This window comes from Theobroma cacao, chromosome 2, assembly GCF_000208745.1.
Source record: "Theobroma cacao cultivar B97-61/B2 chromosome 2, Criollo_cocoa_genome_V2, whole genome shotgun sequence".
Lineage (NCBI taxonomy): Eukaryota > Viridiplantae > Streptophyta > Magnoliopsida > Malvales > Malvaceae > Theobroma > Theobroma cacao.
In genome coordinates this window covers 30,106,814-30,178,902 of record NC_030851.1, presented here as the reverse complement: position 1 = coordinate 30,178,902, position 72,089 = coordinate 30,106,814, and the positions used below count along the sequence as shown (strand labels likewise).

The 72,089-nt window shown below is 33.6% G+C and overlaps 4 protein-coding genes and 1 long non-coding RNA gene across 5 annotated transcripts; 3 read left to right on the top strand and 2 right to left on the bottom strand.

The window, feature by feature from the left end:
* Nucleotides 19,217–21,590, top strand: LOC18609329 (probable inactive receptor kinase At1g27190). Its single transcript, XM_018115029.1, has one exon. It carries the CDS (start codon nt 19,465–19,467, stop codon nt 21,301–21,303), a length of 1,839 nt encoding a protein of 612 aa, XP_017970518.1. The 5' UTR covers nt 19,217–19,464; the 3' UTR covers nt 21,304–21,590.
* On the top strand, nt 24,807–28,102 carry LOC18609328. The gene is made up of 4 exons (XM_007044378.2): nt 24,807–25,031; nt 25,157–25,271; nt 26,552–26,821; nt 27,725–28,102. The coding sequence occupies exons 1-4, from the start codon at nt 24,934–24,936 to the stop codon at nt 27,839–27,841; spliced, it is 600 nt and encodes a 199-aa protein (XP_007044440.2). The 5' UTR covers nt 24,807–24,933; the 3' UTR covers nt 27,842–28,102.
* LOC18609327 (serine/threonine-protein phosphatase PP2A catalytic subunit) lies at nt 28,456–33,764 on the bottom strand. The gene is made up of 6 exons (XM_007044377.2): nt 33,175–33,764; nt 31,562–31,676; nt 29,836–29,944; nt 29,676–29,753; nt 29,122–29,313; nt 28,456–29,029 (listed from the first exon to the last, which is right to left on the bottom strand). The coding sequence occupies exons 1-6, from the start codon at nt 33,425–33,427 to the stop codon at nt 28,856–28,858; spliced, it is 921 nt and encodes a 306-aa protein (XP_007044439.1). The 5' UTR covers nt 33,428–33,764; the 3' UTR covers nt 28,456–28,855.
* On the bottom strand, nt 36,589–39,663 carry LOC18609326 (CLAVATA3/ESR (CLE)-related protein 25). Its single transcript, XM_007044376.2, has 2 exons — nt 39,115–39,663; nt 36,589–38,047 (listed from the first exon to the last, which is right to left on the bottom strand). The coding sequence occupies exons 1-2, from the start codon at nt 39,405–39,407 to the stop codon at nt 38,008–38,010; spliced, it is 333 nt and encodes a 110-aa protein (XP_007044438.2). The 5' UTR covers nt 39,408–39,663; the 3' UTR covers nt 36,589–38,007.
* On the top strand, nt 43,017–43,821 carry LOC108660740. Its single transcript, XR_001926412.1, has 2 exons — nt 43,017–43,055; nt 43,748–43,821. It is a non-coding gene; the product is annotated as an uncharacterized LOC108660740 (long non-coding RNA).

The window sequence follows — 72,089 nt, the reverse complement described above, 5'->3', positions numbered from 1 at the left end:
TCGCATCTGGCGGTCGGGTTCTCGGACCCGCACGTTACGACAGTTGTTATTTTCTACTTTAAAACATCACATAATCTCTACATAATATATTTTTGGTCCTAATTAAATTAACTTTATGCTCTTAATAATATATTTTTAGCATAACCAATTGGGTCATCATAATAAACAAAAAGATCACATCAAAGTAAAAAGCATGCAAGCTGAAACTTACCTTGTGTAAGCTTTGAATAGCCCAAAAAAAGATAAAGTCATGTGGACCTTGGTAGACCATCTAAGGTGCAGCAGCATGCACTGTTTAGTGCCTTGGAATTATTCCAAAAAGGTGCCGTTCAAGAGTAGCTTCTTTTATTTTTTTTTTTGCTCTTTTTTCTTTCTTTTTTTTTCTCCTCTCTTTTTCTGTTTCTCTCTCCCTGCTGGTTTCTTCTCTCCTTTTCTCTTTTTTTCTTTCTTTCTTTCCTTCTCCTTTTCCTTTTCTTTCTTTTTCTCCTTCTTTCCTTTCTCCCGGTCGACGTCGCACCGGTGTTCTTATCTTCCTCTCTTCTTTTTCTCTCTCCTTTTTTTTTTCTCTCCCAGTCGGTGTCGCCCACTTACTCTCTTTCTCTCTCTCTACTGCCACAGATCAGCAGATCTACACCCCAAAATCTCGATCTAACCCTCAAATCACAAATCCCCCATTACCCACTACCTCTATCGTTTTTGGTTTTTTTTTTATCTATTTTTTTTATTTTTTTTATTCTTGTGGATTGTGGTTCCAGTTGCTAGAGGTTAGGACTTTTGGTAGTTTTTGTGTTTTTTGGTTTTTTTTTGGATCGTTTTCTCTGGTTTTCAAAAATCTCCCCTTTAGCTCTCGTTGGTGTCCTCCCTTAAAAGCCGGATTGTCCAAAAATTTGGACAACCCGGTAGTGGAGGTTTTGGGACCAAAGAGTTGGTAACCAGAGCCCTCATCCCTTCCTTTTTCAAGTGCATTAAATGCACTCTGATGGTTATTGGGGAGGGATGGCTGAGCATATGCTCAGTTATTTCCCTTTTTTTATATTTTTTATTATTTTATTATTTTTAATTTATTTCTATTTTTTATGTTTTTATTTTTATTTTCATTCATTATTATTTAAAAAAAAAAGTGTCTACAATAAGAGAAAGTATTTAAAGGGAGTAAGTAGATCTTATTCAAGTATGTATTTACAAATGAAGTGAGAGACCTATTTATAGGCCAACAACCCTCTGAATCATAATCATAATATAATTTTATCTAAGAATTAAAATCATATCATATTTCTTATATCTTGCCTATTGGGCTGTTTGACTTGGTTTGATCTTCTTAGGTCATAACATAATGGACATTCACATATTTGTTCATAACATATCTTTTATATTTAAAGTAAACTTTGAACAAATATTAGTTAGACTAGTGGAATCCTAACACCCATAACTTTTTCTAAAAAGAGATTATGGGTGTTTTTTAAACTAGCAAGCATAAGTTTATTTTTGATAAAACCTCTTGAATGAAAATTATTTCTTCTAATTAATTATATATATATATATATATATATATATATATATATATATATATATATATATAATGTTGGCAAAATAATGAAGTAAATGAAAACAAAAACTAATATGAGACGTGAAACACTATCCTTTAGAGTATGAAACTTTTGGGAGTGTATGCTAGAAATTGCATAACGAAAAGAAAATTAAAACTTTTAAAAATAAAATATACCTCCATCCACGGGTTACCATGGTAATATTTAAACACATAGAATGACATATAAAATCATAAAATTAAAAGTTAACTTTACTAACGTTCTTCTAATTGGAATAGCAATCTTCTCAATGCAACCTGCGAACACCATAAGAAGCAAGAACCCTAGCCAATCAAGCTCTTGACCTTCAATAATAGTACACACGATTTCACTTGAACCTTTCAACAAATAAGGGAGATTTTAACTATGCTTTTGTGCTAACAAAAGAGGATAACGTTTATCCTTTTCCATTTCTCACAAGGATGGTTGAATCACACACTTGAAAAATTGCTTCAAAAACAATTTTTCTTCTTCTTCACAAAGTAGGTTATGGCACACAAGGAGAAAACTCCTTTATTTCTTTTCTAACTACTTTGAAAAAATAGTTAAATGTGATTTATATAGCTAGGTTAAAATTAACTTTAATTTTGCAATAAAGCCCTCCAAATTATAACACATTACAATATAAGCTCGTGACTTAATTAAACTATTTTAATTAAACCCAATGGAAATTAAATTGAAATAATTTCCTTTATATTATTACAATTTCGACATTATAATTATAACTATTTATATATTATGCCTAAAACTTAATTAAACTCTTTTTAATTAAGTTTATAGAAGTTAATTACCTAGCATGTGATTTAAGTCTAACTTAAATCATCACTCTTTCAATCTAATTCAAATGCAATCATTGTGTGACACCCATTAGGTTTTTAACATGTTGGCAATGGAATTGATTAATGACTTAATTGATTAATATAAATTTCAATCAATTAATTTATAATCAATTCCATAGACCAAGATTGACATTTAGCAATACATCATGGCCACCTAGTTGCTAAGAGAGTCAAAAGGTTCTTTGATAAACTTTCAGTGTACAGTCTATCAATGTAATTCATTCTCTTATTATATATCTCGGAGATAATAAAAGCTTAGTAGATTGTTTACTTTTATTTACCTCCATATTCATTCATATTGTTATAGCATTAGCTTTATAGAGATTTATGAAACCATTTCATAGTCTCCAAGTCGCCTTGACCAAGGACTTCAATAAGCTAATGTTAACCAAGAACTGATAGGATATGTCCTCTAAAAACACTTAAGGTGATGTTTCCTATCTTGATCACTTATTTGCCTTCACATGCTTCATATTATACCTAAAATCATTCTGTTAAGGCATCCTTGGTTAGGCACCCGTAGGGATGAAATTAAAGCATAGAACTCCACATATAAGATAACTTGGCGTCTCAAGTCTAGGGAGTACTTATGTGACTAACACATGAGAAGTGTTGCATAGACACTAGAGTGTATTACCAAATGCCTTTCTCATGGTGGGTCATGTTCAGTGAACTTGCTCTCATTGACAAGCACTTACATTTTAGTTTCGAATATCTCTATACTTCAATCTATGAGATCGATTATTTACTTCCAAAGTAAGGAACATAGAATGTACCTATCTTTAAGCATTATTAATGTCTAGCCTCAATGATACATTGACTAGGAATATTTTGAGATTATGCTTTAATGCATATGGAGCTCATAATTGTAACTCATTACATGCTTTAATCTCATAGATTTCATCTAATTAGACTTATAACTCATTATAATTAATGTCTTATTGATGAAAAAAAAACTCTAATCATTCAATATGAATGATATCATTACATGATTGGAACCAAGCCTTAACCAATCTCAATTGGCTGCAGGCCTTATCCCAACAAAAACTCGGTGCAAAATGATTATAATAGTTATTCCCAGATTCAACAGAATTTTCCTGATTAGTTTGTACAAACTATCAGGGATACTAGGAATAGCAAGAAAGAACCCAACAAAATAGGAAAATGAAGGAAACAAATAAGAGAAAGGTAAAAAAGCTGCAAAAAGAAGATTTGAGAGCTAAGGTGTGTTGGTAACTAAGGTGGAGGCTGGTATTTATAAGTTGAGGATAGAAAAGAATCAGAAATAATGTTGCAGAAAATCAAGGGAAAATCAAAAGATTTTGTAACGTTATACAAGTTGAAAAGAGAAGTTGTGAGAATTGAGGTGAGTTGAGAACTGAAGTGGAGGTTGACATTTATAGGTTAAGAATAGAAGAGAATTACGAATAACGTTGCAAAAAATCAAGAGAAAATAAAAAAAATTTAGAGCGTTATACAAGTTGAGAAGAAAACATGTAAAAGTTGAATTGTGTTGAGAACTGAGGTAGGGGCTGGTATTTATAGGCTGAGGATAAAGGAAAATTAGGAATAATGTTGCAAAAGATCAAGAAAGGAGAATCAGGAATAACGTTGTAGAAAATCAAGAGAAAATAAAAAAAATTTATGATAAGACGTGAAAGCTGAGGTGTGTTGGAAATTGAGGTGGATGCTGGTATTTATAAGCTTAGAATAGAGGAGATTCAGGAATAACATTGTATATTTATAGGTTGAGGATAAGGAAGAATCAATAATAAAGTTAATAAGGTTGCATATTTATAGGCTGAAGATAGAGGAGAATCGAAAATAACATTGCAAGAATCAAGAGAATAACATTGCATATCTATAGACTAAGGATAGAGGAGAATCAAGAATAACGTTTCAAAAATTTTTGTAACATTATACAAGTTGAGAAGAGAAGATGTGAGAGTTAAGGTGTGTTGGGAACTGAAGTGGAGGGTGGTATTATAAGTTAAGGATAGAGGAGAATTAGGAATAACGTTGCATATTTATAGACTGAGGATGGAGGAGAATTAGGAATAACGTTGAAAAAAATTAAGCGAATAATGTTGCATATTTATAGGTTGAGAATGAAGGGGAATCAAGAATAACGTTGCAATAATGTTGTACAAAATCAAGAAAAAATAAAAAATTACAATAAAAAAATTTTATAACGTTATACAAACTGAGAAGAAAAGATGTGGGAATTGAGATGTGTTGAGAATTGAGGTGGAGGTTGGAATTTATAGGCTAAGGATAGAGGAGGATCAAGAATAATGTTGCATATTTTTAGGTTGAGTGAAATACCCCATACTTTGATATGGTGATAAATAAAGTTGATCGAATGCAAATTGAGGTCAATTAAAATGTTTAGAAGTGATAAAAGACGAAAGGAGTAGTTTATGATAAAATATTTCGAAAGTGAGAAAATAATAATAAAATAATAATAATTTTATCGAAGGAGAATTTGTGAGATAAAAGGCAATTTGGAAGTCAAGTGAGGCATAATAAGGTATTTTGGGTACCAAGGAGACAAGATAAAATTTTTAGAATAAAATAATATTTTATTAATAAAATAATATTAAAATATTAATATTTAGCCGGATGTCGAAGTCAATCGAGAAGAAAGATCATATGGTTGATCCAAGTGGGGGAGAAGATGACAAGCCCGACTCTATAAAAATATTTATCATGACATACATGTGATGGATAGCATGTTTGCATGCTAGGACAGTCCCGAAAAATTTACAAAAGTCGGTATTGTACCTAGAGGTACAATAAAGTTGATTTAAGCCTCGAACTAGATCAAATAGAGAATTTACGATGAAATTAAGAATTTTAAAGTCTCAGAATGGTTTAATACGGTGATTCAGAGTTCGAGGATCAATTTGGAGTCAAATCGAAATTTTCGCTATCTAGGGGCAAAATGGTCATTTGCCACCTAGGGACAAAATGGAAATTTTAGAAAAGATTTTTTTTGGCCCCATTTGACTTATTGGAGTAAGATTTGAGGTTTAGAAGTGAAAAATTTTAATTTCGATATAATTTGGAGTAAAAGGGTAAAATGGTAATTTTGCCACCCCAAGGGCAAAATTGTAATTTTCCACCACCATGACATTTTTCCAGCACATGGTATTCCTTTATCCTTATTTTGACCATTGACTAATTGTGTGGTGGAGATAAAAAGGATTAAAATTTTTAAAATTTTAAAAACGGGCCAATAACATGATGCCATGTGTCATACCTTTATTATTTTATTATTTCTTTATGAAAACGCATAAAATCAGCCCATCTTCCACCCCATGGCCGGCCAAACCAGCAAGAAGAGAGAGAAAACAAAAACAAAACCCTAGAGAGAGAAAATCAAAGAAAAAGTGTGAATTTTCAAGGAAATTAAGTGAAAAAGGTGAGATTTTTCCTATTAAGCTTGAGTTTTCTTATTCCCAAGCATTTCTCTTTATTTTCCATGATTAAATTACATGTTTTCATGATGAATTCAATTCTGAAAAAATGGGTTAGGAGAGAGAAAGTTGTTGGATTTATTTGATTTTAATTTATGTTAGTGTTTTTAGTTAGTTTAGCATATTTAGAAACAAAACAACAAGAAAAGAATTTATTTTCTCCCCCAACCATTAATGGCTGAATTTACCATGTAGTGAGTGAGGATGAGTTTGATTTTATTCTAGGAGAATTGGTTAAGGAATAATGAATTATGAGCCTAGAAAAATAATGGGAATTTTCGGAGCAAAAATATGAATTTTTACCCACTAGGGGTATTTTCGTAATTTGCTGTTGGGACTGATAATTTGCACCACACTGAGGGACATTAAGTTAATTTGGGTGCAATTGAGGTATAGAAACTGAAAAGAATTAAATTGGAGTTTAAACGGACCCGTTAGGAATTTAATCGGGTGATAAGACGAATTAGGCCAATACCGGGTTTAGATAGTTACCAGTGCATTTTTGCATTCCATATCATGCATTGGTAGTCTAAATTAGTTTAATTTTGATTTAGTACCAACTTGGTGAAACTCTCGATTTTGTACTGTGTCAAGGTGGTGAGTCCTCCGATAAAGGCAAGGAAATTGCATCCGAGGACCAGTAGACAGAGTGCTTCGAAAGTCTGCATTCTAGACATTGTGAGTAAACTTACTGTCATTTTAATTATCTAGGGTGGTTTTTAGATGCTTTCATGAATTCTATGGAAAAAGGAATTTAAAAAGATAAATTTTCATGTTTTATGAATAAATGAGTTTCAATGAAATTAAATTATAAATTGTTTTGAAATTAATAGTGATTTTGAAAAATAGAGTACACGGAGACTGTTAATTGTGGCAATTTGATTGTTTAAATTAACTGGCTTATGATAAATCGAGCATGATTGGCTAGTTGGCAATTGTATTGAAATGCGAATTGTTTGGTTACCTTGAAAAACTACGAATTACAAAATTGCCATATCATGTTATTGAGTTTTATTATATGGTGGATTATATATTAATTAATCACTGCAGTAGGGGGTTTCTGTGGACCAGCCTTTTAGAGGGGCACGGTAAACCCCATTATATTCTTACCTCGAACGGAGAGGCGCGTAGGGTATCTCCTGGGGTAAAGTTTAGGGTTCACTTCACGCTAAACCACCACGTGAGGGGGAACTCAGCCAACGCCAAGGAACGGCTATGTTTTCAAAACAAAAACATGATTTATGTGAAATGTGAATTTTAATAGCCTTGGCGGTCTCGGTAGGATGCCTCGGCCAAGGTGTCCCCGAGAATGGATTTATGGCACAAGCCTAGATTTTTATGAGATTCATAAGCCTCTTTACGTGTTTTGAACAAAATGTGTTCTAATGCTATAACCCAGTTTATGATGATTTACTTTATTGTCTCCATGTACTCAACTCTAGATGTTTATGATGATGTTTGTTTACTCATTGGGATTTTATAATCTCACCACCCTCCTTTCCACCCATTTCAGGTTCAGTATAGACTGTAGATAGCTGATCTCATCGAGGACTACAGTGGGATCTGCATTTTCCAAACCGTAGGTTCACAGTCCTCTTTACTTTTGTTTATTCGGGGGCACTCTTGTTATTGTAAATTAAATTAAATATTTTGGCTTACTGTATTTAAGTATGTATAAATTTATTTAGCTTTTACGTTATAAAAATTATTCACGTATAACTCTATAAATATTGTTTTATAAGAAAATAGAATATTTTACTTAATATTTCTTTTATTTTCTTATTATATTCAAATAACCATAATTTCGTTTTAAATGAAGATTTTAGACTTTTAAACTCATTTTGAATATGAATTGTGTGTTTTGTACTTGTATATTACGTTTTAGCCAGTTTTAAAATTTTTGAGAAAAATGACCAAAATACCCTTGTGAGACGAAAAATTAATATTTTATTTGTTTAAAGTTGGAAACAGCTTAAAATATTTTAGAACACGATATTTGACAATGGTTGCTCACAAGGGAACAGAGAAACTGATAGTAAAGCCTTGCGGGGTTTCGGGTTGACATTCCGGGCAATAAGTGTCTACCGGGACACCGCGGCGGTTGTCACGGGCTCGAGGGGAGTACCGGGTCGTGACAATTCGATTGGTATCAGAGCTTTTGGTTTTCAAGATCAAAGTTTTTAGTTTTAAAGTTGTTTTAAATATTTACAATATCAGTGTGGCCCCGGATTAAGTTAAGTTAGGTTAGGTTGAATAGAATGCATGCATTTGCATATAGAGCCTAAGGTTACCTAAACTTGCTCGTATTTTTTTTATATATATTATAATGCCTCCTCGACGCGGACGCCCACCTCTCACTAGATCGGTTGGGAGGGGAAGAGGTCGTTCCCAACGTCATCAGCCAGATACAGTAGAGGAGGAATCAGCTGCATCTACCATTCGGGCAGCACCTGCTGCTGAGCAGGCCGATAGTCCTCCACATCCTCCATCTCCTCAGCCACCTACTGGTATTCCCGCCATGCCTACTGAGGCAGCACAGGCATTGGCAGCTTTCTTTGCAGCAATGGCTGGTCAAGCTCAGACTGGTCAAGTTCCACCTGTAGTGCCTCCAGCTACTCCTTTAGTTCCACCACCAATACAGGATGTATCCATTTCCAAGAAGCTGAAGGAGGCTAGGCAATTGGGTTGTGTATCTTTCACTGGTGAGTTGGATGCCACTGTGGCAAAGGACTGGATTAATCAGGTGTCCGAGACTCTCTCTGATATGGGATTAGATGATGACATGAAGCTGATGGTGGCTACGAGATTATTAGAGAAGAGGGCTCGTACTTGGTGGAATTCGGTGAAGTCCCGTTCCGCTACTCCTCAGACATGGTCCGATTTTCTCAGGGAATTCGATGGTCAGTATTTCACTTATTTCCATCAAAAAGAAAAGAAGAGAGAATTTCTGAGTTTGAAACAGGGAAATCTAACTGTAGAGGAGTACGAGACTCGTTTTAACGAGTTGATGTTATATGTGCCGGATCTGGTGAAATCTGAGCAGGATCAGGCCAGCTATTTCGAGGAAGGGCTCCGTAATGAGATCAGAGAGCGAATGACAGTGATTGGTAGGGAGCCACATAAGGAGGTGGTACAGATGGCTTTACGGGCTGAGAAGCTCGCGACTGAGAATAGAAGGATTCGGACTGAGTTTGCAAAAAGGAGGAATCCTGGTATGTCTTCTAGTCAGCCAGTAAAAAGAGGCAAGGACTCAGCGACTTCAGGGAGCACTACTTCTGTTTCCGTGACATCTCCTCGACCTCCATTTCCACCATCACAGCAGAGACCTTCGAGGTTTAGCAGATCTGCTATGACTGGTTCTGGGAAGAGTCTCGGAGGTTTTGACAGATGCAGAAATTGTGGGAATTATCATAGTGGGCTATGTAGAGGGCCAACAAGATGTTTCCAATGTGGACAGACGGGTCACATTAGGAGTAATTGCCCACAGTTAGGACGAGCCACTGTAGCTGCATCATCTCCACCAGCTCGCACAGATATACAGAGGAGAGATTCTTCTGGGTTACCACAGAGACAGGGAGTAGCCATACGGTCTGGTGTGGAGAGTAATACCCCGTCACATCCACCTTCGAGACCACAGACTCGTACCGCGACAAGAGTTTTTGCTGTGACAGAAGATGAGGCACGAGTCCGACCTGGAGCAGTGACAGGTACTATGTCTTTATTTGATAAAGATGCTTATGTTTTGATAGATTCTGGCTCAGATAGATCTTATGTGAGTACGACATTTGCATCAATTACTGATAGAAACCTGTCACCATTAGAGGAAGAAATTGTAGTGCATACCCCTCTAGGAGAACAGTTGATTAGAAATACTTGTTATAGAGACTGTGGGGTAAGGGTAGGTGAGGAAGAATTTAGGGGTGACTTAATTCCTCTAGAGATCTTGGATTTTGATTTAATATTAGGTATGGACTGGTTAACTGCACATCGGGCGAACGTGGATTGTTTCCGAAAAGAAGTTGTTCTTCGGAATTCGGAGGGAGCAGAGATTGTGTTTGTAGGGGAACGTCGAGTATTACCATCTTGTGTAATCTCGGCCATCAAAGCTTCAAAATTAGTGCAAAAAGGGTATCCGACTTATTTGGCATACGTGATCGATACTTCAAAGGGGGAACCTAAGTTAGAGGATGTCCCAATAGTAAGTGAGTTTCCTGATGTATTTCCTGATGATTTACCGGGAATACCTCCTAATCGAGAGCTTGAGTTCCCTATTGATTTACTTCCGGGTACCGCACCTATTTCTATTCCTCCATATAGAATGGCTCCAGCAGAGTTGAAGGAACTGAAAGCCCAGTTGCAAGATTTGGTGGATAAAGGTTTCATTCGCCCTAGCATTTCTCCTTGGGGAGCACCAGTCCTATTTGTAAAGAAGAAAGATGGCACTCTTCGATTGTGTATTGATTACCGTCAGTTGAACCGAGTGACCATCAAGAATAAATACCCTTTACCCCGGATAGATGATCTTTTTGATCAATTACGAGGTGCTATGGTATTCTCTAAGATTGATTTGAGATCTGGGTACTATCAGTTGAGGATTAAGGAGCAGGATGTACCTAAGACTGCCTTCAGGACGCGTTATGGGCATTATGAGTTTCTGGTGATGCCGTTTGGTTTGACTAATGCCCCGGCAGTTTTTATGGATCTTATGAACAGGGTGTTCCATCCATACTTGGATAAGTTTGTGATAGTATTCATCGATGACATCCTGGTTTATTCGAAGAATGATGATGAACATGCTGCCCATTTGCGCATTGTGTTGCAAACTTTGCGCGAGAGACAACTCTATGCCAAGTTCTCTAAATGTGAATTCTGGTTGAAGGAAGTGGTTTTCTTGGGACATGTGGTGTCCGGAGCTGGAATTTATGTCGATCCCAAGAAGATTGAGGCAATCTTGCAATGGGAGCAACCGAGAACGGTAACTGAGATTCGTAGTTTCCTTGGCTTAGCCGGTTATTACCGGAGATTTGTTCAGGGATTTTCTTTGATAGCAGCTCCTCTGACTCGTTTGACTCGTAAAGGAGTTAAGTATGAGTGGGATGATGTTTGTGAGAATCGATTTCAGGAGCTAAAGAACCGGTTAACCTCCGCTCCCGTTTTAACACTTCCTGTTAGTGGAAAAGAATTTGTGGTATATAGCGATGCATCTAAGTTGGGATTAGGGTGTGTGTTGATGCAGGACGAGAAAGTAATAGCTTATGCTTCCCGACAGTTGAAGAAGCACGAGACGAATTACCCTACTCATGACTTGGAGTTAGCAGCAGTAGTATTCGCATTGAAGATTTGGAGACATTATTTATATGGTGAGCGTTGTCGGATTTTTTCTGATCATAAAAGTTTGAAGTATTTGCTCACCCAGAAAGAGCTTAACTTGAGACAGAGACGATGGTTGGAGTTGATTAAGGATTATGACTTAGTGATTGATTATCATCCGGGAAAAGCAAATGTTGTAGCGGATGCTTTAAGTCGTAAATCCTCATCGTCGTTAGCAACACTTCGGAGTTCTTATTTTTCGATGTTACTTGAGATGAAATCTCTAGGGATCCAGTTGAATAATGGTGAGGATGGAACCCTACTTGCTAGTTTCGTCGTGAGACCTTCATTGTTGAATCAGATCAGAGAATTGCAGAAATCTGATGATTGGTTGAAACAGGAAGTTCAAAAGCTGCAAGATGGAGAAGCTAGTGAGTTTAGACTCAGCGATGATGGTACTTTCATGCTTAGAGACCGAATTTGTGTTCCTAAGGATGATCAATTGAGACGAGCTATTTTGGAGGAAGCTCATTCTTCCGCCTACGCTTTACATCCCGGAAGCACCAAGATGTATCGGACTATTAAAGAAAGTTATTGGTGGCCGGGTATGAAACGAGACATAGCAGAGTTTGTAGCGAAATGTCTCACATGCCAACAGATCAAGGCGGAGCATCAAAAACCGTCAGGTACTCTTCAACCTTTACCGATTCCTGAATGGAAGTGGGAACATGTGACTATGGACTTTGTATTGGGTTTGCCGCGGACACAAAGTGGGAAGGATGCTATTTGGGTGATTGTGGATAGATTGACTAAGTCCGCCCATTTCTTGGCTATCCATAGCACGTATTCTATTGAGAGGCTGGCAAGACTTTATATAGATGAGATTGTGAGATTACACGGAGTCCCAGTTTCTATTGTGTCAGATCGAGACCCTCGATTTACTTCTCGATTTTGGCCGAAATTTCAGGAAGCTCTTGGAACTAAATTGAGATTTAGTACTGCCTTTCATCCACAGACAGATGGTCAATCTGAGAGAACTATTCAGACCTTGGAGGATATGTTACGGGCTTGTGTCATTGACTTTATCGGGAGTTGGGACAGACACTTGCCATTGGTGGAGTTTGCTTATAATAACAGTTTTCAGTCTAGTATTGGGATGGCACCATACGAGGCTTTGTATGGAAGGAAATGCCGAACTCCGCTCTGTTGGGATGAAGTAGGTGAGAGGAAATTGGTGAATGTGGAATTGATTGATTTGACAAACGATAAGGTCAAAGTTATCCGAGAGCGATTAAAGACAGCTCAAGATAGGCAGAAGAATTATTCGGATAAACGAAGGAAAGATTTGGAGTTTGAAGTCGACGATAAAGTTTTTCTTAAGGTTTCTCCTTGGAAAGGTAATAATTTGAAATTTCCAAGTATTAAATCTTATTTGATTATACTATTGTGATAATTTGTGGTATTTATTGGATGATGAAAGGTGTGATTCGATTCGCGAAGAGGGGAAAGCTCAATCCAAGATACATTGGACCTTTTCGTATCATTGAAAGGATTGGGCCAGTGGCTTACAGACTTGAATTACCCCCAGAGTTAGATCGAATTCATAATGTCTTCCATGTCTCGATGTTGAAAAAGTATGTTCCCGATCCCTCTCACATTTTAGAGACACCTCCCATTGAGTTGCATGAGGATTTGAAGTTCGAGGTGCAGCCTGTACGTATTCTAGATCGAAAGGATCGAGTGCTAAGGAACAAGAGCATTCCAATGGTGAAAGTATTGTGGAAGAATGCTCGAATGGAGGAGATGACGTGGGAAGTCGAGAGCCAGATGAGAAACCAATATCCACATCTTTTATTCGAATCAGGTAAGTGAAATTTTGAGGTCAAAATTTTATTTTAAGGGGGGTAGTGCTGTAAAGCCCGACCTTATAAAATACTATTCATGACATACATGTGATGATAGCATGATTGCATGCTAGGAGAGTCCCGAAAAATTTACAAAAGTCGGTATTGTACCTAGAGGTACAACAAAGTTTATTTAATCCTCGAACTAGATCAAATAGGAATTTTAAGGTGAGATTAAGAGTTTCACAGTTCATGGATGACTTAAAATGGTAATTTGGAGTTTGAGGATCAATTTGGAGTCAAATCGGAATTTTCACTAACTAGGGGCAAAATGGTCATTTGCCACCTGGGGACAAAATGGGAATTTTAGAAAAGATTTTTTTGACCCCATTTGACTTATTAGAGTATAATTTGACTTATTGAAGTATGATTTGAGGTTTAGAAGTGAAAAATTTTAATTTCGGTATAATTTGGAGTATAGGGGTAAAATGGTAATTTTGCCACCTCAGGGGCAAAATTGTAATTTTCCACCACCAGGATATTTTTTCCAGCACATGGTCTTCCTTTTCTTCATCTTTGACCCTTGACTAAACATGTGGTGGAGATAAAATGTTTAAATTTTTAAAATTTTAAAAACGGGCCAATGACATGATGCCATGTGTCATGCCTTTATTAATTTATTATTTTCCTTTTTAAAAGGCACAAAATCAGCCCATCTTCCACCCCATGGCCGGCCAAACCAGCAAGAAGAGAGAGAAAACAAAAACAAAACCCTAGAGAGAGAAAATCAAAGAAAAAGTGTGAATTTTCAAGGAAATTAAGTGAAAAAGGTGAGTTTTTTCTATTAAGCTTGAGTTTTCTTATTCCCAAGCATTTCTCTTTATTTTCCATGATTAAATTACATGTTTTCATGATGAATTCAATTCTGAAAAAATGGGTTAGGAGAGAGAAAGTTGTTGGATTTATTTGATTTTAATTTATGTTAGTGTTTTTAGTTAGTTTAGCATATTTAGAAACAAAACAACAAGAAAAGAATTTATTTTCTCCCCCAACCATTAATGGCTGAATTTACCATGTAGTGAGTGAGGATGAGTTTGATTTTATTCTAGGAGAATTGGTTAAGGAATAATGAATTATGAGCCTAGAAAAATAATGGGAATTTTCGGAGCAAAAATACGAATTTTTACCCACTAGGGGTATTTTCGTAATTTGCTGTTGGGACTGATAATTTGCACCACACTGAGGGACATTAAGTTAATTTGGGTGCAATTGAGGTATAGAAACTGAAAAGAATTAAATTGGAGTTTAAACGGACCCGTTAGGAATTTAATCGGGTGATAAGACGAATTAGGCCAATACCGGGTTTAGATAGTTACCAGTGCATTTTTGCATTCCATATCATGCATTGGTAGTCTAAATTAGTTTAATTTTGATTTAGTACCAACTTGGTGAAACTCTCGATTTTGTACTGTGTCAAGGTGGTGAGTCCTCCGATAAAGGCAAGGAAATTGCATCCGAGGACCAGTAGACAGAGTGCTTCGAAAGTCTGCATTCTAGACATTGTGAGTAAACTTACTGTCATTTTAATTATCTAGGGTGGTTTTTAGATGCTTTCATGAATTCTATGGAAAAAGGAATTTAAAAAGATAAATTTTCATGTTTTATGAATAAATGAGTTTCAATGAAATTAAATTATAAATTGTTTTGAAATTAATAGTGATTTTGAAAAATAGAGTACACGGAGACTGTTAATTGTGGCAATTTGATTGTTTAAATTAACTGGCTTATGATAAATCGAGCATGATTGGCTAGTTGGCAATTGTATTGAAATGCGAATTGTTTGGTTACCTTGAAAAACTACGAATTACAAAATTGCCATATCATGTTATTGAGTTTTATTATATGGTGGATTATATATTAATTAATCACTGCAGTAGGGGGTTTCTGTGGACCAGCCTTTTAGAGGGGCACGGTAAACCCCATTATATTCTTACCTCGAACGAAGAGGCGTGTAGGGTATCTCTTGGGGTCAAGTTTAGGGTTCACTTCACGCTAAACCACCACGTGAGGGGGAACTCAACCAACGTCAAGGAACGGCTATGTTTTCAAAACAAAAACATGATTTATGTGAAATGTGAATTTTAATAGCCTTGGCGGTCTCGGTAGGATGCCTCGGCCAAGGTGTCCCCGAGAATGGATTTATGGTACAAACCTAGATTTTTATGAGATTCATAAGCCTCTTTACGTGTTTTGAACAAAATGTGTTCTAATGCTATAACTCAGTTTATAATGATTTACTTTATTGTCTCCATGTACTCAACTCTAGATGTTTATGATGATGTATGTTTACTCATTGGGATTTTATAATCTCACCACCCTCCTTTCCACCCATTTCAGATTCAATATAGACTGTAGATAGCTGATCTCATCGAGGACTACCGTTGGATCTGTATTTTTTCAAACCGTAGGTTCACAGTCCTCTTTACTTTTGTTTATTCGGGGGCCCTCTTGTTATTGTAAATTAAATTAAATATTTTGACTTACTGTATTTAAGTATGTATAAATTTATTTAGCTTTTACGCTATAAAAATTATTCACGTATAACTCTATAAATATTGTTTTATAAGAAAATAGAATATTTTACTTAATATTTATTTTATTTTCTTATTATATTCATATAACCATAATTTCGTTTTAAATGAAGATTTTAAACTTTTAAACTCATTTTGAATATGAATTATGTGTTTTGTACTTGTATATTACGTTTTAGCTAGTTTCAAAATTTTTGAAAAAAATGACCAAAATACCCTTGTGAGACGAAAAATTAATATTTTATTTGTTTAAAGTTGGAAACAGCTTAAAATCTTTTAGAACACGATATTTGACAATAGTTGCTCACAAGGGAACAGAGAAACTAATAGTAAAGCCTTGCGGGGTTTCGGGTTGACATTCCGGGCAATGAGTGTCTACCGGGACACCGCGACGGTTGTCACGGGCTCGAGGAGAGTACCGGGTCGTGACATCGGGAATAACATATTTATAGGTTGAGGATAGAGTAAAATCAAGAATGACATATTTATAGGTTGAGGATAAGGGAGAATCAACAATAACATAAAATAAATTTATAAGCTGTATTTATAGGTTGAGGATAGAGTAAAATCAGGAATAACGTATTTATAGACTGAGAATAAAGGAGAATCAACAATAACATAAAATAAAAAAAATACAAGGGGAAAATTCGTATTTTCTCAAGGCTTGGTCCAATCTCATGTGCACATGAACTCACTTTATTTTCTTCCTTACAACAAACCTATAATGGGTTTGTTTGTATAAAGCACTAACATCTTTTGTGCTTGTGTAATGTAGGATATTGAAATCTTATGAGATACTATATATCCAACATAAAATACATAATTGAATTATAATTTAACTTAAAGATTATTGATTTTAAAACTAATTTTTCAACAGTATTTATAACTAATTAAATCTTATAGTTTTGTAATTGGAAACAAAAAGAAAAGAGATGCAGAAAAGCAATAAATAAGTAATGGAGATATTAAAAATAAATAATATGGAAATAAATAATATAAAATGAAATGTATGACATTTATTAGCTTAATAGAGTCTAGTTATAAAATAAATTTCTTTTCCAAATCAAGTTCAAGTATAAATTAAATAAATTCAATCAAGTTTAAGTTAGTTAATTAGAACATTTTAATGAGTTGAACTTGAGGACGTTTCCTATTATGACTCGATTACGTTTTTAATCGTAAAGTTTTTATATATATGCATGTATGTATTTAAAAAACATAATTAAGAAGAAAGGGGAAAATTGAGAAAGGAAGTGAGGAAGAACAATCCTTATTCCTGAGTCCCAACCTTGCGTTTCTTTTCAAAATGCTACTTTTTGGATAAATGAAGCAAATTTTGTTCAAAGCCAAATAATTTGTAAGCCAAATATATAGCCTTCAACATCTTTGTCTCGGCGAATGGGACGGCTCGTGAAATTGTCAAATCAGTTTAGGTTTTGGACATGGAACAGCAGTTGTGGTGGGATTTGAATGATCTTCCTGTTGGGGTCCAAACTGCTTTTAGGAATGATGTTATCAAGTAGCTGATAGTTAGATTGGCATGTTAAAAGGGTTTTTTTTTTTTTTCTTCTCATGGGTTTTATCTCAATGAGTTTTTCTATGTGAAGGTTTTTAACGAAACTCTTTTTTCAAGCTATAGAATTATAATGAGGAAGTTTACTATTGTATCCATCTGATGAATTTTTATATTGTAATTGTCTTGATAGTTATTAATAAATGAAATTCACCTTTTATAAAAAAAAAAAAGAAGAAGAAGAAAGAAACGTCTCTATTGGTAAGCATTACATATTCTAATCCTTTGGACAACACAGTTGATTAATTTGTTTTACCTTTCATAGCAATTACACACAGAGGGATCTTAAACTGTTAAGGTTACTACAAAGCACTCCGCAAATTTCACGCGTGCACTAACTTATTGCATGACTAGGATCGAAATTTCACGAGTTGCAAGGGTTGTATCTCCTTTTTCATTTTTGTTTCATTTAGAGTGTCACGAGTAGATAGACAGAAAGAAAGAACCATTCTTCCAATAGGATGACAAAGAATTGGTGGATTTCAACGTCAACTTTACACCATTTGCTATCTGTTTGAATATCCACCCAAAAGTGGAGAGCACTGATTCTAACTCGTTTGATCTCCTTCGAGCTGTCTCTCTTGCCAATCAATTGCTTAACATGCATGGAGTTTTAGACTTATCAGTTTCCTTTTGACAAGATGGCCCATTTATTAAAAAAAGAGGCTTTGGGCAGGGATTCTCCCATCATGCTTGCCTTTCTTAATGCTAAGAACAACATACGGTCCCATTCCAAAAAAGAAAAAAAGGGGTTACTCTTTTTGAGCCAAAGTTGAAGTGAGAATCTCTCCTTTGGTTGCATGATCAGCTTAAGTGCTCCATCTGATAATCTACTTATCCGATGTGACATTCCCCATTCCCCCCAATTCAATCTACAATCGTTTTTTTCTCCATGTGTGGCGTTTCTGTTTTCCCTTCATGTATTTTCTTCCCATTATTGTTCAATCATGAGCAACTCATGACCAAAAACTCGTGCCTGCTGAGCTCACCTTCGTTTTGCTTGTTTTTCACTATTGTTTGTACTACAAGAATTGCTTTACAAGTGTCCCTCCCTCAACCATTCAAAAGAAGAAAGTGACCAAAATGAGTGATTATTTTGACCGTTGGACTATTTATAACAAATAATAGTATATAGAGTTGGTAATTGCACGTACCGAATCGAGTTTGGCCGGATCATTTCGAATTTAAATTATTTTGGATCATTTATTCATACTATTGTTTATTAAGTAATGGGAATGTCGAATGTATTCTGAATAAAAAAAGATAAAAAGAGGGCGGGGTAAATCAAAAGAACTTGCATTACAAAATTCTGAAAAGATGCCACTCACCTCTTCTCACGGTCTTCACAGTTGATGTGAGTGAACAAGAGCCTGTAATTTTGGTCACATCGAAACGTATTCGCAACTACTATTCCTCTAATAACGTATAGGGCCCTATATAGGATAGCCTAAGCCTGGGCCTTAAAATGAAAGCGAAGCACTCAGCCCAACCTGAAATGATATGATTGAAAATGATTGCAAATCGATCTGCACTCCTTTGACCAGATAAGGAAAATTCCAAAAACAAAGAGAAAGAAATTAATGAAAGGCACCCTGACCCTTCCCCTGTGATTGAAGCTGAAAGAAGAATATTACGTGTTCATCAGTGTTGAAATGAGCAAAGATTCCTATCTAATGATGCAAGAATTTAGGTAAATCTGCCCTCCACTCCACCGCAACCCACTTAACCCAAAACTAGGCTAGGCTGCTTTGTCTCATCTCATCCCCTGATTAAGACCCACCTCTTTCAATCAAATTGCAATTGCTGCTAAACTAACTACTAGTAGTAAATTACCTTCCTTTGTTTGACCTTGATCTGGCTTAACTACCTTCCCAAACCGAGTAAAACGGCGCCGCTTTGAGAAAGCAAATCTAATCCAGGTGGTAATAATAATTATAAAACTAAATAACCCAACAAAAAGGGTAGTGAAACAAGACAAGACAAAGCCAGACATGAGAAAATTCAACAGGCAGTCAAAAAAGCTAAAAGAGCAGCAGCTGAGCTGAGCAACTCCTTTTCTCTCTCTTTCTCTTCTTTGGCCCCAAACAGTCAAATGGCAGCTGCCCATTTTCCTCATCTTCCTCCTCCATTTCCTTTCCCCTTCTAACCGCCACCCCACCCTCCCTCTCCAGAACAAAAACAAAACCCAAACCCTATCTCTCTCTCTCTACCGCCAAGTATCCAAACGCGCGGCAGCTCAGCCATGAAGCAGAATCTCATTTTTGTATCTTCCTCACTTTTACTCTTTAATTTCTTCCTCTCGTTCGCCATCGAAGATGACATCACTTGTCTCGAAGGCCTGAAAAGCTCTCTCACCGACCCGGACTCCCCTCTCGCCACGTGGACCTTCAACAACCGTTCGTCAACATTCGTTTGCAATCTCACCGGCGTTTCATGCTGGAACGAGAAGGAAAACCGAATCATAAGCCTCCTGCTCTCTTCTATGAAGCTGTCGGGTCAGTTACCGGACTCTTTAAAGTACTGTCGGAGCCTCCAGATTCTGGATCTTTCCAACAACTCTCTGTCCGGTCCCATTCCTAATGATATCTGCTCTTGGCTTCCTTACCTTGTACGCCTCGATCTCTCCGGTAACCGTCTCTCCGGTTCCATCCCCACTCAGATCGTTAACTGTAAGTTCCTAAACGACCTCGTTTTAGACAATAACAAATTGTCTGGTTCGATCCCTTACGAGCTCGCTCGGTTGGACCGGCTTAAACGGTTTTCCGTTGCGGACAACGATTTGTCTGGCTCTATCCCGTCTGATCTGGCGCGATTTGGGGAAGACGGTTTTGACGGTAACAGTGGACTTTGTGGGAAACCGTTATCGAAATGCGGTGGATTGAGCGGTAAAAGTCTTGGAATCATCATAATAGCTGGTGTCATCGGCGCCGCCGTTTCGTTAATCGTCGGTTTCGCGATTTGGTGGTGGTTCTTTCTCCGAGCTGGCGCCGCAGGTGAAAAAAGAAAGAAAAGTTACGGCATTGATGGTAAAGATGATAGTAGTTGGATTGAATTGTTGAAATCTCACAAGCTTGTTCAAGTTTCTTTATTTCAAAAGCCTATAAATAAGATTAAATTGGCCGATTTAATGGTGGCGACGAACAATTTCGACGCGGAAAACGCGGTGATTTCGACGAGGACAGGAGTTTCGTTCAAGGCGATGTTGCCGGACGGATCTGCCTTGGCGATTAAGAGGCTAAGCGCTTGTAAGCTTAGTGAGAAACAGTTTAGATCGGAAATGAACAGGTTAGGACAACTTAGGCATCCGAATTTGGTTCCGCTTTTAGGGTTTTGTGTGGTGGAAGAAGAGAGGCTTTTGGTTTATAAGCATATGCCAAACGGGACATTGTACTCTCAGTTGCATGGGGGAAGCCTGGGTGGTTTTGGGAATGGGAAGTTTGAGGTTTTGGATTGGCCAACTAGGCTTAAGATTGGTGTTGGTGTGACTAGAGGCTTAGCTTGGCTTCACCATGGATGCCTACCGCCGCACATGCATCAGTATTTTAGTTCCAATGTTGTGCTTCTTGATGATGATTTGGATGCTCGAATAACGGATTTTGGGTTGGCAAGATTGATGGGGTCGCGTGATTCCAATGATAGTTCGTTTGTGAACGGGGATTTAGGGGAGTTTGGCTATGTGGCTCCCGAGTATTCTAGTACTATGGTTGCTTCTTTGAAAGGGGATGTTTACAGTTTTGGGGTTGTGTTGTTGGAGTTGGTTACAGGTCAAAAACCCATTGGGGTTAGCACTGCGGAGGAAGGATTTAAAGGGAATTTGGTGGATTGGGTTAATCAGTTGTTTAGCACAGGTCGAAGCAAGGATGCTATTGATAAAGCATTGTGTGGGAAGGGTCATGATGATGAAATTATGCAGTTTCTGAGAGTTGCTTGCACTTGTGTGGTTCCCAGGCCAAAGGACAGACCTTCTATGTACCAGGTTTATGAATCGTTGAAGAGCATGGCTGAGAAACATGGTTTCTTTGAACATTATGATGATTTTCCGTTGATCTTTGGGAGACAAGATCATGATCACAAGGAGTAACCCTGGTGGGGGGGGGGGGATGGGATAAGAAGTGCGAAAAACACTGGTTTATCCTCTTCGAGAGTTGCAGCGATTGGACATATCTGCCTTGTGTATGCGATGTTCTTTTTAAGGCATTTTCAGCAATTGGTATCATTTCCACTTGGAACAGGATTCCCTGTTCTAGTGCTAATTTGTTGGATAATTCTGTAAATTACACGAAGCATTATGCACTCTAGTCACTAGCTTCAATGCAGTTGAAAGTTTTTCTTTATTATCCTCATAATGCTTAATTCTGCTTTTGAATTCGCCCCAGTTTGAAAGCTTAGGTATCCATAGCAGGATTACTGCAACTCAAAATGATAATGCCAGGTTAATGTTGCTGAAAAGAAATCTGATCATCAATTTTTGTTGCGATGCTAATTTATTGCATTGATGTGGCCCCCGTTTTCTGTTTTTGCTCATTTTTGCAAGCTCCCAAGTCGCTGAAATTTCCTTCTGTTTTTTTTTATCAGTTACAACTCATCACTCAAGATTCTAACTTGGACAAGTGATTTTATGATGCACTGCACCAGATATCCATAATGCCTCAAAAGTCTTCATCTTTGAAATCAAACCACGAATAATTATCCTATGTACCAGAAGCGTAGTTTTTTAATCCACAAGGGGGTTCCATTTACAAGCTCATATCTCATAAAATCTTATTGGCCGTCCCAACTTTGTGTCTCACGAATGCCTTGTCAGCTGTGCAGCCTTGAGAAGGCGCCCTATCAAGGTCAGTGTTCAATGGATATCCAGGTCCTACGTATTCACTGCAGAATAGATTGACGAATCCCCTGTAAACTTGACCTCCATTTTTCTGTTTTCCTCTTTCCAATGTGCGTTTGCATTAAAATCCGGATCAGTTCATTCACTCAAGATTCGATTGGAAAGTTACATGAAGAACGCAGCCAACTCACAGCGTTCCCGTGATATATTAACTACAATCCTGGAAACAGAGGAAGCGATGGGATGGTCAACATTATCTCCTTTATCATAGTGTGTTCATCTTTTTGGTTGGGACCATGAAATGGTGCTTTCTTGAACCCAACCGGGCACGTGGGGTTAAGCTAAGACAAGTGCTAATCTTTCATATATGGTCTTTCTGTGTCTGATTTTTGGAGCAGAGCTTGTGTCCTTGGAACACAAAAGCACGTGCCCCAGACCCCACTGCCTGCCCTGGACCTCCTTGGAGATTATGTCTTCCAGTTTTGAAATTTTCAATATTGAGATGGCAACTCTTTTAAGGTCTCACCATCTGCGTGAACGCAATCAATCTAATTGAGTGCTAGCTTTTACTAGTATGTTATCTCCGACAAAAAGTACTCCATGCTCCTGCCGCATCAAATAATTGCGTGATTGCGGGGCCCGGCCCTCGAACTCTCACACTTTCTGGATCTTCTTCTCCATCTCTGGAAACCTGAAACTAAAGTTTGGAAAAGGGTGAGAAGTGAGAAGAGTACAGTTCAGGCTACGTTGCGTAGGGATAAAAAAAAACCAATCAGCGGCTTCACTACGATCCAGGATAGGAGGTCTCTTAGCTCCTGTACTCGTGGATATTAACTTCACTACAACACAAGCCCTTAATACTTGAGCCTGCTGCTTGTTTAAATGAATCAAACATCCATTATCAAACTTTGTAGGCGATGAACAGACAAGAAATTAAGAAGAAACTTGTTTTTAATGGGATCGTTAACATTGTTTAAGGATAGAATCTGCCCTTTCTTTTTTGGTACCCAGTGTTGAAATGCGATGAATGGACAGAAGAAATATAGCTGACTGAGTATTTCTTTTCCGGGTTCCGGGCCGGAGAACTGAAAGGGCCCTTCACAACGTTATGCACCAAACTGCCCATGTTTATAATGTGAGCCTTAATATCACATTAAAATGTTGACATTTTTTTTTGTTAATTTATAGGTTCATGCAATTGTCTATCTAATTTGGTATTCAGACTAAAACATGTTGAATGTGTTACTCAAACTTTTATATATGTCCCAACATTTAATTAACACCATTAAAATATATGTAGTTTATGTTAATGAATCAATCAAACCGCATCATGTGAATAAATGCCACGTCACTTTGTGAGTTGATTAGAATTGCCATATGGTGGACACATGTTATAATTGTTAAAAAGTTTAAGTTTTAACTCCTTTTTTAATAATTAAAAAATAAATTTTTGACGTAAACATTTTTCTATATAATATATTTTATATATATTTACTTATAAATGGGTTTGGAAAAGCATATAATATATTTTATATATATTTATTTATAAATGGGTTCAGATATCGAGTATCTAAACGGTGAGTAAAATAAGTTTTTTTAAAAAGATTTCTATTTTTATTTATTAAAATAAAAAAATGTTTATGAAAGTTTTTATTTTTTTAATTTTTCAAATGATAAAAATATTATTTTACAATTTTTTATTCTAAAATAAAATTTAAATTTTGGAGAAAAAGGAAAAAACGCTAAAAGTCTTTTTTTTTAAGTTTTTTTAAAAAAAGAAAAATTAAATTTTTAAAATTTTTAAATATAAATTTATTTTATAAAATCTTTACTTTTTATTTTGAAAATATTAATTTTTTTTAATTTTTAATTTTATTTTTTAAAAAAGTAAATTTTAAAATATATTAATGAAGGAGTGTGTTGTATATTTGTTCTAGTCTTTCACCAAAAAATAGCGTGATATTTTTAGCTTGATGGTGTGTTTTGATTAATTCATGAACACATCATTAAGTTTTTTTTAACTGCGTTAAAAGTTGAGACACATTGATAAACAGAATTAAAGTTTGAATATCAAATTAATTTTTTTTAATGTAAATATCACATTAGACATTTTCAAATACTATAAAAAGGTGAATGGAACATTATTCATAATTTTATGCCATGCATAACCTATTGATAATGGATAAATAATGGATCGCCAACAATCATATAGTAAAGAAATAGAATCAATTTGTAATTTTCAAATAGAAAAGAGAAAAGAAAAAGAATTAGTTGTCTTGTCAAATGTATTTTTGGTTGTAAATGGTTAAATTAGTAAAGAAAACATACCTTATATAATTATGCCAGAATTATTGGTGATCCAATATAATTGTTCTATTTGTTTTGATTGTTCTTATTACACTCCTCATAGTATTATACTTGCTGTAAAATAATTCTCATAAAACTAATAAATTAGTGACCAAACTCAAGCACCTACATTAATTCTTCACAATTGCTTGTTTTCTAAGTAAGTACCTTGCAGTTTGTTCTTGTTATAAGGTTTTTTTTTTTTCTCTCTTTTTTGAATTAAATAATAATTTTGCTTATGAATTACTTGAAAAAAAATTAATTATAAAAAATAAAATGATGATTTACTTATTTGATGGAAAAAGAAAAAGGAAAAGCCTTCATAGCTAAAAGGGGAGAACCTGGCTGCGAGTGCCTGTGCAAACATGATCCGTTGTAATAAAATGGTAAAATGAGAATTCATAAAGCTATCGGGGTAGTTTTGTAATAACGTAAAGTGAAAGGTGTCCTGGGCGAAAAAGAAGAGAACTGAAAGAAGAAAAAAGAGAAGGAAAAAATCGAACAGAAATTGAAGAAAGAAAAGAAAACGAGAAAGCAATGGGATCTTCAAATTCATCAGCTGTTGTTCCGCTCCTCTTTTCCTTCCTTTTCTTCCTTCCCGTCTTAGCTTCAGCTTCTTCGATTGATTACCAGCAGTAATTTCTCAAATTCTCTCTCTTTATTATTATTATTATTATTACTATTTTCCAATGAATATCGAATGTCAATTTTGCATCTGATCTAATTTAAATTTCAAACCCGATTTTGAGAATTAATTCAGTGGACGAGTTGGGCAGAGGGTTTTGATGAGCTTCAGAGAAATTCCAAAAGGAAGTAACCGTACTTTCGATTGCTCTCCTTCTGGTCCTTGCGTTCCTTGCCTTTACTCTGAGAAGGTCTCTCCTTTTGTCTTCATTCGGAATCCTATTTTATGATCTTATTTTGATTGATTTTAATTTTTTTTAATGTGTTAATTAAATTGTTAAAGGTTTTAGCTTCAGTTTATAAATTTATAAGTTTTGGCTTTAGTAGAAACATATAACAACATAAATGAAGTTCAGTTCAGTTTTCTGGTGAAGAGGCTTTTTTTAATCTTTATAATTACAACATTATTAATTTTATTTTCGAGGTTAGAACAATTTAATTCCTGAGAAAGTTGGTAAACATCTCCAATTTAAGACAGCGTTGGCCGAATTAGTAACAGTAGTGAATCAAGTAGCTTATTCATATCCATCTCTAATGTTCTTCCTTTAGGTTCATGTGAAAAGATGGATTAAATCAAGTTCGTGATCCTGCTACTATTTAGTGATCTTCTTCAACTTTTCTGGGTATTACCTTGTCACATCTGAAAATAACTGTTTTTTTTCCTTGGATAATTGAAGTTTTATTTCAACATCCAAATAAGAAGAGAACCCTGCTACTCAAGTACAATATAGGCTGAGCCTAAATACCAGTATCAAGGATTACACAGAAACAATCCCTCATCTCCTACAAAATTTCACATGGAAACAATTGGTAACACTAATGGTTAAAGAATTAAAATCCAGCTTGAATATCAGCGGCTATTTGATTAAAAGTGGCATCTGGAGATAATGTTCTGGAAGTATACGTTCTTGAATTCCTCTCCCTCCAAATATAACAGATAATAGGCATTAGGCAGTGCAAGCCAGATGCAGCAGCAAAGAAGACATAGTCTTCCCTTTAAGCACAGAAATAGCCCAGGCAAGCTCAGTATCCCAATCTCCAGAAGGTCTTTGGATCCCTGACATTTGCTGCACCCTGCTCCACACAGCTTTAGAGTAGCTTCAAGTGAAAAACAAGTGGTTTCAGCTTTCCACTTCTGAGTTACTCAAGTAGTAGAAAGTAAGGAAAATCCCATGACTGAGTTCTGGATAAGGTACTTAAATCTGTTCAAGATAGCCAGCCAAGCAATAAAAGAAGAAAATAACTGTTATATTTCAATTACATTGCCACCTCCACATATTACAGCCACTGAAGGCTCTATTAATATTGCTTATAATCTTTAGAAAATAATCAGTAAATTTAATATGTTGCCATGCATTTGCTATTTTGTTTGTTTGGTTTTTAGCCCTCTGTAATCTTTATGGCTCTTATTTCTTCCTCCTCTTTTTTTTAATTGTTTGAGGGATTTAATTAGAGTACTACTTGTTTCCAGGGTGATGAAAAATATCGATGCAGTGAGACAGGATATCGTATCCCTTTCAAATGTGTAGAAACTGGTGATGGTTCAAAGGCTGAAAATGAGCAAAAATCTGAAAAAAGTAGATCTGATCTTGAAATCTCAGTCAATAATGAAAATTCAGGAAAGCGTAGAAGCTTACTTGGTGATTCATCCACATCTGGGGGCAGCTCAAACGCCTATATTACCTACAGAAGCTGCATGCAAACAGTTAATGAAGAGAAGTTATCAGTACTAGGTTTTGAGGTATGTACCTTATGGTTCTTATCTTTCACTGATTTTTACATTTGATTGATTTGAAAAGAATCATGTTTTGTTTTTCCTCGAAATGAGAATCAGGTTACATATTTAGTATAGTGTTTATTCTGGAATTTTGAAATATATGTAGCCATTCTGAAAATGTAGTTTGAATTGGATGGTTGACTGTCTATTCCATTTTGCTTTAGATTGCCTTGGTCGTGGCATTTTGGATCTCAATCTTCAATCTGCAAGCAATATATTAATTAATTAGCTGCATAAGGCATTTGAAACTCATACTAACAGCTTTTTCTCATGAAATTGGTTTCTAGTTTTGGACCGGAATCCTGCAGTCTTGTACCTTTGATGTTTCACTGTCTATTATACTTCATATGCTATTCAGATTCCTTTTGCTTCTGCCCTACCATAAAAGCCTAACACGTAATGAGAACAAGCGCTAAGCTCTGTTAATATTTGTCTTCCTTATTTTAAAAATTCATGAGAGGAGATTGAGTATGTCCTGCATTCTCTTCCTTTCCAGCCAGCCTGTATTAATCTACAACTTATGGAGCCCGTCTAACACTAGCTTTGGTTAACTTTCCTAGTTATATTTTCTGTGACTGATGTCTACTTTGGAAGTTATAAAACAGAGCAGAGCTGGACATTTCTTTCGGTGACTATACGTGCATATCAATGGAGTGCATCACATCACCTTGTCAACCAAGAGTCCTTATGAGAATACAAAATTGCTGATTGATTGTTATCACTTGTTAGTATATTACTCTCAGTCGCACACTTAAACCAAATGTTGGCTAGTTCTGAAACTGGAGGCAGTAATTAGAGATAAATAGCTTTTACCTAGATGATTTTGTGTCATCGCTGATGCAGATACTCCAAAACTACTACGTGCAGGGAATTATATTTGGATTGCTGCTTATTAGTGGTTCAGTTGTATTCTTAAGAAGAAAGCGGAGCATTACCATGCCAGGAGCAGCAGCTGGGAGGATACAGCCCAACTCTAGGTTTTGATTTAGAAGCCCTTTCATATGAAACCAACTTTGTTGATAACTGCGGGCTTTGAAGCAATTTAGAACAGATTTAAGGGCAAGGCATTTGCTGTTTGTTTCTTTTTCTTTTTTTTTTTTCCCTCCATCTTGCGGTGAAATTGTTAAAATGATCATTCTTGGTAGTTCTGCAATCATCGATGAAAGGATTAAAAACGTTTTGGGTGGTCTCTTGGTATTTGGTAAGCAATGATAGAAAGGTGCCATTCATACTGAGCTGTTATAATGTCATTATGATGTGACTTCGGATTTATTCTTTGATTTTAGTAGCAATTCTAGTTGCGCATCCTGTGGTGCACTTGTCAGAAGACATTGCGTCCAAGCATTGGTTTCTTGTGCCCACACTGTTCATTGACATGTTTGTGTTTAAGATAACAGAGTAAACAGGTAAATACTCGAGTACATCTCTCACAAAAATAGTTAAAATTCCTCGTTACAACATATTGGCATATTAATACAGAGACCATTAAAGATGGAAAGATCAATGAAATCATATTTTCAGGATGACTTTCAAATTACGTCCAGAATTGTATAGTAATCTAAGGCTTGTTTGCCACATACTTCGGAAGTGCGGTAAAATTAATTTTGGTGTCTTTTTCGAAGTTTCCTTGTGTAATTCATGGGAGTCAAAACAAAACGACGATGACACATAAGCTGCTGGAAAAAATCTGCTTTCTATCTTGGAAGTGCAAAATTACAGAACAAGATATAACATGTTATTGCTGCTTCCTTCTTGTGAGAAATATACAAGACATGCGGCCACTGGGGCCTTCATCAGTGTACTGCTATGAGATTCTTGAGCACATTAACAAAGCAGCAGCAGCAGCAGCAGGACACACTCCAAATCAAAGAATGTTGTTGTCGATGAACCTCAACTTAAACAACAAAAAGCTCCTTGCTTCCAAGACACATCTACAGGAGATACAGCAGCAAACAGGGGCAAGAAACAGCTAGCAGAACATAAAAAACAAAAAAAAAATTACAAAAAATAATCAGGAGTTTTGCGTGTGGTGTCGGGCTCAACTTGCCGAGGTGCTGGATCAAACTGAAGAAAATTCTGGTCCATATTCTCCCCAATCTCTAAAATTGCAGCCATGTTCCCACAACGGTAACAATAATTTGGAGCACTGAAGACAGTAACCACATTTTTTTCCTAAAGGAGAGCACATAATATATAATTAATAGTAATACAAAAGTAAAACATGTTACCAAAAGATCAGTCATTATTTCCTTTAGGTTTCACACCTGACACCAATTGTATCCTTCCATGACGAGTTGATGGGCTCTTGAAATCAGAGTGAGACCATTGGTATGGTTGAACTGAGCAGCAATATCCTGTCCAAATGTATAACCAGCACCACGAGGAGATATTCCCCACCCACAGCGGTCATCGGGATCAGACCACAAGAGATCACACATTGGTCCTTCATGAGGAACCTACCATGAATAATTCCACACAATACCATCATTACAGACAAAAGAACCAACCAATTACTGAATGAAGCTCATAAATTTTCCATATAATGCAGCAAAGACCAGAGGCAACTTAACTAGTACCAAATTTCAGTTACACTCTTGATGCAAAAGGAAATGACAAATTTTAATACTAAGATCCAAATTTTTGGTCATTTTCTCAACTTTCCTATCAATCATAATTTAACAAGCCTTCATACTTTTAGTTGATTGTGCATGTTCTTGCTTTATATTGTATGATTTAAAGTACATGGCAAATTACCAGTACTCTCCTTGGACATGGATCAAGTCGATTAAGAAATGTTGAGAATCACTTGTACACATACCTCCTGTATACGGTCCAATGCTCGAATATTGTCTAATGTGTCTAAAGATGGTGAAAGTCCCCCATGCAAACAGAAGATCTGAGACGTAAAATTCTAAAGCTGTCAGAAACTGTCAAGATATTAATCAACTTAAGCAGTCTGCCATAAATTATAGTCAAACCTGACTCTCAATAAGAGCTGTGAGGGGTAAATAATCAAACAAGTCGGTAAAATACTTCCACACATTGGCATTTCCATATTTTCTCAAGCATTCATCATAAAAGCCATACCTGAAAAGGGGAAAAAAAAAAAAACCTTTTAGTTAGAGTTAATATAGCAACCCCATATACCACCTCATCGTACAATGTCAGCAAGTTCTAAACACTAATAAACTAACTCCCATGATTTTTCAAAATTCTGTTCTATATATTAGATAGCAATGTGGTTTCCCTTTCCATGAGTTACCATGACATTTCTAACTGCTGGTTCATAATCTCTATTATCTACACATCGCTTCAGCCTGAGGAATGTCTGGCCTTTTCAAGGCTTTAGTGCATTTTTAACATTAAGAGAATTGAATTATTACAATTCAAATCTATTTCATCTTGGTTCCAGTACATGTAAATCAATTTTATATTGCAGTACCAGACACTTACAAATCTTGTCTTCTTATACAAGTGCAATACTCAACAAGAGTTTATAAATGTGACTGAGCAGAATCAGCAAACTGATTAAATCAAACATTTAGGCAGTATGCATAATGCTGTATAGTTTCTGAAAAGCGTACTGAGAAAAGCAAACAGGGGAAGAAAAAGGTCTGGTGGGAAGGGAGCATTTAAGCATAATCCAAATAGCTATGCTCTGTAGTTTTCTTCCATTGGAAATAAGGAAACTTAAGAAGTGAAAAAAGCACACCAAAAAGGGAAAACGGAAAGAAAAGGATGGATGAGGAGGGAGTGGGTTTAACATCACACTTCCATGGTAGTCGGCCCCACGCTAACAGTTTTTGGAAACAGGCTACATGCATAGTGTGGTCACACAAGGCTAATTGTAAGAGTATCATCAAAACATTGTGTAATGCAATAATAATTTGCTAACTAGTAATCATGCTGATTTGATGCTTTGACAGACCTTATTAACCAACACAAGAACCCCTCTCTATCATGCATGCACACATGCATGCAAATGTAAGGTTTAGACAAGTTAATTCCTCCCACTGAAATATTAAAATAGCATTAGCCACTCTAATGTTAGAAATAACACCAAGGAGAATCCTTAGCTAAACTTGCTCAATTACCAATGTATTCAAATCAGTTAAGCAACCCCTAATTTAAATGAATTATTTCACAGATCACAAAAACCAAGCAGTTCAGAGATTTACTTAAGAATAATTATTCACCCAACAGCAAAAGTACTGTTGGATAAGTTTCAAAGCCAAATTAGTTTCCTTTTGCCCAATGCAAAATGCTTAAAACATATGGAAGGACAACTCATAATTTGTGGAGAACAGTTGTCACCTTTTGCCATGGGCAGGTAGAATCACATTATGAGCAACAGAACTCACAAAAACTTCCAAAAAGAGAATATACATGCAAAAGCCAGAAAGCCAAGGTTTTTTCTTTTTCTTTTCCTTTCAAAAAGGCAGAATAATTTGAAAAAGTAGAAACAATGGGTAGCTTCGAGACTAAACCAATCTAAATCAAAATACAAAACACATTCCGAAAATCTTATTATAAAGAATGCATCACCTTTATGTGTGTTTAACATTATATTGCTCCTCATCATGTATAAGAACTTAAGGTCACTCAACTCAATGTTCGAAAGTAAGAAATAAAGGTTGATTTTTTGTCAGCATAGTCTATAATATCAGTAAAGAAAAGGATGAAAGGTATGTGAAAAGATCTTACACTTGTGTTATCTGCCGGCTCTCATGATTTCCTCTAAGAATCGTGATTCTATCTCTATAACGGACTTTCAAGGCCACTAAGAGTGTGACAGTCTCGACCGAGTAATACCCACGATCTGCACATATGTAGCGAAGGTTATAAGAAATGCTAGCTCCCATAAATAAAAATTGGCAAATAGCTGCAACATTATTTGAGTAACAGGAAGCACTATAAAATGAACTAATTTCTCCCCTCAACCATCTAAAACCTTAGATGAGGTAGCTACAGCTTAACACATAAAATTGACACACATAATAGCTAGTATTTCTTAATCATAGCAAACATCCCATGATAAGCTAAACAATTCCAACCTTAGCCCAATAAAAGTTTAGTCTCACAGAGCTGAGATAATACAACTCCCCAGGGGGTAAGGAAGTAAGAGAGCACAGTGGCCAACATCTCGGTCCAAGCTGATAAGCTCAAACACCAATAGCTTATCATGAAATGCTAGCTCCCATAAATAAAAATTTGCAAAATAGCTGCAACATTATCTGAGTAACACGAAGCTCAATCCCGCCCCAAATTCTCAGCAGTTTTAATCATCAAAGGAACAAAACAAACAGTAAATTTATCACAAACTTAATGCTTGTTTGGTCTGGTTTTTTTTCAACTTATCCACCTCTTAAAAACAAAAGCCAAGCCAAACAAGAATTTGGAGAAGCTCTTAAAAAGATAAACAGCTTTTTTCTAAAGAATAAAATTTTGAAAAAAAGAGCTTTAGAAAAAGCTGAGGAGCTTTCTCTCCTCTTTTTTAAGAAAATTTTTCTTTTTGTTTCAAATATGTCCTCATCTATTAAAAATAATTCCAACATGATCTGTTTTCATTTTTATATGATTTATTATTAATTATAAATTTTATGTTATATAAAAATACTTTAATAATAAAAAAATAAAGCTAAATTTTTCCATTATGAACAAAAGAATTTGTGATTAATAGCAAATTATTTATTAAATACCTATTATGGTAATTTTAATCAAAATTAAAACTTATATAAATTATTTTATCAAATAACTTATTTATAAAAAAATATTTATAAAAGTAAATTTATCAAACAGATTTAACTTAATTTTAAAAATTATTATTTTTCATAAAAGCTTCATAATAAGCTAAACAAAAAACCAGGCCAAACAGGCTCTTAATAAAACGATAATAGATCATGAAACCATTGGAATTATTACAATTTAAATATAATAATCCAGCAATTTATCAACATATGAAGATTAAAAATAACCTAACTAATCCCTCTTAATTTTTCATGCCCAGCTAGGAGGGATCCGTACCTACAGATCTGATCACATAACATTTCATTGACTAATTCACACAAAAATTTCACATGATATAACATGAAATATTTCCAAAACAAAGGAAAAATAACAAGCAAAAAGCAAACCGCCCATTCAGCTACAGAGACTAGAAAATTCACCAAATATTTTTCATTAAAAAAAAAGAAAACGAAGAATAAAGAGAAACCTCCACTTCCGTGCTCTAAACTCAATCACATCAATTTTCAAAAACTCATGCAAAAAAAAAAAAAAAAAGAGAATCAAATCAAGAAGCAAAGTAAGTAACTGACCTACATAATCCCCCATGAAGAGATAATTAGTATCCGGCGCATTGCCTCCTATCCGAAACAGCTCTATTAGATCATAAAACTGTCCGTGAATATCACCACATACCGTTACCGGACACTTCACCGGCTGCACGTTCCATTCCTCCACAAGTATGGCTCGTGCCTGTTCGCACAACGCCTTCACCTCCGCCTCCGAAAGCGGCTTACACTCCATCAGGTGCTCGATCTGACGGTCTAGGTCTCCCTGTGACGGCATCCTCTCTCCTCCTCCACCGTCCGATCACCTGATCCCCCCGTCCCCCTTCCCCTTTCACCACTGACAGTACGGTCGAGAAAATGAATAACTAACAACCGGTCGGATCGGTTAATTTCGATCCGTGAAGCGTAGGGGATTAGGATCGTAACGCGGCGTTTTGGAGATTAGGTTTTTGCTATGGATTCGTTTTCGATCTATCTATCTATCATCACTCTCCCAGAGACAAAGAATTTTAAACTTTTTATTTTATCGGAGAGATGAGGCCCTGCTAGCAAATTTAGGTTTTCCTTTTAATAAATGATTTTTTTTTTCTTTCTTTTGTCGTAGAAAGGGAAATGCTTAAGACAGACGGAGAAGAGAGAGATCAGTGTGAAATGAAACTCAAATGCAAAGCAAATGAAATGGCGAAATTTAGCCCTTTTACTAATTTTTGGTTGAAATTTGAAATTCCTTTCAGCAATAATTTTAAATTTGAATTAAATAAATAATGGATAAATATTTGTTGTGGTGTTCGTCAACATTAAAATACAAGGGAGCCAAAGTTTTTCTTTTTTCTCTCTCCGGTGGCTCCGCCGAGTCAAAATCATAAAGTGATCGACACGTGTCCGTTAGCTGCTATTCTTTGAACTCCTTTTATTTAATTGTTGGTTGTCGCGCTTAAGTTAGCAACCTTTGCAATTGGCTCCTCTCTCTTTCTTTTTAATTTCAAAATAAGAAGGCGATTAAATGTCAACTAATGATTAGTCAAGCAAAGCTTATCAACAATAAAATAACAATGGTCAAGGAATCTATTGTGATTTCATTCTTTTCATTTCAACACCAAACTAGTCAAATTTGTGAATATTGCTGGGTCAAATAAAACACAAGAAGATTGATTCGGCTTTTGAATTGGGATTCCACCTTTAGAAACGTCTGCTATAATTTGTCCGTAGTTTTTATTTTTATCATTATTATTATTATTATTATTATTATTATTATTATAGGTAGATATTAATGAGAATGTCTTAAATGGTGTCCAATATTCAACTAATAATCTCTCGGGGCTGGGGCTAGGGATAGGGCTATCACCTCAGGCCCGTAAGTCCAGCTCCATTCCGGTCGGAGTTGCACATGGTGAAACTGCAGGCTTGAGGTGGGTGGTCTGATCTAGTTTGAAAAGATAATAAATTTTATTTTTAAAATGTATTTTAAATAGTTATATAAAAGTTAATCTATTGGATCGAGCTCGAGTTTTGCTTTTAAAAAGGAAAGCTCGAAAATCCCCATCAAATTTGAATTTAACTTAAAAAAAAAACCCCTCAAAATAAGCGTTTTTGTGACAATATGCATCTTTCTATCTTTTTACTAGGGATTAAATATGTACCAAAATATTATATATAACATTTCAAAAATTTATAATTCGTGACATTTGAACTTTTATACATTTTACCTTCAACTCAATTTTTTAATAAATACAAAATTAATTTTTTATATGATTTTTAATTATTTAAGTTGTTGTTTAAGTTATTTAATCAATATTTAAAGGATAGGAGCAATTAATTAATGGATAATGTTATATTATGGATAATTTTTTGTGATTTTATTTAAATTTTAATAAAGTTGAGGTATTTTTTTAATTAAACGGATATGGATTGAGTATCTAAAAAAGAATGAATACCCTACCTGTTTGCATCTCAACTTTGCACTTGATTAACTTTCAATATGTTTGAGGGAATTATGCTAGCTAATACATTTTTACCGATAATTTTGTAGGCAGCTAAACTATTCATTATCTAAATAGAAAGTTATAATTATTAGTACTGCCGATTGGTGGCAATGAAGTGCTGTGCCATTATTCTGTTAATTGAATTGATTGTGTGGAGACTCATGAATCTAGTTTGCTAATGGACTCTTTTCATGTTTGGTATCTTTGTCCATACTCCCATCTGCTTGTTAATAGGCTTGAGCACATCTAAAAGATGATCATGTCTTTATACTGCCATGAGATGCCATCCAAAAAATGAACATTTAGTGGATCATTTTCAGATAAATTTAGGGTTCAAATTCTTTACAAATCCATACCTAGCATTATCCCTTGAACTGTCTTCGGATAATTGGAGACAAGGAAAGAGTGGGGGAATTTAGTGCATACATTATTTTCTTTTTTAGGTATTTTCAAAAAATGGAAAGCCAAATGAAACTAAGTCGAGGAATCACATTTCCTTTTTCTTCAGCATGACGCTAGAATAAATTGAGATAGACTGTAGCAACCTTAGGTTTGGCTTGACTTAAAATTCTATCTTTTCTTCTGAATTGAAAAATGTTCATGAAAACTTAAATCCTTTCTTAAGCTCGAAACCTACCTATTTTATTTATTAAAATAAAATATAAATATAAAATAGGAATTATGTAAATTAAGTAATATACTTCCATTATTATATGATATGATGAATTGATAAAAATATTAAAGCACAATATGTAAAAAGGTTTTGAATTATTTAAAAAAATTTAAATAAATTTTTAATCTTTTATTATAATTAATCAAATCATTATATTTTTATCTTATATAAAATATATCATTCTGACTAATAATTGATTAATTGTTGCTAGTCAAAACACCACTTATCATTTTATACTCTAAATTGATATATTGATATATCACAGTGAATGATTATAATTACGTGGTATTTTCGCCCCACATGTTAGCTTCATATGGTATAAAAAATGATAAGTGATATTTTGACTAATAACTGTTAGTTCATCATTAAGTTTAAAATGATTATTAGATCCAAAATAAAAATATAAAAACTAGATTGAACGTAACAAAAGAATAAAAATTTATTTGATTTTTTTTAAATTCATGCTTTATATGTTGAGACTATTACTTTATCCGTGCTCGAGCCAATACAATATATCACCCCAAATTAAAACGGAATTACAACAAGAGAATTTTCTCTGCAACTTAACACTTTCCTAAATACGTTGCTATTCATTTTCTTTCGCTATCCATACATGGCATTAAAGTTACTATGGAATCTTTTTTTTTTTTTTGCTATTGTAGTATGGTTTTGAAATTAAATTAGTAAGATAATTTACTAGCCAGACTAGGTCCATGAAATTGACATATGAAAAAAAAAAGAAACAAAAGTGAATAAAACAAAGCCTAAAACATATAATTTTCTACTATGATTGGAGCGTTGAATATGTCCAACCTCATATAGAATATGGTTATGTTCTTGAATTTCATAAAATTCTTATAAGGTAAGACCATACAAAACTAGAAGAAAGAATAAAGGACATGAGTAAGTAATAGGAAAAGCCCATTGTAATATTGGGCTCAGTTCAGTCCATAGATTGGGTAATACCATTATGCAGTCTTTCAATTCGTCCTGGACTTAACAATGAATGTGGGAGTTGGTTTGTGTTTTTGATTGGCGACTCTCTCACATGCAAAATGCAGGCAAAAGCTTCACCGGCTTGCATCTCCTTTTGCTTTTTCCCTTTTTAGTAAATGCCCCAATTTGAATCTATCTTACTTTAGACCACTTCTTTGCTTTGCTTCTTAGAGCAAACAACAAAAGATGGAGACTGAATAATAAAAAGGTTAAATTTTGCGTGGCGAGAGCAGAGCAGCCCTCTTTTGATTTTTGGTTGGCTATGATGAGAATATATAGCGACTATACGTATGCATGTATGTATGTATTTGTTTATTTCATTCTTTTTCTCTCTCTTTTGTGTTCTCCTTGGATTGCCACGATCGAGATATAAGAATCTCATGCATGTTTACTAAGTTTGAATGGACCCAAAGACCAAAACAGTCCCAGCTCCCACACCAAAGAATCCAGAGAAAAAGACTAACACACAAAGATGTAAAACAACTTTTTCTTTTAGGAGCTTACACCTTTAATTGGTGGATTCACTTTAGTTTTGGAACTCATGCCCAGTGCGCACCTTTTCTAGAATAAAACTCAAAGCTTTGACAAGTACAGTAATTAAACCCAGGCACCCAAAGCCAAAGAACCATTGATTGACAGGTAGGCGGATTTTGGATTTTGGTACATGTCCTCTCATACATGCATGGCTGCAAAGAACATATTTCCCCACTTCCAAATTCTCACCTACTGTTCTTTATCTCTCTCCTTCTCCCTCACTCCCTCTCACTTCTTTGGTTTTTTATCATGCAAAGATTGAACTCCATATCTGTTGCTCACGTTTTTCTTCTCCCACAATTAACGAACTAATTATAATATATTTTCTTTAAGAAAAGAGATAGAGACACTTAAAGTTGATATAGAAAAGGCTACCTATCTGCTTAATATCTTTCTCTCCCTAGATGCTTTTGATGGTGAAGCATATTTTGTAGTATGAAACAAGCTTCCATTTGTTTACTCCTCTCCCAGCACGTCTCTCCATAACAATTCTTGTTTGTTAAAAAAAAAAAATACATGCAGGTTTAATTGGATATTCAAATATTTTCAGTATTTAAAGTCCCACTTCCAAAAACAAAAAAAAAAAAAATACATACATACAAGATACGGCAGATACGCTGGCCTTTGTGGTCATCTTTGGCACTTTGGCTGAAGCTTCCCATACTTTGATGCCTAAGCTTGTCCAGGCGGTCGTCTCGAGTTGCCAGCTCTCCTGTGAAAAAGGAAAAGACTAATTAATCGATAATTATACATAGGATCACAAATCAATCATCTAATTAAGTGGTAAATATATTTAATTACTTAACCAGCTTTGTTACTTAAAAAAAATTATGTACGTCAAAATGGCAATTCATTGTGTGCTTAGGAGTTGCTTGGTCAGCTTTTACTGATTTGGTAATCAGCTACACCACACCCAAGTTCGAAAAAGAGAAAAAAAAAAAGGTTTATTGCAGATTTTGATTACAACTAATGAAAAGGAGAGAAAGAAAAGACCAAAGAAAAAGTTACCATACAAAAAAGTAATTAAAGGCTTTGTAAATGCAGTATGCTAACGATAATTAGGTTTGGATAAGCAAGATTAAGAGATGGAGTAAAGTGAAGAGACCGGCTTTATTTCCTTTTCTTTTGTTGTAAGTGGCTAATGGGGATTAAAACATAACGGACCACAAGTACAAAAGGACTCAATGTAACAGTTAAAAGCAAACACACACACACACACACATATATATATAAGCTTCCAGGATTTCATAACAATTCTTTTTTTTGTAAAATATTAAGGAAGAAGCCATCTTTTTTATGCGTATTAAACACTCAAATTTAAAGGCAAATGTGTACACATAATGCCTAGTATATAACAATACATGTAACACGTTCTCCAAATTGAAGAAAAGATTACAAATTACTTAAATGATTTTGGTCTTAAAGTTGTTTGTAACTGGAATAAAAACTTTAGCATGCAAAAATATTTACAACTAATTATAACACTTCTTGAAGACTTGACGAAAAGAAAAAAAAACAGAGAGAAAAAGGAAGGAAGAAAACCAAATTAGCTATATATATATATATTCTAATTATTCTTTCCCATGGCTATTCAAAAGCAAAAATTATTCTTTCCCATGATATTAGAAAACAAAAAGATATATATATATATATTTATTTATGCAAACCATGCATATTATTCGGATAAACTGATAATAAATTTCAACCACGTTGTCACATACAATAGCATATAATTTATGTTGGCCAGATAATGAAAATGTACAGTATATAAAGCCACACCTGTTATGAATAGGATCTGGTCCATTAGGAACTCTTCTTTTGCTCATGTAGTTGAGATCCAGCTGCGGATGCCCATCAATCAACGACTTTCCTCTACCTAATACCTTCGCATGCTCCTGCAGCTTTCCCGTCGATGATGATGTCTCAGTTCTTAATGTCGTCTTTGTTTCGTTCCCTTCACTTTGCAGTGTCCCAACTAACAAAACTAAGATAAACCCCAATACTACGAGTGTTCCAAACAGGGCTTTAGAGAACAAAGAACTAGTACTACTACTACTACCACAACCGCCCATGATTAATTATTTTCCTTTATATATATTTCCTATATTTAATTTCTAGGACATAGAGGACGGAGGGAAGGAAAAAAAAGAGTTTTAAAGGGAGATTATTATCGTTAAATGATGATTGGAATACGGTTTATAAGAGGAAGAGAGGAAAGAAGAAAAGAAGATAAAGAGAGAGGGTGGGTTAAGGCAAGAATTTTTTGTTTTTTAGGTGATGAGGCAGTTGTTTTTTTCACTTCATGGTTGGTATTCTTTATAGAGAGGTGGTGGAGTACGTCGATTCTGTTTGCACTTTCTCGAAGAGAGAGAGAGAGAGAGAGAGAGAGAGAGAGAGAGAGGACACAGCTGGTTTCGAACGTGACATGGAGGGAACCCCTTTGCTTTATACGCTGATCTTCTTTTGCTTTGAGTTTGGGTATTTTCATGCACTTAAATTACCAAAAGACGACCTGCCTTACCTACGAGAAGAAGAAAGCATTATACTTTAGATACTCCATGCAGTTGGAAGTGATATATACGGCTCTAAAGATTTGAGGCATAACTTCTTTATAACTTTGGCTGCAATTGGTACTTTTTAGAAGATTAATCATATTCTAGTGTTTTGTATGACAGAAAAGTAAGAGATTCAATACACCGTAATAAAAATTAAATATATATATATATATATATATATATATATAAAAATGTAAATATATATGTACGATGAATGAAAAATAAGAAGAGAAATCGTTATTATCTCCCTTCTTTGATAAATAACTAGAGGAAACAACTTACATTTTTCTATACCCTATAAACCTATCCTTTTCTATAAGAAGAAAACATACTCGATTCATTATTCATTATTATTTTACCCACATTTTTTAGTAATATGACTTTACATATATATCTATTATATATATATATATATATATCTCAATGAATTTTCATTTTCCTCCTATCAACATGGTGCCGAGGAATCTAATTGTGCTGCACATCATAAATATATCTATTGTCTCATGTAAAGTTATAATTAAGCTGCCAAATCAAAGGTTTTAACGCTAAATGCAAGTGTTTTTTTTTTCTTCTTTTTTTGGAAATCTCGTTCTAGCTAGTTTAGGAATTATATATCTCTACAAATATGAGAAATTATTCCTTGGAATCAAACTATTTCATAAACTTCAATTATGTAAGTTGTCCAAAAAGCCAGAAAAAGAGCCTACCTTATATAGGTACGTGACAAACTGTATTGTACAGTATCACTCAAGACACAATGAATTCAGCCTCTCATTGGTGGGGTTGCTATTGAAAATGCTAGAATATTAATCCAGCGCTTTAGAATTTAGATGTTTTAATTAGGGATGTAAATGGGTTGTTATATGGGTACCTGAGGTATCGATAACGTAGGGTTCGGGTACTCTATATTTGGTTATGAGACGGACTAAAGTACATAAGGTTTAGGTACTCTATATTCGGTTATGGGACGAATTAAGGTAAGGCTTTTAAAAGCCAACACAAATTTGACTAGGTTTTGGGTATCACTTTTAGGATACCATACACCCGAACCCGATTATATATAATGTTATAAAAGTTTTAAATTTAGTGAGATTTGAACCTTTGTGCTTCTTAGCTTTAAGATAATCTTTTCCATTTCAATCAACCTACTTTTTTATAAATTAATAAATATAATATTAATTTATATTAGTCTAACTATGGTGCAAAATTTAAATATGTAAAATTTTATTGTTAGAAGGGAAAATTTTCATAAAATTTCCAAGCACATAATGTAAACTTTTCATAAATTTTCAATAAACAAATTTTTGTAAATAGGACAAGGTTAGGGGTTCGAAAGGATGAAAATTTTTTTATGATTTAAATTTTAATTATTAGCAAATTACATATGAATTAATGTAAAATATTTTTTATTCAAGTTTAGGGTTTGGGTTATTAAACAGATATCTAAATACAAAAAATTTGCCTTGTATAATCAAGTATTTAACGAATTCATATAATTAATGGATAATGTTTTACTATTAAGATTCAGTTTTGGATAATGTTTTGCAATTTTATGAGAGTTTTAATAAGATTCAAATACCTTAATAGTTAAATGGTTTCGGAGTTGGATACTTAAAAATTAGTAAATACTCTACCCGTTTACATCTCTAGTTTTAATTTAGCTAGAAATCATTCATAATTAAACACCACATGATATCTATATCTATATATAAAAAAACTAATGAATAACTAAATAAATAACAAATAAACATAAAATGAGATAAAATTCATGCTCGGTAGGTCTTGAATCTAGATGATAATCATTGAGTTTTGTCTTAATTAATATATTTTATGATTAGCACAAGAAAGATAAGTCGCCACTAAATTAGAGGCCTTTTATCTTTACCATGTCTCGTAGAGGCAAATACTATGCTGTAAAGAGTTCAATATATAGGATTGTTCATCATTAGATTTTTACTATAATCTTTCAATATGCATATACTTGAGCACTTAATTTAATGGTTGGTTTTTTTACTCAAAAAGTCGAGTTTGATCCCTCTTTTCAAAATCAAAAGAAAAAAAAACCAAGATTTACACTACTTCTCTTTCTTGGTCTTCTTTAAGTTTACGGTGTAGAGTGACTCTTGTGATAAGAAGAGATAGTTTTTCAAATAAGTGAACAAGATGTATAGAAAGCGGCGGAGAAAAAAAGTTAAACAGTCCCTAAAGTATTAAGTGTCATGACAAGTGGTGATAGATAAAGTGTAGAGAATAGGTAAGCAACAGAGTAAGGTTGAGAATTGAGTGGAGAAAGGCGAAGTAGAAGAGAATTTGAAAAAGACTATTTAGAGAAAAAACGCTTATAGTGAATGTTTATCTACCTCTTCCTAAGAAATCTTGTTTTGCCAACATGAATTGTCAAAGCTATATATATAGTGTCAAGCTCTACTCTATAATATACTTGCCATGTCATTTGTGTATTTCACAACATGCTTGCATACTTGAATACCTCAAAAAAATCGTCAAAAGTCGGTAGTGTACCTAGTGGTACAACTAAGTTGATTTAAGCCTCGAACTAGTTCAAATAAAGATTTTAAGATGCAATTAAGAGTTATTGAATCTTAGAATGACTTAATATGGTGATTCAAAGTTCGGGGATTGATTTGGAGTTAAATTAGAATTTTCATAACGTAGGGGTAAAATGGTCATTTTTCCATCTGAGGGTAAATTTTTGATGGTGGATGAAATTTTGATCAAGTTTGACTATTTGGAACATAATTTGAGCTTGAGAAGTGAAAAATTTTAATTTCAACAAATTTTCAAACATAAGGGCAAAAAGGTCATTTCACGTGTCCACAAGGACGTAATTAGAATTTTTGAAATTTTACACCACCTTGACACTTGTCAAACCCATGAAATTCATTTTATACTTTGGATAATTGAGGGATTTTATGTGGTGGAGAAGAAATGCTTAATTATTAAGTTTTATGCATGGACCAATCACATGGTGACAAGTGTCAAGCTTTAATATTATTATATTTTCCTTTATAAACACAACTAAAACTCTCCCATCTCATTTCTCTTGGCCGGCCAAGGCAGGAACAAAAGGGAAAAAGCATAGAACAAACCCTAGAGAAGAAAATCAAGAGAAAATTCATTAGATTTCAAGGAATTAAGCAAGTAAAGGTAAAATTTCTTAATTCTAGCTTGTGATCTACCTTTCCTATGCATTCTTTTTCAATTACCATGGTTAAAATTCAAGATCTCATGAAGGATTCATGGCTGACCGAATTTAGGGAGAGAAGATTTGATGATTTATTTGGTTAGATTTCAAGGTATCTTAGTGTTTTTAGTTGTTTGGTGATGTTTAGCATGAAAAACAAGCAAGAAATTTCATGCCCTTCACCCACACTCCTTGGCTGAAATTTTCAAGAGAGAAATTGGATAATGGACTTTGATGAATTTCATGCTATTTAGGTGTTTTTAGTTGTTTTATGATGTAAGGTGTAAAAATCAAGCATGAAAATTACATGTTCTACACTAAACCTTCAATGGCCGAATTTTACAAGGAAGATATTGATGATGGATTTTTGTGATATTACATATTATTTAACTTGTAATTGATGACTTGGAGTGTTGGAAGTGGAATCAAGTTAATTGGAGTTGAATTGGATGTATTGGCCAATTAACCGGTGTATAGATCGAATTATGCCAATACCATTTTATTTCGATACATAATTGAAGCTACGTAGAACACCATATTTAGATAATAATCCGAACATTTCGCATCCCATTTCATGCATTCATATAGAGCCTAAATTAGTTTTATAACGGTTTAGTACAAATATAGTAAATTGCTTGTTGTGCATTATGTTTAGGTGGTGAAACTTCCGATAAGGGTAAGGAGATTGTACCCGAAGATCGGGACTAGGAGTACTTTGACTCCCGATATTGTGAGTAACCTTATTATCGTCTTAATTATCTAAAGTAGTTTTTATTCGTTTTTGTGATTTTATAGAAAAATGAGTTTAAATGGTAAATCCTTATGTTTTATAAGTAAAATGTGATTAAATGAAATGAGTTTTATAAATCATTTTGAAATTGAATGATGATTTTAGAAATTGAGTAATTGGAGACTGTTTGATTGTGTTGTAAATTTATGGTTTGAATTAAATGGCTTATGGTGATATTGGCATGAATGGCTGAATTGGAAATTGTGTTGAAATTGTATGAATTGTTTATTTTGCCTTAACAGGCTGGGTAGTAATATAATTACCATGTCATGCTGTCGAAACTTTTATTGATTTGGTGGGATATTGATTAGTCACTGCAGTAGGCAGGGTTTCGTGGACCAGCCTATTAGAGAGCGGCACGGTAAACCCGATTATATTTTACCTCGGTATGAGAGGCTTGGAGGGTATCTCCTGAGGTAAAGCTTTAGAGTTCACGACACGCTAAACCACCACGTGAGGGTGAACTCAGTCAACGCCAAGGAACGACTATGCTTTTAAACGTAAAAATGTGTTTTATGCGTATATGAACTTTTCTTTAATAGCCTTGACGGACTCGGTTAGATGCCCTGGCCAAGGTATCCTTGAGAATGAGTTTTGGCACGAGCCAAATTTTTAAGAAATTCATAAGCTATGTTGATTATTTGAGTGAAATGAAATTATTTTATTTAGTTGAAATGAGTTTGAAACGTTATGAATCATAGTACGATGAACTAATTTAAATTGTCTCTATTTACTCGACTTTAGATATTTTAGATGATGTTTGTTTACTCATTGAGTTTATATAAACTCACCAACCTCCTTTCCACTCATTCCAAGATCAGGACAGTCCGTAAATAGTTGATTAAGTTGAGGGTTATTAGTGGACTCACCTCTTCAAAAATTGTAGGTCCACAACCTTTGTTACCTTTGGTCATTCGGGGGCCCACGCGTCATTGTAAATTAAATTACATACTCTGGTTATCTGTGTTATTGTATGTATGGATTTATTTTGCTTTTACGCTATAAAAATTATTTACGCAGAGTTTTATAAATATTGTTTTATAAGAAAATAGAATATTTCATTTAATATTTTTATTTTATTCTATTAGTTACAATTTCACCCTAAATGAATGTTTTAGACATAAAAACTTGCTTTTAGTTATGAAATGTGTATTTTCCCCTATATATATATTATATTTTCAGCAGGTTTCAAAATTTTTGAGAAAAATGATCAAAATGCCATTGTGAGACAGAAAATATTTTTATTATTGTTTTGATTTGAAAATAGCTTATAATCTTTTAAAATATGATATTTAGTAATTATTGCTCACAAGGGAGGTGCGAAAACTGATATTAAGCCTTGCGAGGTTTCGGTTGGCATTCAGGATAATGAATATTTATTGAGACATCGCGGCGGTTGTCACGGGCTCGAGGAGAGTACCGGGTCGTGACATATAGAGTAAGAAGAAACAATTACTCAAGAACAGAGTTTAATGCACATATTGACTAATAGTACTGGAAAGAATTTTAATGTACATAATGGATAACATTTAAAGAAAATACCTTTAATATACATAATGGGTAATAGTTATTGAAACCTTATGATGTGGTCATTGAAGGTAGTGATTTTTTCTAACATATGACTATTAATGGTATAATGAGAGTTGCTCCTATGTAAAAGGGAATGGGGAAAAAGGAAAAAAAACTAAGAAGGAAAAGTATGAAGAGGTTAAGAGGAAGACCTTTTAAACTATCTTTATATCTAAGTTACCAACTCGAGCTCTCCAAAACATTCTTAGGTGAAATTAGTTTGTGAATCTCGTCACTTGTTTTGAGCTACTTTCACTACTATCTGCATCATATAACTGTTCTAGTTATTCAGGTTGTTCTCATTACTCTTTATATAGTATTATGCTTAATGTTAGTAATAAGTTAGTAATTAAAATCAAGTATTTATATGTTGTCCCCTACATGAGAATTTTTGGCTTGAGAAGTTCTTAGACATCATTAGTAATGTAGAAGTGAAAGATAGGGTGACTTGTAAGAATAAATTTAAAGCTTGAAATATGGAAAAGTTATATATATGTATGCATGTATGTATGTATGTATTACGCTATAATGCCTTATGCGTGGTGGTATATTGGCACAACATGTACACCATGCATGGTGGCATGCTAATGCCTTGTGCACAAAGTCATGCTAATGTCTTGTATGTATAAATGTTTTGAGCATACATCTTTAACACTTCTTTCTTGTTTTTATGTGAAAACCTTTTTTTTTTGCTTTGTGTTTCTTGCTTTATTGCCCTTTACATGGAAATTATTTTATTGAAAATAATATTTTTTCCATACATGAGGATATATATATATATATATATATATATATATATAATAAATAAAATTCAACTAAAGAGGTTAATTAATCTTAAAAGGAAAGTAAATGTTTTCAATTAAAATCTTGATCCTTTATGCCATGTAAATATAAGGTTGTTGTGAATTTTTTTCTAATTCAAAATAAAGCAATATTTAGAGCAAAGCAATGGTTTTTTTTTTTTTTTTTTATAAATCTCTTTAAACAAGTAAGTCTTTCTCTCTTTCTCTTTTTCTCTTTTTCTCTTTCTAATAAGAACATAGGAAAAGTTTAAAATTATTTCTTTGATCTAAAATCATTAGGACCAAAACTACTTTTTCTTGCTTTTTTGGAATCAATATATTTTGTTTCCCATGTACATAGGGGTTTCCTATGAGTAAGGCTTTCTTACATGCACATGTAGGGGTATTTTAATAAATAAGGGTAATTTTAGAAATTGACATTACATTCCCAGTAAAGTATTCGTAAACCAAATGTTGCAATGTTATATTTCCTGCATTTTAATTATTACTTTGCTTATATACCAAACACTACGATGTTATCTTCCCTACAATCACATTACTTGTAATTACATTGTATTATAAGGTACCAAACACCACCTTATTGTTGTCCTCCATTGTTTGCATCCTCTATTGAGAAGCTTGGAGCATTTTCATTAGGTTTTGGATGTATGTGGGAATAAGTGCATCTTGATTATTGGTAAAATTGTCCATTTTTTCGAATAACGTATGATTTTTCTAGTAAAATTTACTTATTGCAAGCATTCCTCCCCAATGGAGTTGTCAAAATAAAGAACGGTTCTTGTGATAAGAAGAAGGGTTCTTGTATAAAAAGAGGTAGTACTGTAAATAAGTAAAAATGATGTACTAGAGGTAATAGAGATAAAGATTGAAAGTCTATAACATATTGAATGTTGTGGTAGATGGTTATTACAAAGTGTAGAGAATAAGTAAACGATAGAGTAAACCTAAGAATCGGGTGGAGATGGGCTAAGTATAAGAAAGTAATGGGCATTTCTAATAGATAGTATTACTGGTGTAATGAGATTTCATCTTAAGTTAAAAGGAAGATGGAAAAGGTAGAATGGAAAAGTAATTGTACTTCAAGAAAAGATTAAGAGGAAGACTTCTTAATTGTCTCCATATCTAAGCCATAAAGCCAAAGACTTTCGAATATCCCAAAATGAAACTATCTTGTAAAACCTACCACTTATTTTAGGCAATTTGTGTTGTTATCTGCGTGATATAGCTATTTTACTTATTCAGGTTGTTCTCATTACTTATAGCATTATATTTACTGTTAAATAACTTTTAGAAAAATAATAAGTTAATAGCTAAAATCAAGTATTTACTCTTAAAGATAAAGGTTGAAGATTAAACATGTGCTCTATATATGATAATGATTTGTTAGTTAGTTGCAAATATAATAGGAACACATGCATCATGTGTGATTGGTCTTATTATAACGTCTTCTGTAACAGAATCTTTTCTTTATCTAATACTACTACACATTGTATATGTGATACCCCAACCTCTATAGGCTTGTAGCTAAGCATAGATGTAATAATACGAGCCAGGGATAGTTTCGTCATTTTCTCTAATAAGCTCCTAGAAGAAAGTTTTATGATATTTTAAGGCTTAAATGGGTATAAGACTACATAAACGATGTGTGCTGATGAAAACACAAAGAAAACTAGAAGTTTCAACAATTTTCATAACAGGGGTAAAATGGTCATTTTTCACCTCCGATTAAAATTTTATGTTTTTATGAACCCGAGTATGTTTAGACCATTATGGATTTTGTCCCAGTGTTAAAAGAGTAAAAAGATTGCATAAAAGATTGGAGGAGAATAAGTTAATTGGTGGAAAGGCATTTTCATAATTTTATGGGAATGGATAAGTTGGCCTATAAATATCTGGAAATTTCCAGCACCTTCTTGAATTTCCAGCAGCTGGTCTTCTTCTTCTTCTTCTCCTCTCTCACGTTTCTTCAAACTCCATGGAACCTTGATTTTCAAACTTTCACAACTTTCTCTCTCTAGCTCCAATTTTCATGCTTTTGGTGCACCCTTCCATAAACCCTTGTGCTATTTCATCTTCTCACTTCAAAAACCTTGAAATATCTTGTTTTCATACTTTCTCTCACTAGTTGGGCATTCTAGAGAAAGAAAAAGGGAATCATTCCATTGATTTGGAAGCTATTGGAAGAGAATCCAACTACAAAGGAAACCTAGGGTGAGTGATGCACCAAGTTTGATTTTTAGCTGCAGAAATTGCTAGTAATTGTGATTTATGAGCTGTTTTATTGTTTAGTATGTTCATTACTTTTTAGTGATTAAGATAGTGAACATAGATAGCCATTTAAAGTGGCAATTGAAAACTAGCTAAGAGATAGCTTTTAGAGTTCATAGTGTGTAAATTAATCTATTATTTATGTTAATGTGATCCTAGGTTTTTAAGGAAACACCATCATTCCAATTGGATCATTAGGGGAATTTGAGTCAATTAAAAGTTCTACAATCAATTGGTGAGTGGACTACCTTCAAAACTGATTTTCGGAATATGATGGATTTGACAAAGTGTTTGAATGATTTTATACAATTTTTCATGAAAATGAATGCCTTGGGAACAAGCTTTTGAGAAAAGGTTAATGTTATGAAATGTGATTATTATGGATTTTTATGTGGCTGCATTATGTTGATATACATATATGCTTGAGTATAATGTTGTGTAATTATATTGACTCGGCTATTTGCAAGTAGGGAGTGCGCATAAGTTGAGGATGACCCAGTTATGTGCGAGTAGGGAGTGCGCATAACCTGGTGATGACCCAGCCATATGCGAGTAGGGAGTGCGCATGAGCTGGTGATGATGATGATGGGTATATATGTATATATATACATGTAAATATGTGTGTTATAGGAAATTGATGGATAATGGGTTATGGTTGTAATGCATGTGAAACTTGACATGTTAAACTTTGAGAAATTGTTATGTGTTTTCATGTTGGTTTGGACCTTTTGGCAAGGTGGTTTTTCCTTTGGGAGAAAGGTAAATTTTGCATTGATGCCCTATATTTCGCTGCAGCGAGAAACTCTCGGGTTTTGAAGGGGTACACTGGCCAAAAACTCGCTGCAGCGAGGATGCATTTTCGCTGCAGCGAGAATGACATTGTAGCTTCTCGCTGCAGCAAGAAACATTCTGTTTCTGGGTAGAAATTTCGCTGCAGTGGTCTCCTATCTTGTTCAATTGCCATCCTATCTTTCACTTCTTTGCTACCATATCAGAGCATGGACTTCTAACATTAAGGATTAAATGAGTTAAGTTTAAAATGAGGAGGTTTAGTGAGAAACCCTCGGCCAGTTGAGAAACCCTCATTTGGTTAATAACTAAATCTCAACGTCGCTGCAACGAAAATGCATTCTCGCTGCAGCGAAGATTCGTTGTTGTATTTGACTTGCTTGTGCAATATTGAAGCTTTCATTCTTCAAATGATTGTTATGTATAGGTTCATGATTTTCAAATGATTAATCACTTAAGGGCTCGATAAGGGGTTTTATTAGGAATGAACCAAATTTCATTGTTTTGAAACAAGTGCATCACGATTTTAAATTTTCCTTTGTTGTTGCTTGTTCCCTTCCTTATTCACTCACTGGGTTTATACTCACCATTTCAAATTCATGTTTTCAAATCACGAGGCAGCCGGTAACTAGGACGAGGTATCCTTGTAGACCTGTGTCCATCTTTTAGTAGGTGTCTTGGCATTCAGTAGCTGTACATTCATCTGAGTCCTTCCGCTGGAAGTCGAGTGTTATTTTGTTTTATATAGACAAACTTAATGTAAATTATTAGAATACATGTTGTAGACATTGTATGTAAATTTTTAAGGAGTAATGCCAGTACGAGTTGGCAATGTATATCACTATTTGATTCAAAAGTATGAAATATGATTTAGCGATATTTGATGAATGATAAGTAGGATAAATCGATAGGCTTGCTTGGGCTTAATAGATTACATTTATTGGGCCCTTGCGCCAGTCATGGCTCGAAAATTTGGGTCGTGATAGTATATAAGCCCTTTCTCTTGTACATACTTTATTGATTGAATACAAAAAATCCATTTGATATCTTTTTCATGGTATTTGAGGGGATGTGATTAGGGGTTCTCTGAAAAATTTCTTCAATTCTTTGATTCTTTCATTTTTTGTTCCTTTCATTTTTTACTAAGCTTGACTTTCATAAAAAAAATTCTCACAATCGATCATTAATCTTTGCTTTGGTCATCAAATTTCTCAATCAAAATGTCAGATTCAACCTCAAAATCACAAGTTTTTGTCACTGAAGATCCACATTTCTCTTTTCATCTTTGTCACATAGATAATCATGGATTTGTGGTGATAACACCAAAATTAACCTTTGTAAATTATCACTCATGAAGTAGATATTTCCTTTTAGCTTTTTCAATTTAGAATAAAACATGCTTCAACGATAGATCTATTCTTAAGCCAGATGTCAAAGATGATACTTATGTTCCATGCCCTCAATGGAACAACTTAATTGTTGCATGGTTGCTAGAGTTTATCTCCCCACCGATGGCTATTAATGTCTTTTATGAGGAATCTGCTAAAGAGATCTAGAAAATTCTCAAAGAATGTTTTTTCTACTTGATGAGGCCAAAATATGCAATTTATAGAATTTATATTGCAATATTTCTCAAGTAGTTCAATATGTGGATGATTACTTTATTGAGCTTTTAGTGGAATTTGGGAAAAGTTGAAAAAATATAGATCGTTGCCTCACTGTGAGTGTGGTAAGTGTACTTGAAGCTGTACTCAGAAATATGCTAATATGATGCAACAAGATAATGTTTTTTGCTTCCTTAATGGATTAAATGAGAGCTATTTGGGTTTAAGATTGCATATCATTATGCTCAAACCTTTCCTAAGTTTAATTGAGGTGTACGACTTAGTTTTGAGGGAGGAAACATAGAGGTCATATCAATTGCAAATTCGACCTCTAGCTGATTCAACAGTCATGGTTGCTACAACCAAGGGAAAAGAAAGGTTCAAGAATGATTTGGTGTGTTCAAATTACAGAAAAGTTGGACACACTAAAGATAAATGTTCTTGCATTATTGGCTTTCTTCCGAATTTTACGTTCATTAGAGGAAATGGAAACAATACTAAGAAAGCTATGTCATCAGTCTCGTCATTTAGTAATCCTGCCAATCAGTTAGAGTTTGAATCTCATGAAGATAAAGAAAATAGTCAAGTGTCAAATTAGTCTTTAAAAAAAAAGTCATATTAGAAGCTTATGAATCTTCTCAATGAGCACAATCTATAGGGCTTTGATGGTATACCTACTTAGTAAACACCACTTGTCAATTTAATTTTTTTGTCACCACATCAACAAAATCAAGAAATTAACCATCAATAGCAGAATCAACATGTATCTACATCATCTCAACCATCTATTGTTACTAGTATCATTACTCACTCGAATTTTAATTCTCATATATGTTCTTTTGCATCAAATATTGCACAAAATGTGTTCATGTTTAATTACAAATCATGGATTGTGGACACTAGAGCTACAGACCATATAACATGTTCTTTACATTTTTTCATTAGTCATAGACCTGGCAAAGAAGTTACAGTTCAGTTACCAAATAATGTAGAAGTAGTGGTAACACATATAGGAAAAGTCTAAATGAGTTCTATCCTTATACTTGATAATGTGTTTCTTGTACCATTTTTTAATTTTAATCTATTGTCAGTAAGTCAACTAACTTCTTCAAAGAGACATTGTGTGATATTTACTAATAAGTATTGCATGATTCAAAACATAGCTTCATGGACAAGAATTGGTCTTGTTGAAGTTAAGACTGGCCTGTCTCTCATGCAATGCAAGCTATTTGATAAAATGTCTCAAAGACCTGTTGTTTTTGTTTCTAATATTTTTGCTTTAGTTTGTAATAAAATTCTTGAAGGATTTGACCTCTAGCATCATAGACTAGGTCATATATCATTTAGAAGATAAAACTTGTTCAACAATTATATCCTCATGTTTCTTTCAATGAGAATTCTGTTTGTCACGTCTGTCAATTAACTAAACAAAAGAAAATTCCATTCCCAATTCATGTTCAATCAGTTGTTGCATCATTTGATCTAATCCATACTTATATTTGGGAGCCATGTGCTAAAAAATCTATACATCAATTCTTTCTTACAACAGTGGATGACTTAACTAGATTTACTTGGATTTTTTAGATGAAGTCAAAGTCTGATGTTACAATTATAATACCTACTTTTTATAATTTTGTTCTTACACAATTTAATACTAAAATCGAGCAATTTCAGTGAGACAATCGCTCAAAATTTAGATCGGCTAGTTTTTACTTTTAAACATGTATTGTTCATAGTCTTTCCTGTGTTGAAACACACAAGCATAATGATGTTGTGGAGAGAAAACACCAACATCTTCTTGTGGTAGCTAAATCTCTTTTATTTCAATCTTCATTATTAACCAAATTTTTGGGATAATGCTAGTTTGACAGCTACTTATCTTATAAACAGAACTCCTACAATTGTCCTGAATCAAAAGACAAAAATGTTATATCATAAACTTTTAACTTATCGTTAGAAATGTTAGCTTAGTAAATAAGTGACAAGAATGTCCAAAAAAGAGGTGAATTGGACTTTAAAAATTTAGAGAACTTGAAATAGAGTGCTATAGCTGACTATGCCTGTGATTCTTTTGAAAAAACAAGTTTAGGGTCGACTATGATGATTCAATAGTCGATCCTAGAATAGCAAACAATTTCAGAAATTGCAAAGGAAGTTTCTTGAATGATTTAATGAACATGCCAAATTATAGCAATTTTACACAAATGAAGATACGAAAAAGATTACTTTTAGACTGCTTAAAACATTTTTCAAGTGTAAGTTTATGAAAACCAAATCAAGAACTATTCTAAAAAATCTTTTCAATAAGAAATGCACATGCTAAAGGAGAAAAACAAATTGAACAAAAACACAAAATAAGAAGTGAAAGATGTAAATAAGAACGCAAGTAATTTATGAGATCGATGTTTTTTAAATAAAGTGCAACAAACCAAAGCAATGGTAAAAATGATGACACAAATGTTTTTATAGATGTTTGGCTTTTTGAAGTGCTTATGTCCTCTCATTTGGATCACTAAGGAGTTTCAAATCCATTATGGAAAATGCTTTTTTTTTAAACGAGATCAAGCAAAACCCTCTCAATGGCTTTTTCAAGGTTCAACCATAACGTTTATAATTGTTTTTTAGTGGGCTCAAGCGCAGCCCTTAATTGCCTTTTCATAAGAGTTATCAAAACCGTCATAATGCCTTTTAAGGGAGCAAGCACAACCCATACTAACTTTTCAAGGCTAAGTTAAAACCATTACAAGGATGGAAATAAGGAATAGCAAGAGTGCCTCTAAGAGGTAGATTTTGTTGGGTAAGTACAAAGGAAGGAGAATGCCTAAATAATGGGTACAAAGATTAGAGTGAAAGCACAAAAAAATTTTTGCTCAAATAGGAATGCTTGATTTTCCTTGGTATTTCTCTATTTTTTTTTCAAGATTTTGATTCTCAAGAGTTTGACCTTATTCTCTCTTTTTCCACATATTGAAATGCTTGCAAATGGTCTTCTTTATAGTTGAAAGAATTTTGTAGCTGTTGGAATTGAATCAGATAAAGAACTAGCTATTAGTCTTTTGAAGTTTGTGACAACATTCATCTGTAGTCGAGCATAGACATCTGGCAGTTGACTATGGCTTTTAAAATTTTGAGTTTTAACTCTAATAGTTGAGTATATAAGTCATATAGTCGATCCACTTCCTAAGAGCTCCTCATTTTTTAGTTTTGCATTTAGTAGTCAACTAAAGCTTTCTCTATAGTTGACTAGTGCTAGCTTTCTTCAAGTTTCTCATGCATTCTTGCCAAAGGGTCGACTGGTGCTTCCTCTATAGTTGACTGATGCTTCCTTTCTTCAAGCTTCTTATGCATTCTGCTAATAGATCGATTACCCAAGCCATATAGTCGACTGCTGCCTTCATTTTCTCGTTATTTGTGTACATATAGTTGACTATGTGTTCCTTGTAGTCAAGTATTGAGCATAATGTTGTGGAAATTTATCATCCTTGAGTGGCTTAAGGTAAACTCCTCACCTTGTGAACCTATCTTGAAATTCTAGTCATCTCAAGAGTAATTGTTAGGGAGATCATAAAAAGATCCTGTGAGACCTCAACCTCTATAGGCTTGTAACTAGGCATAGATGCCATAACACAAGCTATGGGTAGTTTTGTCATTTCCTCTAATAAGCTCCCAGAAGAAATTTTTATTATATTTTAAGGTCTAAATAGGTATAAGATCTTATAAATGATGAGTAATGATGAAAACACAAAGAAAACTAAAAGTTTCAATAATTTTCACAACAGGGGCAAAATGGTCATTTTTCACCTTGAGTAAAAATTTCTAAGTTTTCATGAACTCGAGTATTTGTAGATTATTATAGACCTTGTCCCAGTGTTAAAAGAGCAAAAAGATTGCATGAAGGATTAGAGGAGAACAAGTTAACTAGTCGAGGGCATTTTCGTAATTTCAAGTGGAATGGATAAGCTTAAGCTATAATATCTTTTTCTTCCAGCAACCTCTTCATTCTCTAGCAACTTCTTCTCCTTCTTCTTCTTCCATCTCACGTTGCTTCCATCCTCCATGGAAGCTTGATATGAAACTTTCATAACTTTCTCTTTCTAGCTCTAATTTTCATACCTTTGTGCCCTTTTGACTAGAACCGTTGTGCTCTTTCACTTTCTCACTTTAAAACCCTTGAAAAATGTCCTTCCATACTTTCTCTCACTAGCTAAGTGTTTAGAGAAAGAAAGAGAAAGAAGGCCCCTATAATAGCTTGGGAATTGTTGGAAAGAATTTCAAGGTTACAAAGCTATCAAGGTGAGTAGTAAACTAAAGTTGATTTTTAGTGTTGAGAATGATTGGTAAGTAGACTTGTGAATGTTTTATAGTTGAGGTTATCCACTCATTTTATAGTGATTAGGGTAGTGAAAATAGATAGCCATTTAAATGGCAATTGAAAGCTAGCTAAAAGATAGCTTTTAGGATTTATAGTATGTGAATTAACATAATGGTGATGCTAATGTAATGGTAGGTTCCAAAGAAGCTCTATCGCCCCATTTGGACCATTAGGGAAGTCATAGTCGATTAAAGGTCCAACAACATACTGGTGAGTGGACTTGCATTTCAAAATTTGCTTTGGGAATGTGAATGTAATTGTACAAACATTTGAAAGATTTAATCTAGTTTTCCTTTAAAAATGTACCTTGGGAACAAGCCTTCGGTGAAGTGATTTTATATTGTGAAAATGTGCTATACAATGGTTTATGTGTTATCATAATATGATAATATGTATGATATGCATTGGGTGCTTCTTTGTATGTTGATGTGGACCCAGCTATGTGCGAGTAGGAGTGTGCATAAGTCGATGATGACTCGACTATGTGCGAGTAAGAGTGCGCATAAGCCGATGATGACCCGGCTATGTGCGAGTGGGAGTGCGCATAAGTCAATGATGACCCAGCCATGTGCTAGTGGGGAGTGCACATGAGCTGATGATGATGAGAGAGTGTGCATGATGATATATATATATATATATATATACATGTATAAATATGTGTGTTATAGAAAGTTCATGAATATGTATATGGTTGAAATGCATGTGAAATTTGACATGTTAAACTTTGGAAAATTATATGACTTTCATGTTGTGTTGGTCATGTGAACAGGGTGGCCTTTGCTTGAGGGAATGGGGAATTTTTGCTGGTGCCCTGTTTCTCGTTGCAGCGAGAAAGTTACTGTAGCTCCTGGCTGCAGCGGGAAACTTTATGTTTTGTGACCAAAATTTCGCTGCAGTGAGATTCAATCTCGCTGCAATGAAAAACTTTATGTTTTGCTCCTCATTTGGTTCGGTTGCTACCCTATTTTTCATTTCTTTGGTACCATAGTTGAGCATGGACTTCCAACATTAAGGAATAAATGAAGTAAGTTTAAAATGAGGAGGTTTGGGTGAGAAACCCTAGGCCAGTTAAGAAACCCTCGGCTAGTTGATAATTTAAGTCAAGTGTCGCTGCAGCAAAAATTCATTCTCGCTGCAGCGAGGACTCGTCGTTTCATTGGACTTGTTTGTGTATTACTGAAGCTCTCATTTTTCAAATTCTTTGTTATGTATGGATTCATCATTATCGAGTGAATAACTATTTTAAGGGTCTAATAAGGGGTTTTACTAAGAATGAAATTAAATTGCATTGTTTTGAAATAAGTGCATCATGATTTTCAAATTCTTCCTTATTGTTGCTCGTTCCCTTCCTTGTTCACTCACTGGGTTTATACTCGTTGCTTTCAACTTCATGTTTTTAGATCACGAGGCAGCTAGTAACTAGGTCGAGGTGTCTTCGTATATTCGACCCTTGGTAGGTGTTTTGGCATTCAGCAGCTGTACATTCGTCCGAGTCTCTCCTCTGGAAGTCGAGTACTCTTTTGTTGTGTATAGATAGACCCAATGTAAATTATTAATACATATGTTTAGACAGCACATGCATATTAGATTGTTAATGCCATTATGAGTTGGTAATGAATAGCATTGTCTTGATTTTAAATTATGAAATATGACTTTAGAAATTTTGATGGAATGATAAACAGGTCATATCAATAGGCTTGCTTGGGCTTAGTGGGCTATGTCCATTAGGCCCATGCACCGGTCATGGCCCGAAATTTGGGTCGTGACAGATCCATTCAAGCAAGTTTAACTTTCATACAACAAAGTCATTCAAGTTTGTAGGCATTTATGAAGTTAGTGTGTGAGAGTTGAATAACTTCAAGAATTCACACAACTAAAAACAATCAAGCTTGAAGTCATGTGAGAACGAATGTCTAAGAGTTAAATTGTTTCTAGATTTCATCAAAGATCAGTCAAATAATTTTCAAGCAAATTTGATCATTTTGTCATAATTAAAACTATAATCATTTTAAAGATAACAATCTGTTTTTTTTATATGACAAAATTATGAGCATAATTTGCATTTGAAATCCTCTTTTAAAAGCTCCCCCTAACTCTATTAGTCTCTAAGCTTTTGTTTGACACCATATAAGCTCAAGTGAGAAAGTTTAAAATGAATTTAAATCCACATTCTCCCCCCCAACATATGTAGGAAGTTGTTTCAAAAAGGTTTCAAATATGCTCATAAATCTTTTTTTCCTTTTTGTTGTATCAAAAAGGTTTAGAGGTGTGGGCGTTAATACACTTGAGCCATAAATCATCAAGTCATGTGTATAGCTATTCAATCACTCAACTATGGCTAATCATTGAGACATTGAGATGACCATAATCAAATATGCCGCACATATATATGTATGTATGTATATAATAAAATGTGGGCATAACATTCATGAAGTTCAAGAAAGGTGAGCACAATAAGGAACATGCCATTTGTTGGAGAAAGATGTTCAATGAGCACTTGAATGAAAAAATTACTATATTCAACTCCTATACCAAGTGTTAAAGCTCAATATACTTGTTAGATGAAGAAGCTTGTAACACAACAACCAAGAAGCGGTGAGTTGGTTTTTAATAAAAAAATTTTACCTTTCTTAGAAAAACAGTTAAAGATCAAAACTTTATTTACTAATCTAGAAGAACAGTAAATATAAATGCCAAGAAAGGTAAATGCAGCAAGTAAAGTTGTAACAGAAGAGGGAAAGAACTTAGCCACAATTTTGTAGAGGTTTGGCTTCACAATGCCTATGTCCTCTCCTTTGATACCACAAGGAGTTTGAATCTATTAAAAACATTGCCTTTCTCAAATAAGCTCAAGCATAACCTTTATAGCCAAGTGCTTTTTCAAGATCAAGCATAACTTATCAACAAGTCATTGCCTTTCAAGGTCAAAGCACAACCTACATACCTTTTCTAATGGAGGTATAACCAACCTTACTTTTTTAAGGCTCAAGTATAACCTATGTACCTTTTCAAGGAGGTATAGCTTATCAACAGTGGATTACAAGGGTTTCTGCCTTTAGATAGGCTGATCGATAGATTAGAGTATAAGAGAGTTATGCAAATCAATGATTTTAAGCTTAACGGCTGAAGCTATATTTGGAGAGCAATTTGTAGAGTGTGTGAACTTGAGAATGGAAGCTTTTTTCTTCTTTTAAAATAAAGATCTTCTCTTTTTTCTTCCTTGGTCCTCTATTTTTGTTTGAAATAAGCTTTTAGAGGTATTTATAGCCTTTCTCAAAATTTACCCATTAGAGAAAGAGAAAAAGGGATTAAAAATTCAAAACGTTGTGGTCACAATTGTCAATCTTCAAAAATCGATTAGTGCCCTTTTGAGAATTCAATTCTTTTGTACCTTGGAGCATTTTGTTTCTAAGGAATTAATCATTCTACTCTTTACAAGTTGATTCTTCTTGCTTTAGCCTTGAGCTTGCTATTTTTTGTTCTTCAGCAATCGATCATTCTTCTTGTTCTGCTTTAGATTTGGAACATTTGGCTTTGTAGGAAACGATAACTTCCTCCTTTAGAAGTCGATTCTTTGTGACCTTTGAGTGCCACTTTGAAATTTCAAAATCAAAATTTTCCTACTCAACGTTTCCCTTCTAGCTTTTTCAACAAGTTATCCTTTTTCCTTTGGCTTTTGCAACAAGTTTCCAATCTTTCTTCATTTTTCCTTAAAGAATTGATCATTGGAGACTTGAGAAGTCGATTCTTTTTGTTCAACATTTCTTCCTTATGCTTCTACCTTCACAAGAAACAACCTTTGTTTCTTGACAGATCGATTCTTTCAATCTAGTAACTTTCTGTTTTTAGAGAATCGATGGTTCCATTTCTAATAAGTTGATTCCTTCTTGTCACAAAGAAGAAATATAGCTTTTTGTTTTTCAAGGGATCATTACCTCACTTGCAAAGGTTCAATTCTTTCTTGTTGGAACTTGGTTTTAAATCATTTAAATGATTGTCTTTTACAAAAAGCTTTAGAACATTTAGGGGAATTGTTTCTTCATTTCGAAGTATTTTTTTCGGTTCTAAAACATATTGAATTTTGTTATTTCAAAACATAAAGTCAATTTCAAAGCTAACAATTTCCCCCTTTGTGATATGACAAAATCAATAGTTAATTTTGCTAAAAGCTCCCCTTGAATTTGTGCTTGTCTTTCAAATTATTTTTGAAAACTTTTAAAAGCACAATCTAGCATCATTTATAAGAAAGCACAGCAAATTTACTCATACTTCTCCCCTTTTTGTTATATAAAAAAGAATGTGAGAATAGAGCATACGATTTCAAAGCTAAAAAAAGCATAAGATCATTTGTAGCACCATGAGACAGATAAAGAATATACCAAAAAGTAAAAGATCGACAAGCAAAATAGGTAATTCTTCATCAATTATTAATTCTAGTACAAAAGATCATGGCATGCATATAAAGGATCAATTTATAGCAAACATATAAAAGATCATATCATATATACAAAATATCATGGACAATGATGCATATGATGCACATGCTATGTTCAGGTTTGGAGAGATGATGGCCTGGGTTTTGGTGAGGAGGGTGATTAAAATGATGAAGTTTTGAGTCTTGCATTTATCTTTGCCAGATTTTTGGTTATGCTTTTTAGCTTCTTTTTGAGCTCAGTGATTTCATCATCTAGCTTGATGAGGATGAAGTCGTGATAATCACACTTATTTTCAAACTTGCTAAAATGGATAACCACCTTTTCCTCCATCTTTTGATTTTTTTCAGTAACTTTTGTCAAGTGGAATTTTTCTCGTTTGTGCCACCAACTGCTTACGTCATGATATGCAAAAGTACCCATGGTATCTCTACTTGATAATGCTAGAAGTCTTTACACTGCCTATTGAGTCAAGGAATTAATTAACAGTGAAGAATTATCTTTTGACTTTGATGTCACTTCTTTTTGAATCTTAGTTCCTTGTTGAGTATTTTTCTTTTTCCATCGATGATTCACATTATCATACTCAATTAGCTTCCTTCCAAAAGATGCTTTATCCCAAAATTTGAAATTGTTTTGCATCATAACATTGTTGAGTGATACATCAAACTTTAGTACTTCAAGTATTTTTGAAATAGCAACAAATGTTAGAAAAGATTTTTCATGATCCACTATTTTTTCATCATCATCCCCTTTGTAGACTATGTTGCATTTGAATAGAAGACCCTTACCACATTCTCATAAACTGACCTTTTCAAGTTCAAATAATTATACCATTATAATACTTGCAATTCTTTACTTTAGCTTTGATCGATCCCTCTTCGAACCATTTAAGATCGATAACCTTCCCATGGATTACTTTCCTTTGAGCAAATAAGTTGTCATATCTTTGTTTGTTTGTATTACTTGAAAAGTTTATATTGAAGGATTCTCATGCTACTTGCAATTTTTGGCTCTTAGGTTGTGCAAGTGTTTTTCCTTTGTCTCTTAGTTTTTTAGGTGCCATTGATGAAGGTTTGAGAGTTCAAGTGTGAGTTTGAGGATTATTTGAAGGTTGGGAATCAATAATTTTAGACTCAAGGGATTGAACTTTAGTTGAACTATCTTTTTTCACTTTTAAAAGAATGGGGTTTGAGAAGAAAGCTGAGACAGTGAATTATCAAACAGAAAATGAAAGGATTTGTCAAAAAGACTTAACCTTTTCAAAATTTAGAGATTATTTTTCATGAATTTGAGCAGTATGAAGAAAAGGCTTAACAGGTCGTGTTGATTGCAAAGCTTTTTTATAGAAGAAAACACATTTCAAAGAATTGGAGTTCAAACATTTTAAAGTTTTTGACACTTTTGAAATCGACTTCATGGGTCATTTAAACGTGGTTCCTATGCCCTAATTTTTGAGGTTCTTGCAACTCCTTAGGAATCGACTTTTATGAAAAGGCATGTCAATTTCTTTATCTTTGAAAATTTTCAATGATGAACCAATGAGAATAAGAATCTATTTGTTTGGGACTAAGAGATCAATTTTGTATTGTTTGATCCCAAATGGAGCACATGCATTGAACGATATGCAATTATGATGATTTGTCACAAAGTTGAATCAATATACCAAGTAAGGATCTGTAAAGGAGAAATCACTCATGATACACCAAGCAAACATACAAGATTCTGCATTCATTTTGAATAATATGACTTACCTTTTTAGTTGTTTTTGATCCTTGAGGATGTATTTATACTAGCTTTCAACATCTTCTCTTCTTATGATTTCATCTATTTTTCCAACATGACTGTAGAATTTGGATTTATATGTTTCTTGGTATCCAAATTTTCTTGGATCCACTTGGTCAGCACTAAGGTTTTTGGTTTCTTTTGGAATCCACTTCAACCTCACAATTTTACCATTTAGAGGTTTAGTTCCTTTTGAAATCCAAACACTTTTAATTGTTTTCTTCTTACATGCAACATTTCTAAATGAACAAATATAAATAGAGCAATAAGTTTTATGACAGTAGATACAAATATTCTTGATATCATGTTTTTCTTTTTCTTTTTCACAAAGAAATTCTTGATATGATGTTCTTTTTGTGTCCTATTGTATCCTAAACCTTTTCTATCAAAGAATGCCTTTTGACTTTCTAATATTTCATTTAACTTTTGGGTGCTCATGTGCCATTTATAGTATGTTGTATGCAAATGTTCATTTCTCTTTTTAATTCTCTTGCTTCATTCTTTAAATTTTTTACCTTTTTTTCAAGCTCATTTCTTACTTCAATAAGTTTCTCATTTTCAACCTTGAGTTTAGAAATGATCTTTTTGTACTTTGAAGTCATATGTTCAAATTTAAAAGCTAATTCATCATATGCATCTTGAAGTTCATTAAAAGAATAAGACCTATTGTTTAGATCACATGAATGAGAAGTAATATTTGAGGAATATACCTTTAGATCTTCAATTCCCATGAAGCATAAGTTCGCAACCACCTTTTCTTCATTTACATCTTGTGACTCATCCTCATCAATCCAAGCAGCAACCATTGCCTTCTTCTTAGGATCTTGGGAGTGACTTCTTTTGATGTTTAGGCAATCATATTTAGGGTGATTAGATTTTCCATACTCATAGCAGATAATGTGATCTTTCTCATACTCATCATTTGGCATGTCTCTCCTTCCACTTTTTTTGAGTTGTTCCCTTATAGAAGATCTATTATTTATATTTCTTTCATTATTTCTTAGAAATCTATTGAATTTCGTGAATAAGGATACTTCCTTATTTTCTTCCTCTTCTTACTTGTAATAAACCCTTGTCTTTGGTAGGTTTAAGAGCTGCATCTTTTCTTTTGATCTCTTTTTTAAGTGGTTCATCCACTTCATTCCCATGTTTGAGTTGCATTTCATAAGTAAGCAGTGATCCTAGCAACTCATCTAGTTTAAGCTAGTTCAAGTCTTTAGACTTTGGGTCTCCATGACTTAGGAAGGCAATATAGGACCTTCTTCACAAATTGGGCATTTGAAAATTCCTTGCCTAAGGCTTTCAGTCCTTCTATTATTTTAGTGAACCGTTCATACATTTTTTATTGGTTTTTCCTTTTTATGTTAAATAATTCATAATTTAGAGTCAATAAACCAAATTTTGACTATTTCACTTGCCTAGTCCCCTAATAACAATTTTCTAAAGTATTCCAAATTTTTTTGGCTGAGGTGCACATTGCTACCTTATTTTTATTAGTGCACAAAGCAGGGCAGTTACAACTTTGTGATTAAGTTGAACTAATTTTCTATCCTTATCATCCCACTCAGCCTTACTTTTAATATGCTTAGCACTATCTACAAGTTTAGTGGGAACATGAGGTCCTTCCAAAATGATGTCTTAAAGATCCAAATCCATAGACTAAGTGAAATTTTCAAACTTTATCCTTCAAGTGGATAGTTTTCACCGGTGAAGAGTGGAGGTCTCATCATAAATTAGCCTTTACCAATAAAGTTTATTAGAGCTTTTTTTGCTGCTTCAAGCTTTTTCCTTAGGATCTCTCAAAAATGGTTAAACCTACAAAACATGAGAACCTACTTTGATACCAATTGTTAGATGAAGAAGCTTGTAACACAACAAGCAAGAGGGGTGTGAATTGGTTTCAAATAAAAAATTTCATCTTTCTTAGAAAAAAAGTTAAAGGTTAAAACTTTAAGTACTAAACCAGAAGAACAGTAAATATAAATGCCAAGAAAGGTAAATGTAGCAAGTAAAGTTGTAAAAGAAGGGAGAAAGAACTCACCCACAATTTTTATAGAGGTTCGGTTTCACAATGCCTACGTCCTTTCCCTTGATATCACAAAGAGTTTGAATCCATTAAAAATGTTGCCTTTCTTAACTAGGTTCAAGCATAACCTTTGCAGCCAAGTGCCTTTTCAAGATCAAGCATAACCTATCAATAAGTCACTACCTTTTCAAGGTTAAAGCACAATTTATTTACGTTTTCCAATGGAGGTATAACCAAGTTTACTTTTTCAAGGTTCAAGTATAACCTATGTACCTTTTCAAGGAGGTGTAACTTATTAACAGTGGATTACAAGGGTTTGTGCCTCTAGATAGGCTGATTGACAAATTTTGTGTACAAAAGAGTTATGCAAATCAACGAATTTAAGCTTAATAGTTGATGCTTTGTTTTAAGAGGAATTTGTAGAGTGAGAAATGTGTGAACTTGAGAATGGAAGATTTTCTCTTCTCTTGGAATGAAGATCTTCTCTTTTTTCTTTTTTGGTCCTCTCTTTTGGTTTGAAATAAAGCTCTTGGAGGTATTTATAGCCTCTCTCAAAATTTTCCTGTTAGAGAGAAATAAGGATTCAAAATTCAAAATGTTGAGGTCGCTTTGGTCACAACTGTCAATCTTTAGGAATCGATTAGTGCCTTTTTGACAAATTGATTTTTTTGTACCTTGAGGCAGTTTGTTTCCAAGGATTTGATCATTTTACTCTTCACAAGTTGTTTCTTTTTGCTTTAGCTTTAAGCTTACAACTTTTTGTTTTCTAGGAATCTATCGTTGCTCCATTGAGTAGTTGATTCTTCTTGTCTTGTTTCAAATTTGGAACATTTTGCTTTGTAGGAATTGTTCACTCTCTCCTTCAAAAGTTGATACTTTATAACCTTTGAATGCCACTTTGAAATTTCAAAATGAAGTTTTTCTCGTTCAAAGTTTCCCTTTTAGATTCTTCAACAAGTTTTCCTTTCTCCTTTGGCTTCTTCAACAAGTTTCTAATCTTTCTTCATTTTGCCTTAAGGAATCGATCATTGAAGACTTGATAAGTCAATTCTTTCCTTTCAACGCTTCTTCCTTATGCTTTTGCCTTCACAAGAATCAACCTTTGTTTCTTGATAGATCAATTCTTTTTATCCAGTAGCTTTCTGTTTCTAGAGAATCAATGGTTCCCTTTTTAATAAGTTGATTCCTTTTAGTTACAAAGAAGAAATATAGCTTTCTTTTTTTCAAGGAATCATCACCTCACTTACAAAAGTTGATTCTTTCCTGCTAGAACTTGGTTTTAAAGCATTCAAATGATTTTGTCTTTTACAAATAGCTTTAAACCATTTAGAGGAATTGTTTCTTCATTTCGAAGCATTTCTTTTTGGTTCCAAAACACATTGAATTTTGTCATTTCAAAACATAAAGTCAATTTCAAAGCTAACAATACCAACTGATAGATATAAGTGAAATGTCCCAAAAAGTTAAGCATAACATCAATTGTGAGAGATATCATTTTAAAGCTCATTATATCAATTGGTGAAACATTAATAAAGACTCCTTCTTTTTAAAGGACACTTAGCATACCAAGCATATCAAAACACATTTAAGAGAAATATGATCAATTTTGAAGTTTAAGTGAAAAGAGACAATATAAGTTAGATGCTGATTCAAAGCTAGACACCAATTATGCATTTCATCATTCAAGTTTAAGTGAAATGCAATGTAGACCACATTATCATTTTAGTGTTTGAGGGATATTACCAATAGTGAAAAACACCAAATGTTTAATTCTCACCAAAACTTGTTGATATCTCAAGTGCTCATGATACCAATTTCAAATAAAGTGTGGACTAATGATCAACTCCCACCCAAGAATTCATAAGCTCAGCACCAATTGTTAAAGCTTGTTAAAAGATTTAAATGTTAGGAGAGTAATCATGAGCCTAGAATAAATGAGCATTAAGTAGGTATTTAATATATTCATCTAATACTCAAGTATTCATGGAACTGTGTGAGTATGAGTATTTAAATAGATGCTCAACATATGCATAAAATACTCATATTTCAAGAATTGTAAACAATTTAGTTCCTAGGCATCTCTAAGATATCATTTGTCATCAAGAATCATTCATAATCAGTTTCAAGTGTCATTAAGCATTTTCAATTTTCATCAAGCATGATCATTAAACATCATCAAGTGTTTTCAATTTTCATCAAGCATGATCATTAAGCAACATTAACCAAGCAATGTTAATTATAAAAGAATTCTCCAATTTATATAGGAATGACAATTAAAAGAGAATTTCCACAATAAAAGCATATCATCAAATATCATGAGAGTATCATCATTAAACACTTTTAGCAAGCATTCTTCCAATTTATTATCAGAAAGTATTTAAATATTCTGCAGGTTATATATAAAACTATCAATTCGAGGAGAAGTATTCACATTAAGAGAATATCATTATCAATGAAGCATTACCAAAGAATTTAGCACTTGTTGCAATCATGTAAAAGAATATTATGATCAACCTATCAAAAGTATGATTATAAGAAAAATTTGACTTTCACTAATCATGATTCCACTTTGTTCCATGAAATGCATGCATGATTTCACTTAATATATAGACATATACCCACTTGAAAAAAGGCAATCAATGAAGTTCAAGGTACATGCTATTTCTCAATGACCCATGATTCATGAATGATACCAATTGTTATGAAATATTGAAAAGTAAAGCACTCAACTCATGAATATATTTAAAGTGAACATTTAAGCATCAATGAACACAAAATGTCAAAATTCAAGAAATTAGTGCTCATTCTAAGCACATTTGACATTCATTTCAAACTCAAGTCATTGGTTATATTTCATTTGAAGTTTCAAGTCATTTAAGGATAACTTATAAGCTAATTGATGTGTGACCATGTTTTAGATCATGTATTCAATAAAACTCATAGAGGACATAGTTAACATTCAAATGCATGTTCTAAAAGATATTTTAATTATGTTAACACGATATATGTCATGATCAAACTTGACTTGAGTCATGAAATTAAGCATTGGAAGTAGTTTTATCACTTAAGTCAAGTCTTTAAATTTCAATCATTTAGGTCATGAAAAATTTAAAAATCATGTGGGTATGTAACTTGATTGATACGATAGATGAACCAAGAAAATTTTTCATGATGTTCAATGAGTTCATCATAATCACATTCATATGCATAATCAAGGATTCAATTTTGGAACTATCATATAAGTACAAACACGAACCATATTTCAAAAATTTATCCTAGAGTAAGCGTTTGAATATTTTTATTTTCAAGATATGATTTAATCAATATGAGCACATGAACATTTCATTTTTGAGCAATGATTCTTCAATGTAAGCATGTGAGAGAATTCAAGCATACACTTAAGTTTCAAGTGTTGAGGTATGAATGTGCACATTATCAATTGATTTTTAATTTTCAACATTATGCACTATTCAATCATTTGCTCAATAACTAGTCTCAACTCAATAGCTTATCAACTCAAGCTTCATCTTCACAAGACATGTATTTGCATCAAATGATCATGAGAGTTTTTCATTATGCATGTTTTGGAAGCTAAGAATCATCATTGAAAAAGAAAATTCATGGAAGAATTAAGTGCAATAAACAAGAAGTGAAGTAAGAAGCATTTTAGAACTCAAAACTTGTCCATTTTGGTTCCAAAGAACTCAAGGGTTGACTACACAATTTTAGGAGTCAATTCTTTGTCATTTTAATATTCTTAGTTGCATTTTATCTTCAAGAGTTGACTATCCTTTGCTTAGGGGTTGACTATGCTTGATTTGTGCACCATAAAAACCAAAAAAAGTGTAGACAATGCAATTTGCCATGGTGTAATGGTTCCAAATCATGGATTTATGTAGACATAAGTTGAGATTTCAAAATAATCATGTTTAGAATATCATTTTGAGCATGTATAGCATAAAATTCTGCAAAGAAATCACGTGAGCTCAAAAATTTGGCTTTTATTTCTCATTGTTCACAAGTACTAGTAGTTAAAAAAACTCATTTGAAGAATTATGTCTTTACTATGTTCAAGCATACTCAAATTTCATCATGATTCATGAATATGATCTATAATGCGTACAACAAACATGTTAGAAAGTGTTTAAACACAATAAGCATCAAGTTTAACATTTTCAACATTTTTCAGCATATGGACAAAAGTAACCTTGAGGTCATTCAAGATTCATTTGCAACATGACATAATAACATTTTCAACATAAGGCACACTTGTTCAAGGTTTATATCATTGAGTTCATTGTAACCTTAAAAATGACAATGATTGTAAAATGGTTTGTCCATTTGCTTAAAAATGTGATCAATGTTAAATTATCTCACTCATGATCATGCATAGGAAAGCATTTTCAATCAATTTTACAAATCATGAAAGAAATGTTAAGAAAAATGAAATTTATGCATTTCATGTATCAAATCAAATTTTACTCAACCAATATATATAATCAAAATTATTTTCAATCAAAAAGTTTTGCAAGAAAATCGTTTGATAAAGGTTTTAATTTCTTTTTTCAAAAGTTTACACTTGAAACACATAGGAATTGAGTTGAACATGCTTGGTATAAAGTTATGAGCTGAATGTCACTCAATTTTATTCAATTATACTCTAAATGATTTATAAAATGAGCATAATAAATTATATTTATGCATGTTAAGGGTCATTTTCAAATATCTCACAATAATGAACCAAAAATGTCCTTATGACCATTCTAGCTTGCAAGCATGCGCATCCTATAAGAACAAGTTAATAAGTATTTTTATCATGAAATAAACTTGTTGAATCCATAAATCATCATGAACTCAAGGATGGCAAACTTTACCCATGTAAATTTTGTTTTCGCTCTAGAAGTACTAATTCAAGTAGTCAAATCTTATCAAGCTCATTATTAACCATCATATCATCAACATCAACTTATTATGTTCAAGATCATGCTTAAAGTCATTTTTCTTAAAGAAATAGTATGAAATCAAATTCAAAAAACATGAGAAAATTTTATCAAAACTATTCTCCACAATCAAGCAAACTCAAATACATAGGAAAAATAAGGCATGATGATATAGGTGCATACTCAAATCTTTAAATTCATACTTCCATTATGCAAATCATCATGTGTATCTCATTTGAATTAATTTTACATAAACAAGATTTGTCAACAAAGCTCAAAGGTAAGTAGAAAATGAATTATGCGCTTGACATTCAAGTAAGAATCAATAATCAATGCAAACAATCAATCTCAAGAGTCAAGCAAGAATTAAAAGAATGTTCTAGAATTCAACCATGATATGAAGATGCCCACTCGTTGAGCTCTTTTTCCTTGCTCTAGCACACCTACAAAAATACTTTCTCATTTTGTTTCTGGTATCTAAATTTCTTTAAATCCTAAAGAGTTAGTCTTAGCATACATAGTTTCTTTTTGGAACTTGTTCCCATAGTAAACGCATTCAAGTTTGACAAGTACAACTAAAGTGATCATAAAATGAAAAATAAAGAGAAGCAAGAGATTTATAAAACTCTTATTCTTCAATCCCTAATTTTTCCTATAACAACATTCTTCAATTTCTTATTCTCTTCTTTAATCTATGAAAATTTATTTGAAAAGTTTCATAATCTACTTTTAGCTTGTTGTTTTCATCCATGAAGATTTCTTTTTCAATTTCAAGTTTTGAGATCTTTTCTTTTTATTTTAGGCTTAAATCTTGAGATTCAAGAGCTAGCTTTTCAAAAATACTTTCCAATCCACTATTTGTAGCAACAAGTGGTTCACAAGATGAAGATCCTACCTTTTAGCTTAGTGTTGAAGTTCGAAATTGTCTAAATTCTTCATTTTCACTTGCTGAACTTTCATCCAAAAAATCATCCTCTTCGAATTCTCTTTCATGTCTTTCTTCACATAGTTCTTCTAACTTTTCCCATATCTCTTTAGCACCTTCACAATGTGATACTTTCTTATATTTTTCATCTTTAAGTACACTAAAGAGGATATGCATGGCTTGGGCATTGAGCTGTAGTAAGTTTAAATAATTTGTATCCCAATCGCTCATTTCTTTTTTTATCTTGTGTGGACCATTTTCAATCAACTTCCAAGCTTCATAATCATCTGTAAAGATGAAGTGCTTCATTGTATTCATCCAATAAAGAAATTTTTTGTCGTTTAGGTGCGGAAGTTGTAAACGCTATTATCCTTTAACAAGAGTTGCTTCAAGATAATTTGTGGCTATTGTCTTGGAGCTAACAAGAATCACTCAAAGGCTTTTAATCCTAAAAAATTGAGACCAAGTTCTGATGCCAATTGTTAGAAATTTCAACTCAATAAATAAATGACAAAAATGTCAAAAAAAAGGGGTGAATTGGACTTTAAAAAATTAGAAAACTTGAAAAAGAGTGTTATAGTCGACTATGTTTATGATTCTTTTGAAAAGCTCTTCTTCAAAGCTATTTGAACAAGCTTAGGGTCGACTATGATGATTCAATTATTGATCCTAGACCAGAAAACAATTTTCAGAAATTGTAAAGGATGTTTCTTGAACGGTTTAATGAATATGCCAAATTATACCAAGTCTGCATAAATGAAGATACAAGAAAGATTACTCTTGGAAAGCTTAAAACATTTTCCAAGTGTAAGTTTATGAAAACCAAATCAAGAACTATTCCAAAAAATCTTTTCAATAAGAAATGCATATACGAAATAAGCAAAAGAAAATTGAACAAAAACACAAACTAAGAAGTGAAAGATGTAAACAAGAATGTAAGTAATTTGTGACATTGATTTTCTTGAAATAAAGTGCAACAAAAGAAAGCAATAGTAAGAATGAAGACACAAATATTTTTATAAAGGTTTGGCTTTTTTAAGTGCTTACGTTCTTAACGGGATCAAGCAAAACCCTCACAATGGCTATTTTTGGGTTCAACCACAACCACAATTACCTTTTCATGGGAGCAAGCACAACCCACACTAACTTTTCAAGGCTAAGTTAGAACCTCTACAAGGATGGAAACAAAGAATAACAAGAGTGTCTCTAAGAGGTAGATTTTGCTGGGTAAGTACAAAAGAGGAAGAATGCCTAAATAATGGGTGTTAAGATTGGAGTGAAATCATAAGGAAATTTTAGCTCAAATATGAATGCTTGATTTTTCTTGGTATTTCTCTATTTTCTTTTCAAGATTTTGATTCTTAAGAGTTTGGCCTTTTTCTCTCTTTTCCACACTTTGAAATGATTCCAAATGGCTCTCTTTATAGTTGAAAGAATTTTGTAGACATTGGAGTTGAATCAAGAAAGGAACTAGCCGTTAGTATTTTGAAGTTCGCGTCTAACATTCATTTATAGTTAAGTATAGACATCTGGTAGTCGACTATGGCTTTCGAAATTTTGTGTTTTAGCTCCAATAGTCGAGTATATAAGTCCTATAGTTGATCAATTTCCCAAGAGCTCAAAATTTTTGAGTTTTACATTTAGTCGTTGAATATAGCTTTCTCTATAGTCAATTGGTGCTTGCTTTCTTCAAGTTTCTAGTTCATTCTTGCCAAAGGGTCAACCAGTGCTTCCTCTATAGTCAACTGATGCTTCCTTTCTTCCAGTTTTTCATGTATTATGCCAATAGATCAATTATCTAAGCTATACAGTCCATTAATGCTTTCATTTTCTCATCATTTGTGTACATATAGTCAGCTATGTCTTCCTTGTAGTCAAGTATTGAGCATGATGTTTTGGAAATTCATCATCCTTGAGTGGCTTAAGGTAAACTCTTGACCTTGTGAACCTATCTTACAATTTTAGTTATCTCAAAAGTAATTGTTAGGGAGATCATAAAAAAAACTCATTCAAGCAAGTTTAACTCTCATAAAACTAAGTCATTCAAGCTTGTAGACATTTATGAAGTGAGTGTGAGAGATTTCAATAACTTGAAGAATTCACACAACTAAAAATAACCAAGCTTGTAATCATGTAAGAATGAATATATGAGAGTTAAATCGTTTCAAGGTTTTATTAGAGATCATTAAATAATGTTCAAGCAAATTTAATCATTTTGTCATAATCAAACCTATAATCATTTTAAAGCTAACAGTTATGATCATTTTAAAGTGTTTGGTTGCTTATGTTTTGTTTCTACCTTGTCAAATGCTAGAAAGAAATTTCAACCAATAGTTACTGAGTTTTTAAGTGTGTTTTCATTGGTTATCTAGTTGCTATAGAAGGATATTTGCTATATGATTTGTTTGTTTATAAGAGTTTCGAATTTAGAAATGTTATTTTTCATGAACAAAATTTTTTTCCAAACATTAGTACCTGACCATGATTCTTCATTGCATATTACCAGTTCTTCTTCTTATGACATTGCATCTTTTTTCATATCAAGTTCCAAATTTGTTTACTTCGAATTTTACTTATTCACTTGTTAATACTGATCTTCATAATAGTTCACTTATTGCATCATCGTTTAATCATAATTTTACTATTGCTGATCAAATTACACTTGAATTTGATTATATATCACATAATTCCCA

What these genes read in the sequence shown, in the direction of transcription:
- LOC18609329 (XM_018115029.1), top strand. Translation starts at nt 19,465, where the DNA reads ATGAAGCAGAATCTCATTTTTGTATCTTCCTCACTTTTACTCTTTAAT.
- LOC18609328 (XM_007044378.2), top strand. Translation starts at nt 24,934, where the DNA reads ATGGGATCTTCAAATTCATCAGCTGTTGTTCCGCTCCTCTTTTCCTTC. An exon ending in TCTTCGATTGATTACCAGCA is followed by an intron (nt 25,032 to 25,156) that starts GTAATTTCTCAA and finishes GAATTAATTCAG; the next exon opens with TGGACGAGTTGGGCAGAGGG. An exon ending in TATCAGTACTAGGTTTTGAG is followed by an intron (nt 26,822 to 27,724) that starts GTATGTACCTTA and finishes TACTACGTGCAG; the next exon opens with GGAATTATATTTGGATTGCT.
- LOC18609327 (XM_007044377.2), bottom strand. Translation starts at nt 33,427, where the DNA reads ATGCCGTCACAGGGAGACCTAGACCGTCAGATCGAGCACCTGATGGAG. An exon ending in CAGCTCTTATTGAGAGTCAG is followed by an intron (nt 29,754 to 29,835) that starts GTTTGACTATAA and finishes TTTACGTCTCAG; the next exon opens with ATCTTCTGTTTGCATGGGGG. An exon ending in CATTGGACCGTATACAGGAG is followed by an intron (nt 29,314 to 29,675) that starts GTATGTGTACAA and finishes TATTCATGGTAG; the next exon opens with GTTCCTCATGAAGGACCAAT.
- LOC18609326 (XM_007044376.2), bottom strand. Translation starts at nt 39,407, where the DNA reads ATGGGCGGTTGTGGTAGTAGTAGTAGTACTAGTTCTTTGTTCTCTAAA. An exon ending in CCAGATCCTATTCATAACAG is followed by an intron (nt 38,048 to 39,114) that starts GTGTGGCTTTAT and finishes CCTTTTTCACAG; the next exon opens with GAGAGCTGGCAACTCGAGAC.